This window comes from Schistocerca americana, chromosome 9 (assembly GCF_021461395.2).
Source record: "Schistocerca americana isolate TAMUIC-IGC-003095 chromosome 9, iqSchAmer2.1, whole genome shotgun sequence".
Classification (NCBI taxonomy): Eukaryota; Metazoa; Arthropoda; class Insecta; order Orthoptera; family Acrididae; genus Schistocerca; species Schistocerca americana.
This window is the reverse complement of record NC_060127.1, coordinates 239,916,958-239,989,046: the sequence shown is the minus strand read 5'-3', so window position 1 is coordinate 239,989,046 and position 72,089 is coordinate 239,916,958.

Sequence of the window (72,089 nt, the reverse complement as noted above, 5' to 3'; positions counted from 1 at the left end):
AAGTACAAGGAAACTGACTCTTCTTACTGTCTATGCTTTGAACCATTCCTGTGACGCTAGTTATAGATTCCAATGCTTCACTTCAGGTTTACTGTATCACTCTTACATTCGTATTGACGATGAAACACAGAAATTGCATCGGAATCATATACAAAAGGCACAATGCCGACTTAAGTACAAGAAAACGGACTCTTCTTACTGTCTATGTTTTGAACCATTCGTGTGACACTAGTTATAGATTCCGATGCTTCACTTCAGGTTTACTGTATCCCTCTGACCTTCTTATTGTCGATGAAACACAGATATGGCATCGGAAATGAATACAAAAGTCACAATGAAGACTCAAGTATAAGTAGACTGGCTCTTCTTACTGTATATGATTTGAACCTTTCCTGTGAGACTGGTTATAGATTCCTATGCTTCACTTCAGGTTTACTGTATCCGGTGGACTTTCTTATTGACGACGAAACGCAGAAATTGCATCGGAATTAAATACAAAATGCACAATGCCGACTTAAGTACAAGAAAACTGACTCTTCTTACTGTTTATGTTTGAACCATTCCTGTTACACTAGTTATAGATTCCGATGCTTCACTTCAGGTTTACTGTATCCCTCTGACCACCTTATTGACGATGAAACACAGAAATTGCATCGGAATTAAATACAAAAGGCACAATGCCGAATTAAGTACAAGAAAACGTCCTCCTCTTATTGTCTATGTTTTGAACCATTCCTGTGACACTAGTTATAGATTCCGATGCTTCACTTCAGGTTTACTGTATACCTCTGACCTTCTTGTTGACAATGAAACACAGAAAGTGCATCGGAATTAAACTACAAATGCACAATGCCGACTTAAGTACAAGAAAACGGAATCTTCTTACTGTCTATGTTTTGAACCACTCCTGTGACACTAGTTATAGATTTCGATGCTTCACTTCAGGTTTACTGTATCCCACTGACATTCTTATTGACGATGAAACACAGAAATTGCATCGGAATTAAATAAAAAAGGCTCAATGCCGACCTAAGTACTAGAAAACTGACTCTTCTTACTGACTGTGTTTTGAACCAATCCTGTAACACTAGTTATAGATTCCGATGCTCCACTTCAGGTTTACTGTATCCCTCTGACCTTCTTATTGTCGATGAAACACAGAAATTGCATCGGAATTAAATACAAAATGCACAATGCTGCCTCAAGTACAAGATAACTGACTCTCCTTACTGTCTATGTTTTGAACCAATCCTGTGACAATAGTTATATATTCCGATGCTTCACTTCCTGCTTACTGTATCCCTCTGACCGTCTTATTGACGATGAAACACAGAAATTGCATCGGAATTAAATACAAAAGGTACAATGCCGACTTAAGTACAAGAAGACTGACTCTTCTTTCTGTCTATGTTTTGAACCATTCCTGTGACACTAGTTATAGATTCCGATTCTTCACTTCAGGTTTACTGAGTCCCGCTGACCTTCTTATTGCGCTGAAACACAGAAATTGCATCGGAATTAAATACTTAAGGCACAATGCCGTCTTAAGTACAAGAAATCTGACTCCTCTTACCGTCTATGTTTTGAACCATTCCTGTGTCACTAGTTATAGATTCCGATGCTTCACTTCAGGTTTACTGTATCCCTCTGACCTTCTTATTGACGATGAAATACAGAAATTGCATTGGATTTAAATACAAAAGGCTCAATGCCGGCTTAAGTACAAGAATACTTACTCTTCTTACTGTTTATGGTTTGAACCATTCCTGTGACACTAGTTATACATTCCGATGCTTCACTTCAGGTTTACTGTATCCCTCTGACCTTCTTATTGACGATGAAACACAGAAATTGCATTGGATTTAAATACAAAAGGCTCAATGCCGGCTTAAGTACAAGAATACTTACTCTTCTGACTGTTTATGTTTTGAACCATTCCTATGACACTAGTTATAGATTCCGTTGCTTCATTTCAGGTTTACTGTATCCCTCTGACCTTCATATTGACGATGAAACACAGAAATTGCATCGGAATTATATACAAAAAGCACAATGCCGACTCAAGTACAAGAAGGCTGGCACTTCTTACTGTCTACGTTTTGAACGTTTCCCGCGAGCCCGGTTTTAGATTCCGATGCTTCACTTCAGGTTTACTGTATCCCTTGGACATTCTTATTGACAACGAAACACAGAAATAGCATCGGAATTAAATACAATAGGCACAATGACGGCTTAACCACAACAAAACTGACTCTTCTTACTGTCTATGTTTGAACCATTCCTGTGACACTAGTTATAGATTCAGATGCTGCACTTCTGGTATACTGTATCCAGCTGACCTTGTTATTGATGATGAAGCACAGAAATTACAACGGAATTTCATACAAAAGTCACAATGCCGACTCAAGTACAAGAAGACTGGCTCTTCTTACTGTCTATGTTTTGAACCTTTCCTGTGAGACCGGTTTTAGATTCCGATGCTTCACTTCAGGTTTACTGTATCCCTCTGACCCTCTTAATGACGATGAGACATAGAAATTGCATCCGGATAAAATACAAAAGGCACAATGCCGACTTAAGTACAAGAAAACGGACTCTTCTTACCGTCTATGTTTTGAACCTTTCCTGTGACACTAGTTAGAGATAACGATGCTTCACTTCAGGTTTACTGTATCCCTCTGACCTTCTTATTGACGATGAAACACAGAAAGTGCATCGGAATTAGACTCAAAAGGCACAATGCCGACATAAGTACAAGATAACGGACTCTTCTTACTGTCTATGTTTTGAACCGTTTGTGTGACACTAGTTATAGATTCCGATGCTTCACTTCAGGTTTACTGTATCCCTCTGACCTTCTTATTGACGATGAAACACAGAATATGCATCGGAATTAAATACAAAAGGCACAATGCCGACTCAAGTACAAGAAGACTGGCTCTTCTTAAAGTCTATGTTTTGAACCATTCCTGTGACACTAGTTATAGATTCCGAGGCATCACTTCAGGTTTACTGTATCCCTCTGACCTTCTTATTGTCGATGAAACACAGATATTGCATCGGAAATAAATACAAAAGTCACAATGAAGACTCAAGTACAAGAAGACTGGCTCTTCTTACTGTCTATGTTTTGAACCTTTCCTGTGAGAACGGTTATAGATTCCGATGCTTCACTTCAGGTTTACTGTATCCGGTGGACTTTCTTATTGACGACGAAACGCAGAAATTGCATCGGAATTAAATACAATAGGCACAATGCCGCCTTAAGTACAAGAAGACTGGCTCTTCTTACTGTCTATGCTTTGAACCATTCCTGTGACACTAGTTATAGATTCCGATGCTTCACTTCAGGTTTACTGTATCCCTCTGACCTTCTTGTTGACAATGAAACACAGAAAGTGCATCGGAATTATATAAAAATGCACAATGCCGACCTAAGTACTAGAAAACTGACTCTTCTTACTGACTGTGTTTTGAACCAATCCTGTAACACTAGTTATAGATTCCGATGCTCCACTTCAGGTTTACTGTATCCCTCTGACCTTCTTATTGTCGATGAAACACAGAAATTGCATCGGAATTAAATACAAAATGCACAATGCTGCCTCAAGTACAAGATAACTGACTCTCCTTACTGTCTATGTTTTGAACCAATCCTGTGACACTAGTTATATATTCCGATGCTTCACTTCCTGCTTACTGTATCCCTCTGACCGTCTTATTGACGATGAAACACAGAAATTGCATCGGAATTAAATACAAAAGGTACAATGCCGACTTAAGTACAAGAAGACTGACTCTTCTTTCTGTCTATGTTTTGAACCATTCCTGTGACACTAGTTATAGATTCCGATTCTTCACTTCAGGTTTACTGAGTCCCGCTGACCTTCTTATTGCGATGAAACACAGAAATTGCATCGGAATTAAATACTAAAGGCACAATGCCGTCTTAAGTACAAAAAATCTGACTCCTCTTACCGTCTATGTTTTGAACCATTCCTGTGTCACTAGTTATAGATTCCGATGCTTCACTTCAGGTTTACTGTATCCCTCTGACCTTCTTATTGACGATGAAATACAGAAATTACATTGGATATAAATACAAAAGGCTCAATGCCGGCTTAAGTACAAGAATACTTACTCTTCTTACTGTTTATGGTTTGAACCATTCCTGTGACACTAGTTATACATTCCGATGCTTCACTTCAGGTTTACTGTATCCCTCTGACCTTCTTATTGACGATGAAACACAGAAATTGCATTGGAATTAAATACAAAAGGCTCAATGCCGGCTTAAGTACAAGAATACTTACTCTTCTGACTGTTTATGTTTTGAACCATTCCTATGGCACTAGTTATAGATTCCGTTGCTTCATTTCAGGTTTACTGTATCCCTCTGACCTTCTTATTGACGATGAAACACAGAAATTGCATCGGAATTATATACAAAAAGCACAATGCCGACTCAAGTACAAGAAGACTGGCACTTCTTACTGTCTACGTTTTGAACGTTTCCCGCGAGCCCGGTTTTAGATTCCGATGCTTCACTTCAGGTTTACTGTATCCCTTGGACATTCTTATTGACAACGAAACACAGAAATAGCATCGGAATTAAATACAATAGGCACAATGACGGCTTAACCACAACAAAACTGACTCTTCTTACTGTATATGTTTGAACCATTCCTGTGACACTAGTTATAGATTCAGATTCTGCACTTCAGGTATACTGTATCCAGCTGACCTTGTTATTGATGATGAAGCACAGAAATTGCAACGGAATTTCATACAAAAGTCACAATGCCGACTCAAGTACAAGAAGACTGGCTCTTCTTACTGTCTATGTTTTGAACCTTTCCTGTGAGACCGGTTTTAGATTCCGATGCTTCACTTCAGGTTTACTGTATCCCTCTGACCCTCTTAATGACGATGAGACATAGAAATTGCATCCGGATAAAATACAAAAGGCACAATGCCGACTTAAGTACAAGAAAACGGACTCTTCTTACCGTCTATGTTTTGAACCTTTCCTGTGACACTAGTTAGAGATAACGATGCTTCACTTCAGGTTTACTGTATCCCTCTGACCTTCTTATTGACGATGAAACACAGAAAGTGCATCGGAATTAAACTCAAAAGGCACAATGCCGACATAAGTACAAGATAACGGACTCTTCTTACTGTCTATGTTTTGAACCGTTTGTGTGACACTAGTTATAGATTCCGATGCTTCACTTCAGGTTTACTGTATCCCTCTGACCTTCTTATTGACGATGAAACACAGAATATGCATCGGAATTAAATACAAAAGGCACAATGCCGACTCAAGTACAAGAAGACTGGCTCTTCTTAAAGTCTATGTTTTGAACCATTCCTGTGACACTAGTTATAGATTCCGAGGCATCACTTCAGGTTTACTGTATCCCTCTGACCTTCTTATTGTCGATGAAACACAGATATTGCATCGGAAATAAATACAAAAGTCACAATGAAGACTCAAGTACAAGAAGACTGGCTCTTCTTACTGTCTATGTTTTGAACCTTTCCTGTGAGACCGGTTATAGATTCCGATGCTTCACTTCAGGTTTACTGTATCCGGTGGACTTTCTTATTGACGACGAAACGCAGAAATTGCATCGGAATTAAATACAAAAGGCACAATGCCGCCTTAAGTACAAGAAGACTGGCTCTTCTTACTGTCTATGCTTTGAACCATTCCTGTGACACTAGTTATAGATTCCGATGCTTCACTTCAGGTTTACTGTATCCCTCTGACCTTCTTGTTGACAATGAAACAAAGAAAGTGCATCGGAATTAAACTACAAATGCACATTGCCGACTTAAGTACAAGAAAACGGAATCTTCTTACTGTCTATGTTTTGAACCATTCCTGTGACACTAGTTATAGATTCCGATGCTTCACTTCAGGTTTTCTGTATCCCTCTGACCTTGTTATTGACGATGAAACACAGAAATTGCATCGAAATTAAATACAAAATACACAATGCCGGCTCAAGTACAAGAAGACTGGCTCTTCTTACTGTCTATGCTTTGAACCATTCCTGTGAGACAGGTTTTAGATTCCGTTGCTGCACTTCAGGATTACTGCATCCCATGGACCTTCTTATTTACGACGAAACACAGAAATTGCATCGGAATTAAATACAAAAGGCACAATACCGACTTAAGTACAAGAAAACAGACACTTCCTACTGTCTATGTTTTGAACCACTCCTGTGACACTAGTTATAGATTCCGATGCTTCACTTCAGGTTTACTGTATCCCTCTGAGCTTCTTATTGACGATGAAACACAGAAATTGCATCGGAATTAAATACAAAAGGCACATTGCCGACTTAAGTACAAGAAAACTGACTCTTCTTAATTTCTATGTTTTGAACCATTTCTATGACACTAGTTATAGATTCCGATGCTTCACTTCAGGTTTACTGTATCCCTCTGACCTCCTTATTGACGACGAAACACAGAAATTGCATCGGAATTAAATACAAAAGCACAATGCCGACTCAAGTACAAGATGACTGGCTCTTCTTACTGTCTATGTTTTAAACCATTCCTGTGACACTAGTTATAGATTCCGATGCTTCAATTCAGATTTACTCTATCCCTCTGACCTTCTTATTGACGATGAAACATAGAAATTGCATCGGAATTAAATACAAAAGGCACAATGTCGTCATAAGTACAGGAAAACTGACTCTTCTAGCTGTCTACGTTTTGAACCATTCTTGTGACAGTAGTTATAGATTCCGATGCTTCACTTCAGGTTTACTGTATCCCTCGGACTTTCTTAATGACGATGAAACACAGAAATTGCATCGGAATTAAATACAAAAGGCACAATGCCGACTTAAGTACAAGAAAACATACTTTTCTTACTGTCTTTGTTGTGAATCATTCCTGTGACACTAGTTATAGATTCCGATCCTTCCCTTCGAGCTTACTATATCCCTCTGACCCTGTTATTGACGATGAAACACAGAAATTGCATCGGAATGAAATACAAAAGGCACAATGCCGACTTAAGTACAACAAGACTGACTCTTCTTACTGTCTATGCTTTGAACCATTCCTGTGACACTAGTTATAGATTCCGATTCTTCACTTCAGGTTTACTGAATCCCGCTGACAATTTTATTGACAATGAAACACAGAAATTGCATCGGAATTTAATACAAAACGCACAACGCCGACTCAAATACAAGAAGACTGGCTCTTCTTACTGCCTCGGGTATGAACCTTTCCTCTGAGACCGGTGTAAGATTCCGATGCTTCACTTCAGGTTTACTGTATCCGGTGGACTTTCTTATTGACGATGAAACGCAGAAATTGCATCGGAATTGAATACAAAAGGCACAATGCCGACTTAAGTACAAGAAATATGACACTTCTTACTGTCCATGCTTTGAACCATTCTTGTGACCCTAGATATACATTCCGATGCTTCACTTCAGGTTTACTGTATCCCTCTGACCTTTTTATTGACGATGAAACACAGAAATTGCATCGGAATTAAATACAAAAGGCACAATGCCGACTTAAGTACAAGGAAACTGACTCTTCTTACTGTCTATGTTTGAACCATTTCTGTGACACTAGTTATAGATTCCGATGCTTCACATCAGGTTTACTGTATTCCTCTGACCTTCTTATTGACGATGAAAAACAGAAATAGAATCGGAATTATATACCAAAGGCACAATGCCGACTCAAGTACAAGAAGACTGGCTCTTTTTGCTGTCTATGTTTGAACCTTTCCTGTGAGACCGGTTTTAGATTCCGATGCTTCACTTCAGGTATACTGTATCCCTTGGACCTTCTTATTGACGCCGAAACACAGAAATTGCATCGGAATTAAATAGAATAGGCACAATGCCGACTTAATTAGAAGAAAACTGACTCTTCTTACTGTCTACGATTTGAACCATTCCTGTGACACTGGTTATAGATTCCGATGCTTCTCTTCAGGTTTTCTGAATGTCTCTGACCTTCATATTGACGATGAAACATAGAAATTGCATGTTAATTAAATACAAAAGGCACAAAGCTGACTTAAGTACAAGAAGACTGACTTTTCTTACTGTCTATGGTTTGAACCATTCCTGTGACACTCGTTATAGATTCAGATGCTGCACTTCTGGTATACTGCATCCAGCTGACCTTCTTATTGACGATGAAACACAGAAATTGCAACGGAACTAAATACAAAAGGCACAATGCCAACTCAAGTACAAGAAGACTAGCTCTTCTTACTGTCCATGCTTTGAACGATTCTTGTGACCCTAGTTATACATTCCGATGCTTCACTTCAGGTTTACTGTATCCCTCTGACCTTTTTATTGACGATGAAACACAGAAATTGCACCGGAATTAAATACAAAAGGCACAATGCCGACTTAAGTACAAGGAAACTGACTCTTCTTACTATCTATGTTTGAACCATTTCTGTGACACTAGCTATAGATTCCGATGCTTCTCTTCAGGTTAACTGTATCCCTCAGAACTTCTTATTGACGATGAAACACAGAAATTGCATCGGAATTAAATACAAATGACACAATGCCCACTTATGTACAAGAAAACTGACTCTTCTTACTGTCTATGTTTCGAACCATTCCTGTGACCCTAGTTATATATTCCAATGCTTCACTTCAAGCTTACTGTATCCCTCTGACCTTCTTATTGACGATGAAACACAGAAATTGCATCGGAATTAAATACAAAAGGCACATTGCCGACTTAAGTACAAGAAAACTGACTCTTCTTACTTTCTATGTTTTGAACCATTTCTTTGACACTAGTTATAGATTCCGATGCTTCACTTCAGGTTTACTGTATCCCTCTGACCTCCTTATTGACGATGAAACACAGAAATTGCATCGGAATTAAATACAAAAGGCACAATGGCGACTCAAGTACAAGAAGACTAGCCCTTCTTACTGTCTATGTTTTAAACCCTTCCTGTCACACTAGTTATAGATTCCGATGCTTCAATTCAGATTTACTGTATCCCTCTGACCTTCTTATTGACGATGAAACATAGAAATTGCATCGGAATTAAATGCAAAATGCACAATGCCGTCTTAAGTACAGGAAAACTGACTCTTCTTACTGTTTATGTTTTGAACCATTCCTGTGACACTAGTTATAGATTCCGATGCTTCACTTCAGGTTTACTCTATCCCTCTGACCTTCTTACTGACGATGAAACACAGATATTGCATCGGCATTAAATACAAAAGGCACAATGCCGACTTAAGTACAAGAAAACTGACTCTTTTCACTGTCTATGTTTTGAACCATTCCTGTGACACTAGTTATAGATTCCGATGCTTCACTTCAGGTTTACTGTATCCCTCTGATCTTCTTATTGACGATGAAACACAGAAATTGCATGGGAATTAAATACAAAAGGCACAATGCCGACTTAAGTACAAGCAAACTGACTCATCTTACTGTCTATGTTTGACCCATTCCTGTGACACTAGTTATAGATTCCGATGCTTCTCTTCAGGATTATTGTATCCCTCTGACATTTTCTTATTGACGATGAAACACAGAAATTACATCGGTATTAAATACAAAAGGCACAATGCCAACTCAAGTACAAGAAGACTGGCTCTTCTTACTGTCTATGTTTTGAACCATTCCTGTGACACTATCTATAGATTCCGATGCTTCACTTCAGGTTTACTGTATCACTCTGACCTTCTTATTGACGATGAAACACAGAAATTGCTTCTTAATTAAATACAAAAGGCACAATGCTGACTTGAGTACAAGAAGACTGACTCTTCTTACTGTCTATGGTTTGAACCATTCGTGTGACACTAGTTATAGATTCAGATGCTGCACTTCAGGTATACTGTATCCAGCTGTCCTTCTTATTGATGATGAAGCACAGAAATTGCATCGGAGTTAAATACAAAAGGCACAATGCCGACTTAAGTACCAGAAGACTGACTCTTCTTACTCCCTATGCTTTGAACCGTTCCTGTGACACTAGTTATAGATTCCGATGCTTCACTTCAGTTTTACTGTTTCCCTCTGACCTTCTTATTGACGATGAAACATAGAAATTGCATCGGAATTACATACAAAAGGCACAATGCCAACTCAAGTACAAGAAGACTGGCTCTTCTTATTGTCTATGTTTTGAACCATTCCTGTGACACTAGTTATAGATTCCGAAGCTTCACTTTAGGTTTACTGTATTCCTCAGACCTTCTTATTGACGATGATACACAGAAATTGCATCGGAAATAAATACAAAAGGCACAATTCCGACTCAAGTACAAGAAGACTGGCTCTTCTTACTGTCTATGTTTTAAACCATTCCTGTGACACTAGTTATAGATTCCGATGCTTCAATTCAGATTTACTGTATCCCTCTGACCTTCTTATTGACGAAGAAACATAGAAATTGCATCGGATTAAATGCAAAAGACACAATGCCGTCGTAAGTACAGGAAAACTGACTCTTCTTACAGTCTATCTTTTGAACCATTCTTGTGACACTAGTTATAGATTCTGATGCTTCACTTCAGGTTTACTGTATCCCTCTGACTTTCTTATTAACGATGAAACTCAGAAATTGCATCGGAATTAAATACAAAAGGCACAATGCCGACTTAAGTACAAGAAAACTTACTTTTCTTACTGTCGTTGCTGTGAACCATTCCTGTGACACTAGTTATAGATTCCGATGCTTCCCTTCAAGCTTACTGTATTCCTCTGACCTTCTTATTGACGATGAAACACAGAAATTACGTCGGAATTAAATACAAAAGGCACAATGCCGACTTAAGTACAAGAAGACTGACTCTTCTTACTGTCTATGCTTGAACCATTCCTGTGACACTAGTTATAGATTCCGATTCTTCACGTCAAGTTTACTGAATCCCGCTGACATTCTTATTGACGACGAAACGCAGAAATAGCATCGGAATTGAATACAAAAGGCACAATACCGACTTAAGTACAAGACGTATAACACTTCTTACAGTCCATATTTTGAACCATTCCTGTGACCCTAGTTATACATTCCGATGCTTCAGTTCAGGTTTGCTGTATCCCTCTGACCTTTTTCTTGTCGATGAAACATAGAAATTGCATCGGGATTAAATACAAATGACACAATGCCGACTTAAGTACAAGAAAACGGACTCTTCTTACTGTCTATTTATTGAACCATTCCTGTGATACTAGTTATAGATTCCGATGCTTCAATTCAGATTTACTGTATCCCTCTGACATTATTGACGATGAAACACAGAAAGTGCGTCGGAATTAAACTCAAAAGGCACAATGCCGACTTAAGTGCAAGAAATCGGACTCTTCTTACCGTCAATGTTTTGAACCATTCCTGTGACACTAGTTATAGATTCCGATGCTTCACTTCAGGTTTACTGAATCCCTCTGACCTTCTTATTTACGATCAAACACAGAAATTTCATCGGAATTAAATACAAAAGGCACAATGCAGACTCAAGTACAAGAAGACTGGCTCTACTTACTGCCAATGTTTCGAACCATTCCTGTGACACTAGTTATAGATTCCGATGCTTCACTTCAGGTTTACTGTATCCAGCTGGCTTTCTTATTGACGATGAAACACAGAAATTTCATCGGAATTATATACAAAAGGCACAATGCCGACTTAAGTACAAGAAGACTGACTCTTCTTACTGTCTATGTTTTGAACCATCCCTGTGACACTATTTATAGATTCCGATGCTTCACTTCAGGTTTACTGTATCCCTCTGAGCTTCTTATTGACTATGAAACACAGAAATTGCATCGAAATAATATACAAAAGGCACAATGCCGACTTAAGTACAAGAAGAGTGACTCTTCTTACTGTCTACGTTTTGAACCATTCCTGTGACACTAGTTATAGATTCCGATGCTTCACTTTAGGTTTACTGTATCCCTCAGACCTTCTTATTGACGATGATACACAGAAATTGCATCGGAATTAAATACAAAAGACACAATGCCCACTTAAGTACAAGAAAACTGACTCTTCTTACTGTCTATATTTCGAACCATTCCTGTGACACTAGTTATATATTCCAATGCTTCACTTCAAGCTTTCTGTATCCCTCTGACCTTCTTATTGACGATGAAACACAGAAATTGCATCGGAATTAAATACAAAAGGCACATTGCCGACCTAAGTACAAGAAAACTGACTCTTCTTACTTTCTATGTTTTGAACCATTTCTATTACACTAGTTATAGATTTCGATGCTTCACTTCAGGTTTACTGTATCCCTCTGACCTCCTTATTGACGATGAAACACAGAAATTGCATCGATATTAAATACAAAAGGCACAATGCCGACTCAAGTACAAGAAGACTGGCTCTTCTTACTGTCTATGTTTTAAACCATTCCTGTGACACTAGTTATAGATTCCGATGCTTCAATTCAGATTTACTGTATCCCTCTGACCATCTTATTGACGATGAAACATAGAAATTGCATCGGAATTAAATGCAAAAGGCACAATGCCGTCTTAAGTACAGGAAAACTGACTCTTCTTACAGTCTATGTTTTGAACCATTCTTGTGACACTAGTTATAGATTCTGATGCTTCACTTCAGGTTTACTGTATCCCTCTGACCTTCTTATTGACGATGAAACACAGAAATTGCATCGGAATTAAATACAAAAAGCACAGTGCAGACATAAGTACAAGAAAACTGATTCTTCTTACTGTCTATGTTTTGAACCATTCCTGTGACACTAGTTACAGATTCCGATATTTCACTTCAGGTTTACTGTATCCCTCTGACCTTCTTATTGACGATGAATCACACAATTTGCATCGGAATTAAATACAAAAGGCACAATGCCGGCTGAAGTACAAGTAGGCTGGCTCTTCTTACTGTCTATGTTTGAACCATTTCTCTGCCACTAGTTATAGATTCCGATGCTTCACTTCGGGTTTACTGTATCCCTCTGACCTTCGTATTGACGATGAAACACAGAAATTGCATCGGAATTAAATACAAAAGGCACAATGTCGACTTAAGTACAAAAAGACTGACTCTTCTTACTGTCTATGTTTTGAACCATTCCTGTGACACTAGTTATTGATTCCGATGCTTCACTTCAGGTTTACTGTGTCCCTCTGACCTTCTTATTGACGATGAAACACAGAAATTGCATCGGAATTAAATACAAAAGGCACAATGACGACTTAAGTACAAGAAGACTGACTCTTCCTACTGTCTATGATTTGGACCACTCCTGTGACACTAGTGTTAGATTCCGATGCTTCACTTCAGGTTTACTGTATCCTTCTGACCGTCTTGTTGACGATGAAACACTGAAATTGCATCTGAATTAAATAGAAATGGCACAATGCCGACTTAAGTACAAGAAGACTGACTCTACCTACTGTCTATGCTTTGACCCATTCCTGTGACACTAGTTATAGATTCCGGTGCTTCACTTCAGGTTTACTGTATCCCTCTGACCTTCTTATTGACGATGAAACACAGAAATTGCATCGGAATTAAATACAAAAGGAACAATGCCGACTTAAGTACAAGAAAACTTACTCCTCTTACTCTCTCTGTTTTGAACCATTCCTGTGACACTAGTTATAGATTCCGATGCTTCACTTCCGTTTTACTGTAACCCTCTGACCGTCTTATTGACGATGAAACACAGAAATTGCATCGGAATTAAATACAAAAGGCATAATGCCGACTCAAGTACAAGTAGTCTGGCTCTTCTTACTGTCTATATTTTGAACCTTTCCTGTGAGACCGGTTTTAATATTCCGATGCTTCACTTCAGGTTTACTGTATCCCTTGGACCTCCTTATTGACGACGAACACAGAAATTGCATCGGAATTAAATAGAAAATGCACAATTTCGACTTCAGTACAAGATAACTGACTCTTTTTCCTGTCTATGTTTTGAACCATTCCTGTGACACTAGTTATGGATTCCGATGCTTCACTTCAGGTTTACTGTATCCAGCTGACCTTCTTATTGACGACGAAACACAGAAATTGCATCGGAATTAAATACAAAAGGCAAATTGCCGACTTAAGAACAAGAAGACTGACTCTTGCGACTGTCTATGTTTTGAACCATTCCTGTGACACTAGTTATAAATTCCGATGTTTTACTTCAGGTTTACTGTATCCCTCCGACCGTCGTACTGACGATGAAACACAGAAATTGCATCGGAATTAAATACAAAAGGCACAATGCCAACTTAAGTACAAAAAGACTGACTCTTCTTACTGTCTATGTTTTGAACCATTCCTGTGACACAAGTTATAGATTCCGATGCTTCACTTCAAGTTTACTGTATCCCTCTGACCGTCGTATTGAAGATGAAACGCAGAAATTGCATAGGAATTAAACACAAAAGGCACAATGCCGACTCAAGTACAAGAAGACTGGCTCTTCTACTGTCTATGTTTTGAACCATTTCTGTGACACTAATTATAGATTCCGATGGTTCACTTCAGGTTTACTCTATCCCTCTGACCTTCTTATTGACGAAGAAACACAGATATTGCATCGGAATTACATACAAAAGTCACAATGCCGACTTAAGTACAAGAAGACTGACCCTTCTTACTGTCTATGTTTTGAACCTTTCCTGTGACACTTGTTATAGATTCCGATGTTTCACTTCAGGTTTACTGTATCCCTCTGACCTTCGTATTGACGAAGAAACACAGAAATTGCATCGGAATTAAATACAAAAGGCCCAACGCCGACTTAAGTACAAATAGACTGACTCTTCTTACTGTCTATGTTTTGAACCATTCCTGTGACACTAGTTATAGATTCCGATGTTTCACTTCATGTTTACTGTATCCCTCTGACCTTCTTATTGACGATGAAACACAGAAATTGCATCGAAATTAAATACAAAAGGCACAATGCAGACTTAAGTACAAGAAAACTGACTCTTCTTACTGTCTATGTTTTGAACCATTCCTGTGACACTAGTTATATATTCCGATGCTTCACTTCAAGTTTACTGTATCCTTTGGCCTTCTTATTGACGATGAAACACAGAAATTGCATCTTAATTAAATACAAAAGGCACAATGCCGACTTAACTACAAGAAGAGTGACTCTTCTTACTGTCTGTGATTTGAATCATTCCTGTGACACTAGTTACAGATTCCGATGTTTCACTTCAGGTTTACTGTATACCTCTGACCTTCTTATTGACGATGAAACACAGAATTTGCATCGGAATTAAATACAAAAGGCTCAGTGCCGACTGAAGTACAAGAAGAATGGATCTTCTTACTGTCTATGTTTTGAACCATTTCTGTGACACTAGTTATAGATTCCGATGCTTCACTTCAGGTTTACTGTATCCCTCTGACCTTCTTATTGACGAAGAAACACAGATATTGCATCGGAATGAAATACAAAAGGCACAATGCCGACTTAAGTACAAGAAGACTGACCCTTCTTACTGTTTATGCTTTTAACCATTCCTGTGACACTAGTTATAGATTCCGATGCTTCACTTCAGGTTTTCTGTATGCCTCTGACCTTCGTATTGCCGATGAAACACAGAAATTGCATCGGAATTAAATACAAAAGGCACAATGCCGACTTAAGTACAAAAAGACTGACTCTTCTTACTGTCTATGTTTTGAACCATTCCTGTGACACAAGTTATAGATTCCGATGCTTCACTTAAGGTTTACTGTATCCCTCTGACCTTCTTGTTGACGATGAAACACAGAAATAGCATCGGAATTAAATACAAAAGGAAAAATTCCGACTCAAGTACAAGAAGACTGGCTCTTCATACTGTCTCTGCTTTGAACCTTTCCCGTGAGACCATTTTTAGATACCGATGCTTCACTTCAGGTTTACTGTATCCCTTGGACCTTCTTATTGACGACGAAACACAGAAATTGCATCGGAATTAAATAGAAAAGGCACAATGCCGACTTAAGTACAAGAAAACAGACTCTTCTCAATATCTATGTTTTGAACCATTCCTGTGACACTAGTTATAGATTCCGATGCTTCACTTCAGGTTTGCAATATCCCACTGACCTTCTTATTGACGATGAAACACAGAAAATGTATCGGAATTAAATACAAAAGGCACAATGCCGACTTAAGTACAAGAAGACTGACCCTTGTTACTGTCTATGTTTTGAACCATTCCTGTGACACTAGTTATAGATTCCGATGCTTCACTTCAGGTTTACTGTATCCCTCTGACCGTCGTATTGACGATGAAACACAGAAATTGCATCGGAATTAAATACAAAAGGCACAATGCCAACTTAAGTACAAAAAGACTGACTCTTCTTACTGTCTATGTTTTGAACCATTCCTGTGACACAAGTTATAGATTCCAATGCTTCACTTCTGGTTTACTGTATCCCTCTGACCGTCGTAATTAAGATGAAACACAGAAATTGCATAGGAATTAAATACAAAAGGCACAATGCCGACTGAAGTACAAGAAGACTGGCTCTTCTTACTGTCTATGTTTTGAACCATTTCTGTGACACTAATTATAGATTCCGATGCTTCACTTCAGGTTTACTGTATCCCTCTGACCTTCTTATTGACGAAGAAACACAGATATTGCATCGGAATTACATACAAAAGTCACAAGGCCGACTTAAGTACAAGAAGACTGACCCTTCTTACTGTCTACGTTTTGAACCATTCCTGTGACACTTGTTATAGATTCCGCTGTTTCACTTCAGGTTTACTGTATCCCTCTGAGCTTCTTATTGACGATGAAACACAGAAATTGCATCGGAATTATATACTTAAGTACAAGAAGACTGACCCTTCTTACTGTCTATGATTTGAACCATTCCTGTGACACTAGTAATAGATTCCGATGCTTCACTTCAGGTTTACTGTATCCCTCTGACCGTCATACTGACGATGAAACACAGAAATTGCATCAGAATTATATACAAAAGTCACAATGCCGAATTAAGTACAAGAAAACTGACTCTTCTTACTGTTTATGTTTTGAACCACTCCTGTGACACTAGTTATAGATTCCGATGCTTCACTTCAGGTTTACTGTATCCCTCTGACCTTCTTATTGACGATGAAACGCAGAAATTGCATCGGAATTAAATACAAAAGGCACAATGCCGACTTAAGTACAAGAAGACTGACTCCTCTTTCTGTCTCTGTTTTGAACCATTCCTGTGACACTAGTTATAGATTCCGATGCTTCACTTCAGTTTTACTGTATCCCTCTGACCGTCTTATTGACGGTCTTGTGACAGCCAGAGCGACAGCAGCAGCGAGTACTGTTTGTATAAAGCGTTTATGTTGCATTTTGTTTACGACCTTCCACTAAGGAAGGGGTTCTATTTGTGTTCATCTGCTCTGCATAGTAACTAACAGTTCTTGATAAAACTTTACGTAGTTTTCGTGTTAGATTTCTTAGTGTTATCTTGATCGTTTAGAACAGAAAGCGCCCTAAAACCGTCTTTTGTTTGTTTCGCGGCCGTTAGCCACTAGTCACTTGAATCAGCAGTTGTCTTGTGACAGCCAGAGCGACAGCACCAGCAGCAGCGAGTACTGTTTGTATAAAGCGTTTTTGTACTTATTTGCTGCGCTTAGCTTTTAAATAGTTTTTCTGGGAAAACCTAGCGTAATTTTCGCGTCTCGTATTTCAGTGAGTGTTTCTTGATTATCAGAGTAGCTCATCAGAAGATTATCTTGGGAATTTGTCACCGTATAGAGTAGGGTAAACATAGTCATGTGTAGGGGCTGTGGTTGTTGTGAGCGGACGCAAGGAGAATTGGCCACTCTTCGGGGGCAGGTGGAGGCTTTGTCTGTTAGGCTCATCGAGCTCGAGGCGCAGGCGTCGGCTCGTAGTGGCGTTGGGGCAACTGTGGTGAGACCTATGCCTACTTCGGTGGCCTTGGAATCACATGGAACCCCTGATGTCGCTGCGTCTTCCGGCAGTGAGCATCTTACCGGTCAGCCATCACTCCAGGGTGAATGGCGGACAGTGGTGGGCTCGCGCGTGCCTGGCCGAAAGGCGAAGGTGGGATCTGGCCGCGTGGCAGCTGCCTTACCCCTTTCCAACAGGTACGGGGTGCTTCCTAGTGGTGATGACATCGTTTCCGAGCCACCACAGGGTGCCTCGCCTGTTGGGCCAGTGGCCGATTCTCCGGCAAGGTCCCGACAGTCACAGAGGGCGGGCCTATTAGTTATAGGGAGCTCCAACGTTAGGCGGGTTATGGAGCCCCTCAGGAAAATAGCGGGTAGGTCGGGGAAGAATGCCAGTGTGCACTCGGTGTGCTTGCCGGGGGGTCTCGTCCGTAATGTGGAGGAGGCCCTTCCGGCAGCTATTGAACGCACTGGGTGTGACCGGCTGCAGATAGTAGCACATGTCGGAACGAATGACGCCTGCCGCTTGGGTTCTGAGGCCATCCTTGGTTCCTTCCGGCGGCTGGCTGATTTGGTGAAGACAACCAGCATCGTACGCGGAGTGCAAGCTGAGCTTAATATCTGCAGCATAGTGCCCAGAGTCGATCGCGGTCCTCTGGTTTGGAGCCGTGTGGAGGGTCTAAACCAGAGGCTCAGACGACTCTGCGACTATAATGGTTGCAAATTCATCGACCTCCGTTATTGGGTGGAGAACTGTAGGGCCCCCCTAGACAGGTCAGGCGTGCACTACACACCGGAAGCAGCTACTAGGGTAGCAGAGTACGTGTGGCGTGCACACGGGGGTTTTTTAGGTTAGAGGGACCCCCCCTTGGGCGAAACGATAAAATACCTGACGGCTTACCAGAGAGGACATTATCATCGTTGATAAAGTATGTCCGTCCTCAGAGACCAAAAACAGGAAAAGTTAACGTAATATTGGTAAACTGCAGGAGTATCCAGGGCAAGGTTCCTGAATTAGTATCTCTTATTGAAGGAAATAGTGCGCATATAGTATTAGGAACGGAAAGTTGGTTAAAACCGGAAGTGAACAGTAACGAAATCCTAGACACAGAATGGAATATATACCGCAAGGATAGGATAAACGCCAATGGTGGAGGAGTATTTATAGCAGTAAAGAATTCAATAATATCCAGTGAAGTTATTAGCGAATGCGAATGTGAAATAATCTGGGTTAAGTTAAGTATCAAAGGTGGGTCAGATATGATAGTCGGATGCTTCTATAGACCACCTGCATCAGCAACCGTAGTAGTTGAGCGCCTCAGAGAGAACCTGCAGAACGTCGTGAAGAAGTTTCGTGATCATACTATTGTAATAGGGGGAGACTTCAATCTACCAGGTATAGAATGGGATAGTCACACAATCAGAACTGGAGCCAGGGACAGAGACTCTTGTGACATTATCCTGGCTGCCTTGTCCGAGAATTACTTCGAGCAGATAGTTAGAGAACCAACTCGTGAAGCTAACGTTTTAGACCTCATAGCAACAAATAGACCGGAACTTTTCGACTCCGTGAATGTAGAAGAGGGTATCAGTGATCATAAGTCAGTGGTTGCATCAATGACTACAAGTGTAATAAGAAATGCCAAGAAAGGAAGGAAAATATATTTGCTTAACAAGAGTGATAGGGCACAAATCGCAGAATATCTGAGTGACCACCATCAAACGTTCATTTCTGAGGAAGAGGATGTGGAACAAAAATGGAAAAAATTCAGAAACATCGTCCAGTACGCCTTAGATAAGTTCGTACCGACTAAGGTCCAAAGCGAGGGGAAAGATCCACCGTGGTATAACAATCATGTACGAAAGGTACTACGGAAACAAAGAAAGCTTCATCATAGGTTTAAGAGTAGTCGAATCATAGCTGATAAGGAAAAGCTGAACGAAGCGAAAAAGAGCGTAAAGAGAGCAATGAGAGAAGCATTCAACGAATTCGAACATAAAACATTGGCAAACAATCTAAACAAGAACCCTAAAAAGTTTTGGTCATATGTAAAATCGGTAAGCGGATCTAAATCCCCTATTCAGTCACTCGTTGACCACGATGGAACCGAAACAGAGGACGACCGAAGAAAGGCAGAAATACTGAATTCAGTGTTCCGAAACTGTTTCACTGCGGAAAATCGTAACACGGTCCCTGACTTCAGCCGTCGCACGGACGCCAAAATGGAAAATATTGAAATAAACGATATCGGAATTGAAAAACAACTGCTATCACTTAGTAGCGGAAAAGCATCCGGACCAGACGAGATACCCTTAAGATTCTACAGTGATTATGCTAAAGAACTTGCCCCCTTTCTATCAGCAATTTATCGTAGATCGCTGGAAGAACGTAAAGTACCTAGCGACTGGAAGAAAGCGCAGGTCGTTCCCATTTTCAAGAAGGGTCATAAATCAGATGCGAATAATTATAGGCCTATTTCGCTTACGTCAATCTGTTGTAGAATAATGGAACATGTTTTGTGTTCTCGTATTATGACGTTCTTAGATAATACAAATCTCCTTCATCATAACCAACATGGATTCCGCAAACAGAGATCATGTGAAACTCAGCTCGCCCTATTTGCCCAAGAAATTCACAGTGCCGTAGACACTGGCGAGCAGATTGATGCCGTATTCCTGGACTTCAGGAAGGCATTTGATACGGTTCCGCACTTACGTTTAGTGAAAAAAATACGAGCTTACGGAATATCGGACCAGGTTTGTGATTGGATTCAGGATTTCCTAGAAGAAAGAACACAACATGTCATTCTTAACGGTTCAAAATCTGCAGATGTAGAGGTAATTTCGGGAGTACCGCAGGGAAGCGTGATAGGACCTTTATTGTTTACAATATACATAAATGACTTAGTTGACAACATCGGTAGCTCCGTGAGGCTATTTGCAGATGACACGGTTGTCTACAAGAAAGTAGCAACATCAGAAGACTCGTACGTACTCCAGGAGGACCTGCAGACGATTAATGCATGGTGCGACAGCTGGCAGCTTTCCCTAAACGTAGATAAATGTAATATAATGCGCATACATAGGGGCAGAAATCCATTCCAGTACGATTATGCCATAGGTGGTAAATCATTGGAAGCGGTAACGACCGTAAAATACTTAGGAGTTACTATCCGGAGCGATCTGAAGTGGAATGATCACATAAAACAAATAGTGGGAAAAGCAGGCGCCAGGTTGAGATTCATAGGAAGAATTCTAAGAAAATGTGACTCATCGACGAAAGAAGTAGCTTACAAAACGCTTGTTCGTCCGATTCTTGAGTATTGCTCATCAGTATGGGACCCTTACCATGTTGGATTAATAGAAGAGATAGACATGATCCAGCGAAAAGCAGCGCGATTCGCCATGGGGACATTTAGTCAGCGCGAGAGCGTTACGGAGATGCTGAACAAGCTCCAGTGGCGGACACTTCAAGAAAGGCGTTACGCAATACGGAGAGCTTTATTATCGAAATTACGAGAGAGCACATTCCGGGAAGAGATGGGCAACATATTACTACCGCCCACATATATCTCGCGTAATGATCACAACGAAAAGATCCGAGAAATTAGAGCAAATACGGAGACTTACAAGCAGTCGTTCTTTCCACGCACAATTCGTGAATGGAACAGGGAAGGGGGGATCAGATAGTGGTACAATAAGTACCCTCCGCCACACACCGTAAGGTGGCTCGCGGAGTATAGATGTAGATGTAGATGTAGAAACACAGAAATTGCATAGGAATTAAATACAAAAGGCATAATGCCGACTCAAGTAGAAGTAGTCTGGCTCTTCTTACTGTCTATGTTTTGAACCTTTCCTGTGAGACCGGTCTTAATATTCCGATGCTTCACTTCAGGTTTACTGTATCCCTTGGACCTTCTTATTGACGACGAACACAGAAATTGCATCGGAATTAAATAGAAAATGCACAATGCAGATTTCAGTACAGGATAACTGACTCTTATTCCTGTCTATGTTTTGAACCATTCCTGTGACACTAGTTATGGATTCCGAAGCTTCACTTCAGGTTTACTGTATCCTGCTGACCTTCTTATTGACGACGAAACACAGAAATTGCATCGGAATAAATACAAAAGGCACATTGCCGACTTAGGAACAAGAAGACTGACTCTTGCGACAGTCTATGTTTTGAACCATTCCTGTGACACTAGTTATAAATTCCGATGCTTTACTTCAGGTTTACTGTATCCCTCCGACCGTCGTACTGACGATGAAACACAGAAATTGCATCCGAATTAAATACAAAAGGCACAATGCCGACTCAAGTACAAGAAAATAGACTCTTCTTAATATCTATGTTTTGAACCATTCCTGTGACACTAGTTATAGATTCCGATGCATCACTTCAGGTTTGCTATATCCCACTGACCTTCTTATTGACGATGAAACACAGAAAATGCATCGGAATTAAATACAAAAGGCACAATGCCGACTTAAGTACAAGAAGACTGACCCTTCTTACTGTCTATGTTTTGAACCATTCCTGTGACACATTTTATAGATTCCGATGCTTCACTTCAGGTTTACTGTATCCCTCTGATCGTCGTATTGACGATGAAACACAGAAATTGCATCGGAATTAAATACAAAAGGCAGAATGCCAACTTAAGTACAAGAAGACTGACCCTTCTTACTGTCTATGTTTTGAACCATTCCTGTGACACTAGTTATATATTCCGATGCTTCACTTCAGGTTTACTGTATCCCTCTGATCGTCGTATTGACGATGAAACACAGAAATTGCATATGAATTAAATACAAAACGCACAATGCCGACTCAAGTACAAGAAGACTGGCTCTTCTTACTGTCTATGTTTTGGACCATTTCTGTGACACTAATTATAGATTCCGATGCTTCACTTCAGGTTTACTGTATCCCTTTGACCTTCTTATTGACGAAGAAACACAGATATTGCATCGGAATTACATACAAAAGTCACAATGCCGACTTAAGTACAAGAAGACTGACCCTTCTTACTGTCTATGCTTTGAACCTTTCCTGTGACACTTGTTATAGATTCCGATGTTTCACTTCAGGTTTACTGTATCCCTCTCACCTTCGTATCGACGATGAAATACAGAAATTGCATCGGAATTAAATACAAAAGGCACAACGCCGACTTAAGTACAAAAAGACTGACTCTTCTTACTGTCTATGTTTTGAACCATTCCTGCGACACTAGTTATAGATTCCGATGCTTCACTTCAGGTTTACTGTATCCCTCTGACCTTCTTATTGATGATGAAACACAGAAATTGCATCGGAATTAAATACTTAAGGCACAATGCCGACTTAAGTACAAGAAGACTGACCCTTCTTACTGTCTATGTTTTTAACCATTCCTGTGACACTAGTTATAGATTCCGATGCTTCACTTCAGGTTTACTGTATGCCTCTGACCTTCGTATTGCCGATGAAGCACAGAAATAGCATCGGAATTAAATACAAAATGCACAATGCCGACTTAAGTACAAAAAGACTGACTCTTCTTACTGTCTATGTTTTGAACCATTCCTGTGACACAAGTTATAGATTCCGATGGTTCACTTAAGGTTTACTGTATCCCTCTGACATTCTTATTGACGATAAAACACAGAAATTGCATCGGAATTACATACAAAAGTCACAATGCCGACTTAAGTACAAGAAGACTGACCCTTCTTACTGTCTATGTTTTGAACCATTCCTGTGACACTTGTTATAGATCCCGATGTTTCACTTCAGGTTTACTCTATCCCTCTGAGCTTCTTATTGACGATGAAACACAGAAATTGCTTCGGAATTATATACTTAAGTACAAGAAGACTGACTCTTCTTACTGTCTATGTTTTGAACCATTCCTGTGACACTAGTAATAGATTCCGATGCTTCACTTCAGTTTTACTGTACCCTCTGACCGTCTTATTGACGATGAAACACAGAAATTGCATCGGAATTAAATACAAAAAGCATAATGCCGACTCAAGTACAAGTAGTCTGGCTCTTCTTACTGTATATGTTTTGAACCTCTCCTGTGAGACCGGTTTTAGATTCCGATGCTTCACTTCAGGTTTACTGTATCCCTTGGACCTTCTTATTGACGACGAACACAGAAATTGCATCGGAATTAAATAGAAAATGCACAATGCCGACTTCAGTACAAGATAACTGACTCTTTTTCCTATCTATGTTTTGAACCATTCCTGTGACACTAGTTATGGATTCCAAAGCTTCACTTCTGGTTTACTGTATCCCTCGGACCGTCGTATTGACGATGAAACACAGAAATGGCATAGGAATTAAATACAAAAGGAACAATGCCGACTCAAGTACAAGAAGACTGGCTCTTCTTACTGTCTATGTTTTGAACCATTCCTGTGACACTTAGTTATAGATTCCGATGCTTCACTTCAGGTTTACTGTATCCCTCTCACCTTCTTATTGACGATGAAACACAGAAATTTCATCGGAATTAAATACAAAAGGCACAATGCAGACTTAAGTACAAGTAAACATACCCTTCTTACTGTCTATGTTTTGAACCATTCATGTGACACTAGTTATAGATTCCGATGCTTCACTTCAGGTTTACTGTATCCCTCTGAGCTATGAAACACAGAAATTGCATCGAAATTATATACAAAATGCACAATGACGACATAAGTACAAGAAGACTGACTCTTCTTACTGTCTATGATTTGAACCATTCCTGTGACACTAGTTACAGATTCCGATGTTTCACGTCAGGTTTACTGTATCCCTCTGACCTTCTTATTGACGATGAAACACAGAATTTGCATCGGAATTAATTACAATAGGCACAATGCCGACTGAAGTACAAGAAGACTGGCTCTTCTTACTGTCTATGTTTTGAACCATTTCTGTGACACTAGTTATAGATTCCGATGCTTCACTTCAGGTTTACTGTATCACTCTGACCGTCGTATTGACGATGAAACACAGAAATTGCTTCGGAATGAAATACAAAAGGCACAATGCCGACTTAAGTACAAATAGACTGACTCTTCTTACTGTCTATGTTTTGAACCATTCCTGTGACACTAGTTATAGATTCCGATGCTTCACTTCAGGTTTACTGTATCGCTCTGACCTTATTGACGATGAAACACAGAAATTGCATCGGAATTAAATACAAAAGGCACAATGCAGAATTAAGTACAAGAAAACTGAATCTTCTTACTGTCTATGTTTTGAACCGTTCCTGTGACACTAGTTATAGATTCCGATGCTTCACTTCAGGTTTACTGTATCCCTCTGAGCTTCTTATTGACTATGAAACACAGAAATTGCATCGAAATTATATACAAAAGGCATAGTGCCGACATAAGTACAAAAAGACTGACTCTTCTTACTGTCTATGTTTTGAACGATTCCTGTGACACAAGTTATGGATTCCGATGCTTCACTTCAGGTTTACTGTATCCCTCTGAGCTTCTTATTGACTATGAAACACAGAAATTGCATCGAAATAATATACAAAAGGCACAATGCCGACTTAAGTACAAGAAGAGTGACTCTTCTTACTGTCTACGTTTTGAACCATTCCTGTGACACTAGTTATAGATTCCGATGCTTCACTTTAGGTTTACTGTATCCCTCAGACCTTCTTATTGACGATGATACACAGAAATTGCATCGGAATTAAATACAAAAGACACAATGCCCACTTAAGTACAAGAAAACTGACTCTTCTTACTGTCTATATTTCGAACCATTCCTGTGACACTAGTTATATATTCCAATGCTTCACTTCAAGCTTTCTGTATCCCTCTGACCTTCTTATTGACGATGAAACACAGAAATTGCATCGGAATTAAATACAAAAGGCACATTGCCGACCTAAGTACAAGAAAACTGACTCTTCTTACTTTCTATGTTTTGAACCATTTCTATTACACTAGTTATAGATTTCGATGCTTCACTTCAGGTTTACTGTATCCCTCTGACCTGCTTATTGACGATGAAACACAGAAATTGCATCGATATTAAATACAAAAGGCACAATGCCGACTCAAGTACAAGAAGACTGGCTCTTCTTACTGTCTATGTTTTAAACCATTCCTGTGACACTAGTTATAGATTCCGATGCTTCAATTCAGATTTACTGTATCCCTCTGACCATCTTATTGACGATGAAACATAGAAATTGCATCGGAATTAAATGCAAAAGGCACAATGCCGTCTTAAGTACAGGAAAACTGACTCTTCTTACAGTCTATGTTTTGAACCATTCTTGTGACACTAGTTATAGATTCTGATGCTTCACTTCAGGTTTACTGTATCCCTCTGACCTTCTTATTGACGATGAAACACAGAAATTGCATCGGAATTAAATACAAAAAGCACAGTGCAGACATAAGTACAAGAAAACTGATTCTTCTTACTGTCTATGTTTTGAACCATTTCTGTGCCACTAGTTATAGATTCCGATGCTTCACTTCGGGTTTACTGTATCCCTCTGACCTTCGTATTGACGATGAAACACAGAAATTGCATCGGAATTAAATACAAAAGGCACAATGTCGACTTAAGTACAAAAAGACTGACTCTTCTTACTGTCTATGTTTTGAACCATTCCTGTGACACTAGTTATTGATTCCGATGCTTCACTTCAGGTTTACTGTGTCCCTCTGACCTTCTTATTGACGATGAAACACAGAAATTGCATCGGAATTAAATACAAAAGGCACAATGACGACTTAAGTACAAGAAGACTGACTCTTCCTACTGTCTATGATTTGGACCACTCCTGTGACACTAGTGTTAGATTCCGATGCTTCACTTCAGGTTTACTGTATCCTTCTGACCGTCTTGTTGACGATGAAACACAGAAATTGCATCTGAATTAAATAGAAGTGGCACAATGCCGACTTAAGTACAAGAAGACTGACTCTACCTACTGTCTATGCTTTGACCCATTCCTGTGACACTAGTTATAGATTCCGGTGCTTCACTTCAGGTTTACTGTATCCCTCTGACCTTCTTATTGACGATGAAACACAGAAATTGCATCGGAATTAAATACAAAAGGAACAATGCCGACTTAAGTACAAGAAAACTTACTCCTCTTACTGTCTCTGTTTTGAACCATTCCTGTGACACTAGTTATAGATTCCGATGCTTCACTTCCGTTTTACTGTAACCCTCTGACCGTCTTATTGACGATGAAACACAGAAATTGCATCGGAATTAAATACAAAAGGCATAATGCCGACTCAAGTACAAGTAGTTTGGCTCTTCTTACTGTCTATATTTTGAACCTTTCCTGTGAGACCGGTTTTAATATTCCGATGCTTCACTTCAGGTTTACTGTATCCCTTGGACCTCCTTATTGACGACGAACACAGAAATTGCATCGGAATTAAATAGAAAATGCACAATTTCGACTTCAGTACAAGATAACTGACTCTTTTTCCTGTCTATGTTTTGAACCATTCCTGTGACACTAGTTATGGATTCCGATGCTTCACTTCAGGTTTACTGTATCCAGCTGACCTTCTTATTGACGACGAAACACAGAAATTGCATCGGAATTAAATACAAAAGGCAAATTGCCGACTTAAGAACAAGAAGACTGACTCTTGCGACTGTCTATGTTTTGAACCATTCCTGTGACGCTAGTTATAAATTCCGATGTTTTACTTCAGGTTTACTGTATCCCTCCGACCGTCGTACTGACGATGAAACACAGAAATTGCATCGGAATTAAATACAAAAGGCACAATGCCAACTTAAGTACAAAAAGACTGACTCTTCTTACTGTCTATGTTTTGAACCATTCCTGTGACACAAGTTATAGATTCCGATGCTTCACTTCAAGTTTACTGTATCCCTCTGACCGTCGTATTGAAGATGAAACGCAGAAATTGCATAGGAATTAAACACAAAAGGCACAATGCCGACTCAAGTACAAGAAGACTGGCTCTTCTACTGTCTATGTTTTGAACCATTTCTGTGACACTAATTATAGATTCCGATGGTTCACTTCAGGTTTACTCTATCCCTCTGACCTTCTTATTGACGAAGAAACACAGATATTGCATCGGAATTACATACAAAAGTCACAATGCCGACTTAAGTACAAGAAGACTGACCCTTCTTACTGTCTATGTTTTGAACCTTTCCTGTGACACTTGTTATAGATTCCGATGTTTCACTTCAGGTTTACTGTATCCCTCTGACCTTCGTATTGACGAAGAAACACAGAAATTGCATCGGAATTAAATACAAAAGGCCCAACGCCGACTTAAGTACAAATAGACTGACTCTTCTTACTGTCTATGTTTTGAACCATTCCTGTGACACTAGTTATAGATTCCGATGTTTCACTTCATGTTTACTGTATCCCTCTGACCTTCTTATTGACGATGAAACACAGAAATTGCATCGAAATTAAATACAAAAGGCACAATGCAGACTTAAGTACAAGAAAACTGACTCTTCTTACTGTCTATGTTTTGAACCATTCCTGTGACACTAGTTATATATTCCGATGCTTCACTTCAAGTTTACTGTATCCTTTGGCCTTCTTATTGACGATGAAACACAGAAATTGCATCTTAATTAAATACAAAAGGCACAATGCCGACTTAACTACAAGAAGAGTGACTCTTCTTACTGTCTGTGATTTGAATCATTCCTGTGACACTAGTTACAGATTCCGATGTTTCACTTCAGGTTTACTGTATACCTCTGACCTTCTTATTGACGATGAAACACAGAATTTGCATCGGAATTAAATACAAAAGGCTCAGTGCCGACTGAAGTACAAGAAGAATGGATCTTCTTACTGTCTATGTTTTGAACCATTTCTGTGACACTAGTTATAGATTCCGATGCTTCACTTCAGGTTTACTGTCTCCCTCTGACCTTCTTATTGACGAAGAAACACAGATATTGCATCGGAATGAAATACAAAAGGCACAATGCCGACTTAAGTACAAGAAGACTGACCCTTCTTACTGTTTATGCTTTTAACCATTCCTGTGACACTAGTTATAGATTCCGATGCTTCACTTCAGGTTTTCTGTATGCCTCTGACCTTCGTATTGCCGATGAAACACAGAAATTGCATCGGAATTAAATACAAAAGGCACAATGCCGACTTAAGTACAAAAAGACTGACTCTTCTTACTGTCTATGTTTTGAACCATTCCTGTGACACAAGTTATAGATTCCGATGCTTCACTTAAGGTTTACTGTATCCCTCTGACCTTCTTATTGACGATGAAACACAGAAATAGCATCGGAATTAAATACAAAAGGAAAAATTCCGACTCAAGTACAAGAAGACTGGCTCTTCATACTGTCTCTGCTTTGAACCTTTCCCGTGAGACCATTTTTAGATACCGATGCTTCACTTCAGGTTTACTGTATCCCTTGGACCTTCTTATTGACGACGAAACACAGAAATTGCATCGGAATTAAATAGAAAAGGCACAATGCCGACTTAAGTACAAGAAAACAGACTCTTCTCAATATCTATGTTTTGAACCATTCCTGTGACACTAGTTATAGATTCCGATGCTTCACTTCAGGTTTGCAATATCCCACTGACCTTCTTATTGACGATGAAACACAGAAAATGTATCGGAATTAAATACAAAAGGCACAATGCCGACTTAAGTACAAGAAGACTGACCCTTGTTACTGTCTATGTTTTGAACCATTCCTGTGACACTAGTTATAGATTCCGATGCTTCACTTCAGGTTTACTGTATCCCTCTGACCGTCGTATTGACGATGAAACACAGAAATTGCATCGGAATTAAATACAAAAGGCACAATGCCAACTTAAGTACAAAAAGACTGACTCTTCTTACTGTCTATGTTTTGAACCATTCCTGTGACACAAGTTATAGATTCCAATGCTTCACTTCTGGTTTACTGTATCCCTCTGACCGTCGTAATTAAGATGAAACACAGAAATTGCATAGGAATTAAATACAAAAGGCACAATGCCGACTGAAGTACAAGAAGACTGGCTCTTCTTACTGTCTATGTTTTGAACCATTTCTGTGACACTAATTATAGATTCCGATGCTTCACTTCAGGTTTACTGTATCCCTCTGACCTTCTTATTGACGAAGAAACACAGATATTGCATCGGAATTACATACAAAAGTCACAAGGCCGACTTAAGTACAAGAAGACTGACCCTTCTTACTGTCTACGTTTTGAACCATTCCTGTGACACTTGTTATAGATTCCGCTGTTTCACTTCAGGTTTACTGTATCCCTCTGAGCTTCTTATTGACGATGAAACACAGAAATTGCATCGGAATTATATACTTAAGTACAAGAAGACTGACCCTTCTTACTGTCTATGATTTGAACCATTCCTGTGACACTAGTAATAGATTCCGATGCTTCACTTCAGGTTTACTGTATCCCTCTGACCGTCATACTGACGATGAAACACAGAAATTGCATCAGAATTATATACAAAAGTCACAATGCCGAATTAAGTACAAGAAAACTGACTCTTCTTACTGTTTATGTTTTGAACCACTCCTGTGACACTAGTTATAGATTCCGATGCTTCACTTCAGGTTTACTGTATCCCTCTGACCTTCTTATTGACGATGAAACGCAGAAATTGCATCGGAATTAAATACAAAAGGCACAATGCCGACTTAAGTACAAGAAAACTGACTCCTCTTTCTGTCTCTGTTTTGAACCATTCCTGTGACACTAGTTATAGATTCCGATGCTTCACTTCAGTTTTACTGTATCCCTCTGACCGTCTTATTGACGGTCTTGTGACAGCCAGAGCGACAGCAGCAGCGAGTACTGTTTGTATAAAGCGTTTATTTTGCATTTTGTTTACGACCTTCCACTAAGGAAGGGGTTCTATTTGTGTTCATCTGCTCTGCATAGTAACTAACAGTTCTTGATAAAACTTTACGTAGTTTTCGTGTTAGATTTCTTAGTGTTATCTTGATCGTTTAGAACAGAAAGCGCCCTAAAACCGTCTTTTGTTTGTTTCGCGGCCGTTAGCCACTAGTCACTTGAATCAGCAGTTGTCTTGTGACAGCCAGAGCGACAGCACCAGCAGCAGCGAGTACTGTTTGTATAAAGCGTTTTTGTACTTATTTGCTGCGCTTAGCTTTTAAATAGTTTTTCTGGGAAAACCTAGCGTAATTTTCGCGTCTCGTATTTCAGTGAGTGTTTCTTGATTATCAGAGTAGCTCATCAGAAGATTATCTTGGGAATTTGTCACCGTATAGAGTAGGGTAAACATAGTCATGTGTAGGGGCTGTGGTTGTTGTGAGCGGACGCAAGGAGAATTGGCCACTCTTCGGGGGCAGGTGGAGGCTTTGTCTGTTAGGCTCATCGAGCTCGAGGCGCAGGCGTCGGCTCGTAGTGGCGTTGGGGCAACTGTGGTGAGACCTATGCCTACTTCGGTGGCCTTGGAATCACATGGAACCCCTGATGTCGCTGCGTCTTCCGGCAGTGAGCATCTTACCGGTCAGCCATCACTCCAGGGTGAATGGCGGACAGTGGTGGGCTCGCGCGTGCCTGGCCGAAAGGCGAAGGTGGGATCTGGCCGCGTGGCAGCTGCCTTACCCCTTTCCAACAGGTACGGGGTGCTTCCTAGTGGTGATGACATCGTTTCCGAGCCACCACAGGGTGCCTCGCCTGTTGGGCCAGTGGCCGATTCTCCGGCAAGGTCCCGACAGTCACAGAGGGCGGGCCTATTAGTTATAGGGAGCTCCAACGTTAGGCGGGTTATGGAGCCCCTCAGGAAAATAGCGGGTAGGTCGGGGAAGAATGCCAGTGTGCACTCGGTGTGCTTGCCGGGGGGTCTCGTCCGTAATGTGGAGGAGGCCCTTCCGGCAGCTATTGAACGCACTGGGTGTGACCGGCTGCAGATAGTAGCACATGTCGGAACGAATGACGCCTGCCGCTTGGGTTCTGAGGCCATCCTTGGTTCCTTCCGGCGGCTGGCTGATTTGGTGAAGACAACCAGCATCGTACGCGGAGTGCAAGCTGAGCTTAATATCTGCAGCATAGTGCCCAGAGTCGATCGCGGTCCTCTGGTTTGGAGCCGTGTGGAGGGTCTAAACCAGAGGCTCAGACGACTCTGCGACTATAATGGTTGCAAATTCATCGACCTCCGTTATTGGGTGGAGAACTGTAGGGCCCCCCTAGACAGGTCAGGCGTGCACTACACACCGGAAGCAGCTACTAGGGTAGCAGAGTACGTGTGGCGTGCACACGGGGGTTTTTTAGGTTAGAGGGACCCCCCCTTGGGCGAAACGATAAAATACCTGACGGCTTACCAGAGAGGACATTATCATCGTTGATAAAGTATGTCCGTCCTCAGAGACCAAAAACAGGAAAAGTTAACGTAATATTGGTAAACTGCAGGAGTATCCAGGGCAAGGTTCCTGAATTAGTATCTCTTATTGAAGGAAATAGTGCGCATATAGTATTAGGAACGGAAAGTTGGTTAAAACCGGAAGTGAACAGTAACGAAATCCTAGACACAGAATGGAATATATACCGCAAGGATAGGATAAACGCCAATGGTGGAGGAGTATTTATAGCAGTAAAGAATTCAATAATATCCAGTGAAGTTATTAGCGAATGCGAATGTGAAATAATCTGGGTTAAGTTAAGTATCAAAGGTGGGTCAGATATGATAGTCGGATGCTTCTATAGACCACCTGCATCAGCAACCGTAGTAGTTGAGCGCCTCAGAGAGAACCTGCAGAACGTCGTGAAGAAGTTTCGTGATCATACTATTGTAATAGGGGGAGACTTCAATCTACCAGGTATAGAATGGGATAGTCACACAATCAGAACTGGAGCCAGGGACAGAGACTCTTGTGACATTATCCTGGCTGCCTTGTCCGAGAATTACTTCGAGCAGATAGTTAGAGAACCAACTCGTGAAGCTAACGTTTTAGACCTCATAGCAACAAATAGACCGGAACTTTTCGACTCCGTGAATGTAGAAGAGGGTATCAGTGATCATAAGTCAGTGGTTGCATCAATGACTACAAGTGTAATAAGAAATGCCAAGAAAGGAAGGAAAATATATTTGCTTAACAAGAGTGATAGGGCACAAATCGCAGAATATCTGAGTGACCACCATCAAACGTTCATTTCTGAGGAAGAGGATGTGGAACAAAAATGGAAAAAATTCAGAAACATCGTCCAGTACGCCTTAGATAAGTTCGTACCGACTAAGGTCCAAAGCGAGGGGAAAGATCCACCGTGGTATAACAATCATGTACGAAAGGTACTACGGAAACAAAGAAAGCTTCATCATAGGTTTAAGAGTAGTCGAATCATAGCTGATAAGGAAAAGCTGAACGAAGCGAAAAAGAGCGTAAAGAGAGCAATGAGAGAAGCATTCAACGAATTCGAACATAAAACATTGGCAAACAATCTAAACAAGAACCCTAAAAAGTTTTGGTCATATGTAAAATCGGTAAGCGGATCTAAATCCCCTATTCAGTCACTCGTTGACCACGATGGAACCGAAACAGAGGACGACCGAAGAAAGGCAGAAATACTGAATTCAGTGTTCCGAAACTGTTTCACTGCGGAAAATCGTAACACGGTCCCTGACTTCAGCCGTCGCACGGACGCCAAAATGGAAAATATTGAAATAAACGATATCGGAATTGAAAAACAACTGCTATCACTTAGTAGCGGAAAAGCATCCGGACCAGACGAGATACCCTTAAAATTCTACAGTGATTATGCTAAAGAACTTGCCCCCTTTCTATCAGCAATTTATCGTAGATCGCTGGAAGAACGTAAAGTACCTAGCGACTGGAAGAAAGCGCAGGTCGTTCCCATTTTCAAGAAGGGTCATAAATCAGATGCGAATAATTATAGGCCTATTTCGCTTACGTCAATCTGTTGTAGAATAATGGAACATGTTTTGTGTTCTCGTATTATGACGTTCTTAGATAATACAAATCTCCTTCATCATAACCAACATGGATTCCGCAAACAGAGATCATGTGAAACTCAGCTCGCCCTATTTGCCCAAGAAATTCACAGTGCCGTAGACACTGGCGAGCAGATTGATGCCGTATTCCTGGACTTCAGGAAGGCATTTGATACGGTTCCGCACTTACGTTTAGTGAAAAAAATACGAGCTTACGGAATATCGGACCAGGTTTGTGATTGGATTCAGGATTTCCTAGAAGAAAGAACACAACATGTCATTCTTAACGGTTCAAAATCTGCAGATGTAGAGGTAATTTCGGGAGTACCGCAGGGAAGCGTGATAGGACCTTTATTGTTTACAATATACATAAATGACTTAGTTGACAACATCGGTAGCTCCGTGAGGCTATTTGCAGATGACACGGTTGTCTACAAGAAAGTAGCAACATCAGAAGACTCGTACGTACTCCAGGAGGACCTGCAGACGATTAATGCATGGTGCGACAGCTGGCAGCTTTCCCTAAACGTAGATAAATGTAATATAATGCGCATACATAGGGGCAGAAATCCATTCCAGTACGATTATGCCATAGGTGGTAAATCATTGGAAGCGGTAACGACCGTAAAATACTTAGGAGTTACTATCCGGAGCGATCTGAAGTGGAATGATCACATAAAACAAATAGTGGGAAAAGCAGGCGCCAGGTTGAGATTCATAGGAAGAATTCTAAGAAAATGTGACTCATCGACGAAAGAAGTAGCTTACAAAACGCTTGTTCGTCCGATTCTTGAGTATTGCTCATCAGTATGGGACCCTTACCATGTTGGATTAATAGAAGAGATAGACATGATCCAGCGAAAAGCAGCGCGATTCGCCATGGGGACATTTAGTCAGCGCGAGAGCGTTACGGAGATGCTGAACAAGCTCCAGTGGCGGACACTTCAAGAAAGGCGTTACGCAATACGGAGAGGTTTATTATCGAAATTACGAGAGAGCACATTCCGGGAAGAGATGGGCAACATATTACTACCGCCCACATATATCTCGCGTAATGATCACAACGAAAAGATCCGAGAAATTAGAGCAAATACGGAGACTTACAAGCAGTCGTTCTTTCCACGCACAATTCGTGAATGGAACAGGGAAGGGGGGATCAGATAGTGGTACAATAAGTACCCTCCGCCACACACCGTAAGGTGGCTCGCGGAGTATAGATGTAGATGTAGATGTAGAAACACAGAAATTGCATAGGAATTAAATACAAAAGGCATAATGCCGACTCAAGTAGAAGTAGTCTGGCTCTTCTTACTGTCTATGTTTTGAACCTTTCCTGTGAGACCGGTCTTAATATTCCGATGCTTCACTTCAGGTTTACTGTATCCCTTGGACCTTCTTATTGACGACGAACACAGAAATTGCATCGGAATTAAATAGAAAATGCACAATGCAGATTTCAGTACAGGATAACTGACTCTTATTCCTGTCTATGTTTTGAACCATTCCTGTGACACTAGTTATGGATTCCGAAGCTTCACTTCAGGTTTACTGTATCCTGCTGACCTTCTTATTGACGACGAAACACAGAAATTGCATCGGAATAAATACAAAAGGCACATTGCCGACTTAGGAACAAGAAGACTGACTCTTGCGACAGTCTATGTTTTGAACCATTCCTGTGACACTAGTTATAAATTCCGATGCTTTACTTCAGGTTTACTGTATCCCTCCGACCGTCGTACTGACGATGAAACACAGAAATTGCATCCGAATTAAATACAAAAGGCACAATGCCGACTCAAGTACAAGAAAATAGACTCTTCTTAATATCTATGTTTTGAACCATTCCTGTGACACTAGTTATAGATTCCGATGCATCACTTCAGGTTTGCTATATCCCACTGACCTTCTTATTGACGATGAAACACAGAAAATGCATCGGAATTAAATACAAAAGGCACAATGCCGACTTAAGTACAAGAAGACTGACCCTTCTTACTGTCTATGTTTTGAACCATTCCTGTGACACATTCTATAGATTCCGATGCTTCACTTCAGGTTTACTGTATCCCTCTGATCGTCGTATTGACGATGAAACACAGAAATTGCATCGGAATTAAATACAAAAGGCAGAATGCCAACTTAAGTACAAGAAGACTGACCCTTCTTACTGTCTATGTTTTGAACCATTCCTGTGACACTAGTTATATATTCCGATGCTTCACTTCAGGTTTACTGTATCCCTCTGATCGTCGTATTGACGATGAAACACAGAAATTGCATATGAATTAAATACAAAACGCACAATGCCGACTCAAGTACAAGAAGACTGGCTCTTCTTACTGTCTACGTTTTGGACCATTTCTGTGACACTAATTATAGATTCCGATGCTTCACTTCAGGTTTACTGTATCCCTTTGACCTTCTTATTGACGAAGAAACACAGATATTGCATCGGAATTACATACAAAAGTCACAATGCCGACTTAAGTACAAGAAGACTGACCCTTCGTACTGTCTATGCTTTGAACCTTTCCTGTGACACTTGTTATAGATTCCGATGTTTCACTTCAGGTTTACTGTATCCCTCTAACCTTCGTATTGACGATGAAATACAGAAATTGCATCGGAATTAAATACAAAAGGCACAACGCCGACTTAAGTACAAAAAGACTGCCTCTTCTTACTGTCTATGTTTTGAACCATTCATGTGACACTAGTTATAGATTCCGATGCTTCACTTCAGGTTTACTGTATCCCTCTGACCTTCTTATTGATGATGAAACACAGAAATTGCATCGGAATTAAATACATAAGGCACAATGCCGACTTAAGTACAAGAAGACTGACCCTTCTTACTGTCTATGTTTTTAACCATTCCTGTGACACTAGTTATAGATTCCGATGCTTCACTTCAGGTTTACTGTATGCCTCTGACCTTCGTATTGCCGATGAAGCACAGAAATAGCATCGGAATTAAATACAAAATGCACAATGCCGACTTAAGTACAAAAAGACTGACTCTTCTTACTGTCTATGTTTTGAACCATTCCTGTGACACAAGTTATAGATTCCGATGGTTCACTTAAGGTTTACTGTATCCCTCTGACATTCTTATTGACGATAAAACACAGAAATTGCATCGGAATTACATACAAAAGTCACAATGCCGACTTAAGTACAAGAAGACTGACCCTTCTTACTGTCTATGTTTTGAACCATTCCTGTGACACTTGTTATAGATCCCGATGTTTCACTTCAGGTTTACTCTATCCCTCTGAGCTTCTTATTGACGATGAAACACAGAAATTGCTTCGGAATTATATACTTAAGTACAAGAAGACTGACTCTTCTTACTGTCTATGTTTTGAACCATTCCTGTGACACTAGTAATAGATTCCGATGCTTCACTTCAGTTTTACTGTACCCTCTGACCGTCTTATTGACGATGAAACACAGAAATTGCATCGGAATTAAATACAAAAAGCATAATGCCGACTCAAGTACAAGTAGTCTGGCTCTTCTTACTGTATATGTTTTGAACCTCTCCTGTGAGACCGGTTTTAGATTCCGATGCTTCACTTCAGGTTTACTGTATCCCTTGGACCTTCTTATTGACGACGAACACAGAAATTGCATCGGAATTAAATAGAAAATGCACAATGCCGACTTCAGTACAAGATAACTGACTCTTTTTCCTATCTATGTTTTGAACCATTCCTGTGACACTAGTTATGGATTCCAAAGCTTCACTTCTGGTTTACTGTATCCCTCGGACCGTCGTATTGACGATGAAACACAGAAATGGCATAGGAATTAAATACAAAAGGAACAATGCCGACTCAAGTACAAGAAGACTGGCTCTTCTTACTGTCTATGTTTTGAACCATTCCTGTGACACTTAGTTATAGATTCCGATGCTTCACTTCAGGTTTACTGTATCCCTCTCACCTTCTTATTGACGATGAAACACAGAAATTTCATCGGAATTAAATACAAAAGGCACAATGCAGACTTAAGTACAAGTAAACATACCCTTCTTACTGTCTATGTTTTGAACCATTCATGTGACACTAGTTATAGATTCCGATGCTTCACTTCAGGTTTACTGTACCCCTCTGAGCTATGAAACACAGAAATTGCATCGAAATTATATACAAAAAGCACAATGCCGACATAAGTACAAGAAGACTGGCTCTTCTTACTGTCTATGTTTTGAACCATTCCTGTGACACTAGTTATAGATTCAGATGCTTCACTTCAGGTTTACTGAATCCCTCTGACCTTCTTATTGACGATGAAACACAGAAATTGCATCGGAATTAAATACAAAAGGCACATTGCCGACTTAAGTACAAGAAGAGTGACTCCTCTTACTGTCTATGATTTGAACCATTCCTGTGACACTAGTTACAGATTCCGATGTTTCACGTCAGGTTTACTGTATCCCTCTGACCTTCTTATTGACGATGAAACACAGAATTTGCATCGGAATTAATTACAATAGGCACAACGCCGACTGAAGTACAAGAACACTGGCTCTTCTTACTGTCTATGTTTTGAACCATTTCTGTGACACTAGTTATAGATTCAGATGCTTCACTTCAGGTTTACTGTATCACTCTGACCGTCGTATTGACGATGAAACACAGAAATTGCATCGGAATTAAATACAAAAGGCACAATGCCGACTTATGTACAAATAGACTGACTCTTCTTACTGTCTATGTTTTGAACCATTCCTGTAACACTAGTTATAGATTCCGATGCATCACTTCAGGTTTACTGTATCGCTCTGACCTTATTGACGATGAAACACAGAAATTTAATCGGAATTAAATACAAAAGGCACAATGCAGACTTAAGTACAAGAAAACTGACTCTTCTTACTGTCTATGTTTTGAACCGTTCCTGTGACACTGGTTATAGATTCCGATGCTTCACTTCAGGTTTACTGTATCCCTCTGAGCTTCTTATTGACTATGAAACACAGAAATTGCATCGAAATGATATACAAAAGGCACAGTGCAGACATAAGTACAAAAAGACTGACTCCTCTTACTGTCTATGTTTTGAACGATTCCTGTGACACAAGTTATAGATTCCGATGCTTGACTTAAGGTTTACTGTATCCCTCTGACCTTCTTATTGATGATGAAACACAGAAATTGCATCGGAATTAAATACAAAAAGCACAATGCCGACTGAAGTACAAGAAGACTGGCTCTTCTTACTGTCTATGTTTTGAACCATTTCTGTGACACTAGTTATAGATTCCGATGCTTCACTTCAGGTTTACTGTATCCCTCTGAGCTTCTTATTGACGATGAAACACAGAAATTGCATCGGAATTATATACTTAAGTACAACAAGACAGACCCTTCTTACTGTCTATGTTTTTAACCATTCCTAAGACACTAGTTATAGATTCCAATGCTTCAATTCAGGTTTACTGTATGCCTCTGACCATCGTGCCGCCGATGAAACACAGAAATTGCATCGGAATTAAATACAAAAGGCACAATGCCGACTTAAGTACAAAAAGACTGACTCTTCTTACTGTCTATGTTTTGAAACATTCCTGTGACACAAGTTATAGATTCCGATGCTTCACTTCAGGTTTACTGTATGCCTCTGACCTTCGTATTGCCGATGCAACACAGAAATTGCATCGGAATTAAATAGAAAATGCACAATGCCGACTTCAGTACAAGATAACTGACTCTTTTTCCTGTCTATGTTTGAACCATTCCTGTGACACTAGTTATGGATTCCGATACTTCACTTCAGGTTTACTGTATCCCTCTGACCTTCTTATTGACGATGAAACACAGAAACTGGATCGGAATTAAATACAAAAGGCACAATGCTGACTCAAGTACAAGAAGACTGTTTCTTCTTACAGTCTATGTTTTGAACCGTTCCTGTGACACTAGTTATAGATTCCGATGCTTCACTTCAGGTTTACTGTATCCCTCTGAGCTTCTTATTGACTATGAAACACAGAAATTGCATCGAAATTATATACAAAAGGCACAGTGCCGACATAAGTACAAGAAGACTGACTCTTCTTACCGTCTATGTTTTGAACCATTCCTGTGACACTAGTTACAGATTCCGATGCTTCACTTCAGGTTTACTGTATCCCTTTGACCTTCTTATTGACGATGAAACACAGAAATTGCATCTTATTTAAATACAAAAGGCACAATGCCGACTTAAGTTCAAGATGAGTGACTCTTCTTACTGTCTATGATTTGAACCATTCCTGTGACACTAGTTACAGATTCCGAAGTTTCACTTCAGGTTTACTGTATCCCTCTGACCTTCTTATTGACGATGAGAGACAGAATTTGCATCGGAATTAATTACAAAAGGCACAATGCCGACTGAAGTACAAGAAGACTGGCTCTTCTTACTGTCTATGTTTTGAACCATTTCTGTGACACTAGTTATAGATTCCGATGCTTCACTTCATTTTTACTGTATCCCTTTGACCTTCTTATTGACGATGAAACTCAGAAATTGCATCGGAATTCAATACAAAAGGCACAATGCCGACTCAAGCACAAGAAGACTGGCTCTTCTTACTGTCTATGTTTTGAACCATTTCTGTGACACTACTTATAGATTCCGATGCTTCACTTCAGGTTTACTGTATCCCTCTGACCTTCTTATTGATGAAGAAACACAGATATTGCTTCGGAATTAATTACAAAAGTCACAATGCCGACTTAAGTACAAGAAGACTGACCCTTCTTACTGTCTATGTTTTGAACCATTCCTGTGGCACTAGTTATAGATTCCGATGCTTCACTTCATTTTTACTGTATCCCTTTGACCTTCTTATTGACGATGAAACACAGAAATTGCATCGGAATTCAATACAAAAGGCACAATGCCGACTTAAGTGCAAGAAGAGTGACTCTTCTTACTGTCTATGATTTGAACCATTCCTGTGACACTAGTTACAGATTCCGATGTTTCACTTCAGGTTTACTGTTTCCCTCTGACCTTCTTATTGACGATAAAACACAGAATTTGCATCGGAATTAAATACAAAAGGCACAATGCCGACTGAAGTACAAGAAGACTGGCTCTTCTTACTGTCTATGTTTTGAACCATTTCTGTGACACTAGTTATAGATTCCGATGCTTCACTTCAGGTTTACTGTATCCCTATGACCTTCGTATTGACGAAGAAACACAGATATTGCATCGGAATTAAATACAAAAGGCACAATGTCGACATATGTACAAGAAGACTGACCCTTCTTACTGTCTATGTTTGAACCATTCCTGTGACACTAGTTATAGATTCCGATGCTTCACTTCAGGTTTACTGTATCCCTCTGACCTTCATATTGACATTGAAACACAGAAATTGCATCGGAATTAAATACAAAAATCACAATGCCGACTTAAGTACAAGAAGACTGACCCTTCTTTCTGTCTATGTTTTGAACCATTCCTGTGGCACTAGTTATAGATTCCGATGCTTCACTTCATTTTTACTGTATCCCTTTGACCTTCTTATTGACGATGAAACACAGAAATTGCATCGGAATTCAATACAAAAGGCACAATGCCGACTTAAGTGCAAGAAGAGTGACTCTTCTTACTGTCTATGTTTTGAACCATTTCTGTGACACTAGTTATAGATTCCGATGCTTCACTTCAGGTTTACTGTATCACTCTGACCTTCTTATTGACGATGAACCACAGAAATTGCATCGGAATTAAATACAAAAGGCACAATGTAGACTTAAGTACAAGAAAACTGATTCTTCTTACTGTCTATGTTTTGAACCGTTCCTGTGACACTAGTTATAGATTCCGATGCTTCACTTAAGGTTTACTGTATCCCTCTGACCTTCTTATTGACGAAGAAACACAGATATTGCATCGGAATTAAATACAAAAGGCACAATGCCGACTTAAGTACAAGAAGACTGACCCTTCTTACTGTCTATGATTTTAACCATTCCTATGACACTAGTTATAGATTCCGATGCTTCACTTCAGGTTTACTGTATGCCTCTGATCTTCGTATTGCCGATGAAACACAGAAATTGCATCGGAATTAAATACAAAAGGCACAGTGCCGACTTAAGTACAGAACGACTGACTCTTCTTACTGTCTATGTTTTGAACAATTCCTGTGACACAAGTTATAGATTCCGATGCTTCACTTAAGATTTACTGTATCCCTCTGACCTTCTTATTGACGATGGAACACAGAAATTGCATCGGAATTAAATACAAAAGGCACAATGCCGACTTAAGTACAGAATGACTGACTCCTCTTACTGTCTATGTTTTGAACCATTCCTGTGACACAAGTTATAGATTCCGATGCTTCACTTCAGGTTTACTGTATGCCTCTGACGTTCGTATTGCCGATGAAACACAGAAATTGCATCGGAATTAAATAGAAAATGCACAATGCCGACTTCAGTACAAGATAACTGACTCTTTTTCCTGTCTATGTTTTGAACCATTCCTGTGACACTAGTTATGGATTCCGATGCTTCACTTCAGGTTTACTGTATCCAGCTGACCTTCTTAAAGACGATGAAACACAGAAATTTCATCGGAATTAAGTACAAAATGCACAATGCCGACTTAAGTACAAGAAGACTGTCTCCTGCTACTGTCTATGTTTTGAACCATTCCTGTGACACTAGTTATAGATTCCGATGCTTCACTTCAGGTTTACTGTATCCCTCGGACCTTCTTATTGACGATGAAACACAGAAATTGGATCGGAATTAAATACAAAAGGCACAATGTCGACTCAAGTACAAGAAGACTGACTCTTCTTACTGACTATGTTTTGAACCACTCCTGTGACACTAGTTATAGTTTCCGATGCTTCACTTCATTTTTACTGTATCCCTCTGACCTTATTATTGACGATGAAACACAGAAATTGCATCGGAATTCAAAACAAAAGGCACAATGCCGACTCTAGTACAAGAAGACTGGCTCTTCTTACTGTCTATGTTTTAAACCATTTCTGTGACACTAGTTATAGATTCCGATGCTTCACTTCAGGTTTACTGTATCCCTCTGACCTTCTTACTGATGAAGAAACACAGATATTGCATCGGAATTAATTACAAAAGTCACAATGCCGACTTAAGTACAAGAAGACTGACCCTTCTTACTGTCTATGTTTTGGACCATTCCTGTGACACTAGGAATAGATTCCGATGCTTCACTTCAGGTTTACTGTATCCCTCTGACCTTCGTATTGACGATGAAACACAGAAATTGCATCGGAATTAAACACAAAAGGCACAATGCCGACTTAAGTACAAAAAGACTGACTCTTCTTACTGTCTATGTTTTGGACCATTCCTGTGACACTAGTTATAGATTCCGTTGCTTCACTTCAGGTTTACTGTATCCCTCTGACCTTCTTATTGACATTGAAACACAGAAATTGCATCTGAATTAAATACAAGAGCACAATGACGACTTAAGTACAAGAAAACTGACTCTTCTTACTGTCTATGTGTTGAACCATTCCTGTCACACTAGTTATAGATTCCGATGCTTCACTTCAGGTTTACTGTATCCATCTGAGCTTCTTATTGACAATGAAACACAGAAATTGCATCGAAATTATATACAAAAGGCACAATGCCGACTTAAGTACAAGAAGACTGACTCTTCTTACTGTCTATGTTTTGAACCATTCCTGTGACACTAGTTATAGATTCCGATGCTTCACTTCAGGTTTACTGTACACCTTTGACCTTCCTATTGACGATGAAACACAGAAATTGCATCTTAATAAAATACAAAAGGCGCAATACGGACTTAAGTGCAAAAAGAGTGACTCTTCTAACTGTCTACGATTTGAACCATTCCTGTGACACTAGTTATAGATTCCGATGCTTCACTTCAGGTTTACTGTATCCCTCTGACCTTCATATTGACAATGAAACACAGAAATTGCAGCGGAATTAAATACAAAAGGCAAAATGCCGACTTAAGTACAAAAAGACTGACTCTTCATACTGTCTATGTTTTGATCCATTCCTGTGACACAAGTTATAGATTCCGATGCTTCACTTCAGGTTTACTGTATTTCTCTGACCTTCTTATTGACGATGAAGCACAGAAATTGCACCGGAATTAAATACAAAAGGAACAATACCGACTTAAGTACAAGAAATCTGACACTTCTTACTGTCTATGTTTGGAACCATTCCTGTGACACTAGTTATAGATTCCGATGCTTCACTTCAGGTTTACTGTATCCCTCTGACCTTCGTATTGACGATGAAACACAGAAATTGCATCGGAATTAGATACAAAAGGCACAATGCCGACTTAAGATCAAAAAGACTGACCCTTCTTACTGTCTATGTTTTGAACCATTCCTGTGACACTAGTTATAGATTTCGATGCTTCACTTCGGGTTTACTGTATCCTTCTGACCTTCTTATTGACGAAGAAACACAGAAATTGCATCGGAATTAAATACAAAAGGCACAATGCCGACCTAAGTACAAGAAAACTGACTCTTCTTACTGTTTATGTTATGAACCACTCCTGTGACACTAGTTATAGATTCCGATGCTTCACTTCAGGTTTACTGTATCCCTGTGACCTTCTTATTGACAATGAAACACAGAAATTGCATCGGAATTAAATACAAAAGGCACAATGCCGACTTAAGTACAAGAAAACTGACTCTTCTTACTGTCTATGTTTTGAACCATTCCTGTGACACTAGTTACAGATTCCGATGCTTCACTTCAGGTTTACTGTACCCCTCTGACCTTATTGACGATGAAACACGTAAATTGCATCAGAATTAAATACAAAAGGCACAATGCCAACTTAAGTACAAGAAGAGTGACTCTTCTTACTGTCTATGTTTCAACCATTCGTGTGACACTAGTTATAGATTCCGATGCTTCACTTCAGGTTTACTGTATCCCTCTGACCATCTTATTGACGATGAAACACATAAATTGCATCGGAATTAAATACAAAAGGCACAATGCCGACTCAGTACAAGAAGACTGGCTCATCTTACTGTCTATGTTTTGAACCATTTCTGTGACACTAGTTATAGATTCCGATGCTTCACTTCAGGTTTACTGTATCCCTCTGACCTTCGTATTGACGATGAAACACAGAAATTGCATCGGAATGAAATACAAAAGGCACAATGCCCACTTAAGTACAAGAAGACTGACCCTTCTTACTGTCTATGTTTTGAACCATTCCTGTGATACTAGTTATAGATTCCGATGCTTCACTTCAGGTTTATTGTATCCCTCTGACCCTCATATTGACGAAGAAACACAGAATTTGCATCGGAATTAAATACAAAAGGCACAATGCTGACTTCAGTACAAAAAGACCGACTCTTCTTACTGTCTATGTTTTGAACCATTCCTGTGACACAAGTTATAGATTCCGATGCTTCACTTCAGGTTTACTGTATCCCTCTGATCTTCTTATTGACGATGAAACTCAGAAATTGCATCGGAATTAAATACAAAAGGAACAATGCCGACTTAAGTACAAGAAAACTGACTCTTCCTACTGTCTATGTTTTGAACCATTCCTGTAGAACTAGTTATAGATTACGATGCTTAACTTCAGGTTTACTGTATCCCTCTGGGCTTCTTATTGACGATGAAACACAGAAATTGCGTCGGAATTATATACATAAGGCACAATGTCGACCTAAGTACAAGAGACTGACTCTTCTTACTGTATATGTTTTGAACCATTCCTGTGACACTAGTTATAGATTCCGATGCTTCACTTCAGGTTTACTGTATCCCTCTGACCTCCTTATTGACGATGAAACCAGAAATTGCATCGGAATTAAATACAAAAGGCACAATGCCGACCTAAGTACAAGAAAACTGACTCTTCTTACTGTTTATGTTTTGAACCACTCCTGTGACACTAGTTACAGATTCCGATGCTTCACTTCAGGTTTACTGCATCCCTGTGACCTTCTTATTGACGATGAATCTCAGAAATTGCATCGGAATTATATACAAAAGGCACAATGCCGACTTAAGTACAAGAAGACAGACTCTTCTTACTGTCTATGTTTTGAACCATTCCTGTGACACTAGTTATAGATTCCGATGCTTCACTTCAGGTTTACTGTATCCCTCTGACCTTGTTATTGACGATGAAACACGTAAATTGCATTGGAATTAAATACAAAAGGCAGAATGCTGACTTAAGTACAAGAAGACTGACGTTTCTTTCTGTCTATGTTTTGAACCATACCTGTGACAATAGATATAGATTCCGATGCTTCACTTCAGGTTTACTGTATCCCTCTGACCTTCGTATTGACGATGAAACACACAAATTGCATCGGAATTAAATACAAAAGGCACAATGCCGACTTAAGTACAAAAAGATTGACTCTTCTTACTGTCTGTTTTGAACCATTCCTGTGACAGTAGTTATAGATTCCGATGCTTCACGTCCGGTTCACTGTATCCCTCTGACCTTCTTATTGACGAAGAAACACAGAAATTGCATCGGAATTAAATACAAAAGGCACAATGCCGACTTAAGTACAAGAAAACTGACTCTTCTTACTGTCTACGTTTTGAACCATTCCTGTGACACTAGTTATAGATTCCGATGCTTCACTTCAGGTTTACTGTATCCCTCTGAGCTTCTTATTGTCGATGAAACACAGAGATTGCATCGGAATTATATACAAAAGGCACAATGCCGACTGAAGTACAAGAAGGCTGGCTCTTCTTACTGTCTATGATTTAAACCATTCCTGTGACACTAGTTATAGATTCCGATGCTTCACTTCAGGTTTACTGTATCCCTCTGATCTTCTTATTGACGATGAAACACAGAAATTGCATCGGACTTAAATACAAAAGGAACAATGCCGACTTAAGTACAAGAAAACTGACTCTTCCTACTGTCATTGTTTTGAACAATTCCTGTGACACTAGATATAGATTCCGATGCTTCATTTCAGGTTTACTGTATCCCTCTGAGCTTCTTATTGACGATGAAACACAGAAATTGCATCGCAATTATATACAAAAGCACAATGCCGACTTAAGTATAAGAAGACTGACTCTTCTTACTGTCTAGGTTTTGAACCATTCCTGTGACACTAGTTATAGATTCCGATGCTTCACTTCAGGTTTACTGTATCCCTCTGACCTTGTTATTGACGATGAAACACGTAAATTGCATTGGAATTAAATACAAAAGGCAGAATGCTGACTTAAGTACAAGAAGACTGACGTTTCTTTCTGTCTATGTTTTGAACCATACCTGTGACAATAGATATAGATTCCGATGCTTCACTTCAGGTTTACTGTATCCCTCTGACCTTCGTATTGACGATGAAACACACAAATTGCATCGGAATTAAATACAAAAGGCACAATGCCGACTTAAGTACAAAAAGACTGACTCTTCTTACTGTCTGTTTTGAACCATTCCTGTGACAGTAGTTATAGATTCCGATGCTTCACGTCCGGTTCACTGTATCCCTCTGACCTTCTTATTGACGAAGAAACACAGAAATTGCATCGGAATTAAATACAAAAGGCACAATGCCGACTTAAGTACAAGAAAACTGACTCTTCTTACTGTCTACGTTTTGAACCATTCCTGTGACACTAGTTATAGATTCCGATGCTTCACTTCAGGTTTACTGTATCCCTCTGAGCTTCTTATTGTCGATGAAACACAGAGATTGCATCGGAATTATATACAAAAGGCACAATGCCGACTGAAGTACAAGAAGGCTGGCTCTTCTTACTGTCTATGTTTTAAACCATTCCTGTGACACTAGTTATAGATTCCGATGCTTCACTTCAGGTTTACTGTATCCCTCTGATCTTCTTATTGACGATGAAACACAGAAATTGCATCGGACTTAAATACAAAAGGAACAATGCCGACTTAAGTACAAGAAAACTGACTCTTCCTACTGTCAATGTTTTGAACAATTCCTGTGACACTAGATATAGATTCCGATGCTTCACTTCAGGTTTACTGTATCCCTCGGACCTTCTTATTGACGATGAAACACAGAAATTGCATCGCAATTATATACAAAAGCACAATGCCGACTTAAGTATAAGAAGACTGACTCTTCTTACTGTCTAGGTTTTGAACCATTCCTGTGACACTAGTTATAGATTCCGATGCTTCACTTCATGTTTACTGTATCCAGCTTACCATCCTATTGACGATGAAACACAGAAATTTCGTCGGAATTAAATACAAAACGCACAATGCCGACTCAAGTACAAGAAGACTGGCTCTTCTTACAGTCTATGTTTTGAAACTTTCCTGTGAGACCGGTTTTAGATTCCGATGCTTCACTTCAAGTTTACTGCACCCCTTGGACCTTCTTATTGACGCCGAAACAAAGATATTGCATCGGAATTAAATAGAAAAGGCACAATGCCGACGTAAGTACAAGAAAATTGCCTCTTCTTACTATGTTTTGAACCATTCCTGTGACACTAGTTATAGATTCCGATGCTCCACTTCGGGTTTACTGTATCCCTCTGACCTTCTTATTGACGATGAAACACAGAAATTGCATCGGAATTAAATACAAAAGGCACAATGCCGACTCAAGTACAAGAAGACTGGCTCTTCTTACTGTCTATGTTTTGAACCATTTCTGTGACACTAGTTATAGATTCCGATGCTTCACTTCAGGTTTACTGTATCCTTCTGTCCTTCTTATTGACGAAGAAACACAGATATTGCATCGGAATTAAATACAAAAGGCACAATGCCGACTCAAGTACAAGAAGACTGGCTCTTCTTACTGTCTGTGCTGAACCTTTCCTGTGAGACCGGTTTGAGATTCCGATGCTTCACTTCAAGTTTACTGTACCCCTTGGACCTTTTATTGACGTCGAAACAAAGATATTGCATCGGAATTAAATAGAAAAGGCACAATGGCGACGTAAGTACAAGAAAATTGACTCTTCTTACTGTCTATGTTTTGAACCATTCCTGTGACACTAGTTATAGATTCCGATGCTTCACTTCAGGTTTACTGTATCCCTCTGACCTTCTTATTGACGATGAAACACAGAAATTGCATCAGAAGTACATACAAAAGGCACAATGCCGAATTAAGTACAAGAAAACTGACTCTTCTTACTGTTTATGTTTTGAACCACTCCTGTGACACTAGTTATAGATTCCGATGCTTCACTTCAGGTTTACTGTATCCCTGTGACCTTCTTATTGACGATGAAACACAGAAATTGCATCGGAATTAAATACAAAAGGCACAATGCCGACTTAAGAACAAGAGAACTGACTCTTCTTACTGTCTGTTTTGAACCATTCCTGTGACACTAGTTATAGATTCCGATGCTTCACTTCAGGTTTACTGTATCCCTCTGACCTTCTTATTGACGAAGAAAGACAGATATTGCATCGGAATTAAATGCAATACTCACAATCCCCACTTACGAACAAGAAGACTGACACTTCATACTGTCTATGTTTTGAACCATACCTGTGACACTAGTTATAGATTCTGATGCTTCACTTCAGGTTTACTGTATAACTCTGACCTTCGTATTGACGACGAAACACAGAAATTGCATTGGAATTAAATACAAAAGGCACAATGCCGACTTAAGTACGAAAAGACTGACTCTTCTTACTGTCTATGTTTTGAACCATTCCTGTGACACTAGTTATAGATTCCGATGCTTCACTTCATGTTTGCTGTATCCCTCTGACCTTCTTATTGACGATGAAACACGTAAATTGCATTGGAATTAAATACAAAATTCACAATGCCGACTTAAGTACAAGAAGACTGACTTTTCTTACTGTCTATGTTTTGAACCATTCCTGTGACACTAGTTATAGTTTCCGATGCTTCACTTCAGGTTTACTGTATCCCTCTGACCTTCTTAATGACGATGAAACACAGAAATTGCATCGGAATTAAATACAAAATGCACAATGCCGACTTAAGTACAAAAAGGCTGACTCGTCTTACTGTCTGTTTTGAACCATTCCTGTGACACTAGTTATAGATTCCGATGCTTCAAGTCAGGTTTACTGTATCAATCTGACCCTCTTATAGACGAAGAAACACAGAAATTGCATCGGAATTAAATACAAAAGGCACAATGTCGACTTATGTACATGAAGAGGGACTCTTCTTACTGTCTATGATTTGAACCATTCCTGTGACACTAGTTACAGATTCCGATGTTTCACTTCAGGTTTACTGTATCCCTCTGACCTTCTTATTGACGATGAGAGACAGAATTTGCATCGGAATTAATTACAAAAGGCACAATGCCGACTGAAATACAAGAAGACTGGCTCTTCTTACTGTCTATGTTTTGAACCATTTCTGTGACACTAGTTATAGATTCCGATGCCTCACTTCAGGTTTACTGTATCACTCTGACCGTCGTATTGACGATGAAACACAGAAATTGCATCGGAATTAAATACAAATTGCACAATGCCGACTTAAGTACAAAAAGGCTGACTCTTCTTACTGTCTATGTTTTGGACCATTCCTGTGACACTAGTTATAGATTCCGTTGCTTCACTTCAGGTTTACTGTATCCCTCTGACCTTCTTATTGACGATGAACCACAGAAATTGCATCGGAATTAAATACAAAAGGCACAATGTAGACTTAAGTACAAGAAAACTGATTCTTCTTACTGTCTATGTTTTGAACCGTTCCTGTGACACTAGTTATAGATTCCGATGCTTCACTTAAGGTTTACAGTATCCCTCTGACCTTCTTATTGACGAAGAAACACAGATATTGCATCGGAATTAAATACAAAAGGCACAATGCCGACTTAAGTACAAGAAGACTGACCCTTCTTACTGTCTATGATTTTAACCATTCCTATGACACTAGTTATAGATTCCGATGCTTCACTTCAGGTTTACTGTATGCCTCTGACCTTCGTATTGCCGATGAAACACAGAAATTGCATCGGAATTAAATACAAAAGGCACAGTGCCGACTTAAGTACAGAACGACTGACTCTTCTTACTGTCTATGATTTGAACAATTCCTGTGACACAAGTTATAGATTCCGATGCTTCACTTAAGATTTACTGTATCCCTCTGACCTTCTTATTGACGATGGAACACAGAAATTGCATCGGAATTAAATACAAAAGGCACAATGCCGACTTAAGTACAAAATGACTGACTCTTCTTACTGTCTATGTTTTGAACCATTCCTGTGACACAAGTTATAGATTCCGATGCTTCACTTCAGGTTTACTGTATGCCTCTGACCTTCGTATTGCCGATGAAACACAGAAATTGCATCGGAATTAAATAGAAAATGCACAATGCCGACTTCAGTACAAGATAACTGACTCTTTTTCCTGTCTATTTTTGAACCATTCCTGTGACACTAGTTATGGATTCCGATGCTTCACTTCAGGTTTACTGTATCCAGCTGACCTTCTTAAATACGATGAAACACAGAAATTTCATCGGAATTAAGTACAAAATGCACAATGCCGACTTAAGTACAAGAAGACTGTCTCCTGCTACTGTCTATGTTTTGAACCATTCCTGTGACACTAGTTATAGATTCCGATGCTTCACTTCAGGTTTACTGTATCCCTCGGACCTTCTTATTGACGATGAAACACAGAAATTGGATCGGAATTAAATACAAAAGGCACAATGCCGACTCAAGTACAAGAAGACTGACTCTTCTTACTGACTATGTTTTGAACCACTCCTGTGACACTAGTTTTAGTTTCCGATGCTTCACTTCATTTTTACTGTATCCCTCTGACCTTATTATTGACGATGAAACACAGAAATTGCATCGGAATTCAAAACAAAAGGCACAATGCCGACTCAAGTACAAGAAGACTGGCTCTTCTTACTGTCTATGTTTTGAACGATTTCTGTGACACTAGTTATAGATTCCGATGCTTCACTTCAGGTTTACTGTATCCCTCTGACCTTCTTATTGATGAAGAAACACAGATATTGCATCGGAATTAATTACAAAAGTCACAATGCCGACTTAAGTACAAGAAGACTGACCCTTCTTACTGTCTATGTTTTGGACCATTCCTGTGACACTAGGAATAGATTCCGATGCTTCACTTCAGGTTTACTGTATCCCTCTGACCTTCGTATTGACGATGAAACACAGAAATTGCATCGGAATTAAATACAAAAGGCACAATGCCGACTTAAGTACAAAAAGACTGACTCTTCTTACTATCTATGTTTTGGGCCATTCCTGTTACACTAGTTATAGATTCCGTTGCTTCACTTCAGGTTTACTGTATCCCTCTGACCTTCTTATTGACAATGAAACACAGAAATTGCATCTGAATTAAATACAAGAGCACAATGACGACTTAAGTACAAGAAAACTGACTCTTCTTACTGTCTATGTGTTGAACCATTCCTGTCACACCAGTAATAGATTCCGATGCTTCACTTCAGGTTTACTGTATCCATCTGAGCTTCTTATTGACAATGAAACACAGAAATTGCATCGAAATTATATACAAAAGGCACAATGCCGACTTAAGTACAAGAAGACTGACTCTTCTTACTGTCTATGTTTTGAACCATTCCTGTGACACTAGTTATAGATTCCGATGCTTCACTTCAGGTTTACTGTACACCTTTGACCTTCCTATTGACGATGAAACACAGAAATTGCATCTTAATAAAATACAAAAGGCGCAATACGGACTTAAGTGCAAAAAGAGTGACTCTTCTTACTGTCTACGATTTGAACCATTCCTGTGACACTAGTTACAGATTCCGATGTTTCACTTCAGGTTTACTGTTTCCCTCTGACCTTCTTATTGACGATGAAACACAGAAATTGCATCGGAATTAAATACAAAAGGCACAATGCCGACTGAAGTACAAGAAGACTGGCTCTTCTTACTGTCTATGTTTTGAACCATTTCTGTGACACTAGTTATAGATTCCGATGCTTCACTTCAGGTTTACTGTATCCCTATGTCCTTCGTATTGACGAAGAAACACAGATATTGCACCGGAATTAAATACCAAGGAAACAATGCCGACTTAAGTACAAGAAGACTGACCCTTCTTACCGTCTATGTTTGAACCATTCCTGTGACACTAGTTATAGATTCCGATGTTTCACTTCAGGTTTACTGTATCCCTCTGACCTTCATATTGACAATGAAACACAGAAATTGCAGCGGAATTAAATACAAAAGGCAAAATGCCGACTTAAGTACAAAAAGACTGACTCTTCTTACTGTCTATGTTTTGAACCATTCCTGTGACACAAGTTATAGATTCCGATGCTTCACTTCAGGTTTACTGTATTTCTCTGACCTTCTTATTGACGATGAAACACAGAAATTGCACCGGAATTAAATACAAAAGGAACAATACCGACTTAAGTACAAGAAATCTGACACTTCTTACTGTCTATGTTTGGAACCATTCCTGTGACACTAGTTATAGATTCCGATGCTTCACTTCAGGTTTACTGTATCCCTCTGACCTTCGTATTGACGATGAAACACAGAAATTGCATCGGAATTAAATACAAAAGGCGCAATGCCGACTTAAGATCAAAAAGACTGACCCATCTTACTGTCTATGTTTTGAACCATTCCTGTGACACTAGTTATAGATTTCGATGCTTCACTTTGGGTTTACTGTATCCTTCTGACCTTCTTATTGACGATGAAACACAGAAATTGCATCGGAATTAAATACAAAAGGCACAATGCCGACCTAAGTACAAGAAAACTGACTCTTCTTACTGTTTATGTTTTGAACCACGCCTGTGACACTAGTTATAGATTCCGATGCTTCACTTCAGGTTTACTGTATCCCTCTGACCATCTTATTGACGATGAAACACATAAATTGCATCGGAATTAAATACAAAAGGCACAATGCCGACTCATTACAAGAAGACTGGCTCATCTTACTGTCTATGTTTTGAACCATTTCTGTGACACTAGTTATAGATTCCGATGCTTCACTTCAGGTTTACTGTATCCCTCTGACCTTCGTATTGACGATGAAACACAGAAATTGCATCGGAATGAAATACAAAAGGCACAATGCCCACTTAAGTACAAGAAGACTGACCCTTCTTACTGTCTATGTTTTGAACCATTCCTGTGATACTAGTTATAGATTCCGATGCTTCACTTCAGGTTTATTGTATCCCTCTGACCCCCATATTGACGAAGAAACACAGAATTTGCATCGGAATTAAATACAAAAGGCACAATGCTGACTTAAGTACAAAAAGACCGACTCTTCTTACTGTCTATGTTTTGAACCATTCCTGTGACACAAGTTATAGATTCCGATGCTTCACTTCAGGTTTACTGTATCCCTCTGATCTTCTTATTGACGATGAAACTCAACAATTGCATCGGAATTAAATACAAAAGGAACAATGCCGACTTAAGTACAAGAAAACTGACTCTTCCTACTGTCTATGATTTGAACCATTCCTGTAACACTAGTTATATATTCCGATGCTTAACTTCAGGTTTACTGTATCCCTCTGGGCTTCTTATTGACGATGAAACACAGAAATTGCGTCGGAATTATATACATAAGGCACAATGCCGACCTAAGTACAAGGGACTGACTCTTCTTACTGTATATGTTTTGAACCATTCCTGTGACACTAGTTATAGATTCCGATGCTTCACTTCAGGTTTACTGTATCCCTCTGACCTCCTTATTGACGATGAAACTCAGAAATTGCATCGGAATTATATACAAAAGGCACAATGCCGACTTAAGTACATGAAAACAGACTCTTCTTACTGTCTATGTTTTGAACCATTCCTGTGACACTAGTTATAGATTCCGATGCTTCACTTCAGGTTTACTGTATCCCTCTGAGCTTCTTATTGTCGATGAAACACAGAGATTGCATCGGAATTATATACAAAAGGCACAATGCCGACTGAAGTACAAGAAGGCTGGCTCTTCTTACTGTCTATGTTTTAAACCATTCCTGTGACACTAGTTAGAGATTCCGATGCTTCACTTCAGGTTTACTGTATCCCTCTGATCTTCTTATTGACGATGAAACACAGAAATTGCATCGGACTTAAATACAAAAGGAGCAATGCCGACTTAAGTACGAGGAAACTGACTCTTCCTACTGTCAATGTTTTGAACAATTCCTGTGACACTAGATATAGATTCCGATGCTTCATTTCAGGTTTACTGTATCCCTCTGAGCTTCTTATTGACGATGAAACACAGAAATTGCATCGCAATTATATACAAAAGCACAATGCCGACTTAAGTATAAGAAGACTGACTCTTCTTACTGTCTAGGTTTTGAACCATTCCTGTGACACTAGTTATAGATTCCGATGCTTCACTTCAGGTTTACTGTATCCCTCTGACCGTCGTACTGACGATGAAGCACAGAAATTGCATCGGAATTATATACAAAAGGCACATTGCCGACTCAAGTACAAGAAGACTGGCTATACTTCCTGTCTATGTTTTGAACCATTCCTGTGAGACTAGTTATAGATACCGATGCTTCACTTCAGGTTTACTGTATCCAGCTTACCATCCTATTGACGATGAAACACAGAAATTTCGTCGGAATTAAATACAAAAGGCACAATGCCGACTCAAGTACAAGAAGACTGGCTCTTCTTACTGTCTGTGCTGAACCTTTCCTGTGAGACCGGTATGAGATTCCGATGCTTCACTTCAAGTTTACTGTACCCCTTGGACCTTTTATTGACGCCGAAACAAAGATATTGCATCGGAATTAAATAGAAAAGGCACAATGCCGACGTAAGTACAAGAAAATTGACTCTTCTTACTGTCTATGTTTTGAACCATTCCTGTGACACTAGTTATAGATTCCGATGCTTCACTTCGGGTTTACTGTATCCCTCTGACCTTCTTATTGACGATGAAACACAGAAATTGCATCGGAATTAAATACAAAATTCACAATGCCGACTCAAGGAGAAGAAGACTGGCTCTTCTTACTGTCTATGTTTTGAACCATTCCTGTGACACTAGTTATAGATTCCGATGCTTCACTTCAGGTTTACTGTATCCTTCTGTCCTTCTTATTGACGAAGAAACACAGAAATTGCATCGGAAATAAATACAAAAGGCACAATGCCGACTTAAGAACAAGAGAACTGACTCTTCTTACTGTCTATGTTTTGAACCATTCCTGTGACACTAGTTATAGATTCCGATGCTTCACTTCAGGTTTACTGTATCCCTCTGACCTTCTTATTGACGAAGAAAGACAGATATTGCATCGGAATTAAATGCAAAACTCACAATCCCCACTTAAGTACAAGAAGACTGACACTTCATACTGTCTATGTTTCGAACCATACCTGTGACACTAGTTATAGATTCTGATGCTTCACTTCAGGTTTACTGTATCCCTCTGACCTTCGTATTGACGATGAAACACAGAAATTGCATTGGAATTAAATACAAAAGGCACAATGCCGACTTAAGTACGAAAAGACTGACTCTTCTTACTGTCTATGTTTTGAACCATTCCTGTGACACTAGTTATAGATTCCGATGCTTCACTTCAGGTTTACTGTATCCCTGTGACCTTCTTATTGACGATGAAACTCAGAAATTGCATCGGAATTAAATACAAATGGCACAATGCCGACTTAATTACAAGAAAACTGACTCTTCTTACTGTCTATGTTTTGAACCATTCCTGTGACACTAGTTATAGATTCCGATGCTTCACTTCATGTTTGCTGTATCCCTCTGACCTTCTCATTGACGATGAAACACGTAAATTGCATTGGCATTAAATACAAAAGGCACAATGCCGACTTAAGTACAAGAAGACTGACTTTTCTTACTGTCTATGTTTTGAACCATTCCTGTGACACTAGTTTCAGTTTCCGATGCTTCACTTCAGGTTTACTGTATCCCTCTGACCTTCTTAATGACGATGAAACACAGAAATTGCATCGGAATTAAATACAAAATGCACAATGCCGACTTAAGTACAAAAAGGCTGACTCGTCTTACTGTCTGTTTTGAACCATTCCTGTGACACTAGTTATAGATTCCGATGCTTCACGTCAGGTTTACTGTATCAATCTGACCCTCTTATAGACGAAGAAACACAGAAATTGCATCGGAATTAAATACAAAAGGCACAATGCCGACTTAAGTACAAGAAAACTGACTCTTCTTACTGTCTATGTTTTGAACCATTCCTGTGACACTACTTATAGATTCCGATGCTTCACTTCAGGTTTACTGGATCCCTCTAAGCTTCTTATTGTCGATGAAACACAGAAATTGCATCGGAATTACATACAAAAGGCACAATGCCGAATTAAATACAAGAAAACTGACTCTTCTTACTGTCCATGTATTGAACCATTCCTGTGACACTAGTTATAGATTCCGATGCTTCACTTCGCGTTTACTGTAACCCTCTGACCTTGTTATTGACGATGAAACACAGAAATTGCATCGGAATTAAATACAAAAGGCACAATGCCGACTTAAGTACAAGAAAACTGACTCTTCTTACTGTCTATGTTTTGAACCATTCCTGTGACACTAGTTATAGATTCCGATGCTTCACTTCAGGTTTACTGTATCCCTCTGACATTCTTTTTGACGATGAAACACCGAAATTGCATCGAAATTACATACAAAAGGCACAATGCCGAATTAAATACAAGAAAACTGACTCTTCTTACTGTCTATGTTTGAACCATTCCTGTGACACTAGTTATAGATTCCGATGCTTCACTTCGGGTTTACTGTATCGCTGTGATCTTCTTATTGACGATGAAGCACAGAAATTGCATCGGAAATATATACAAAAGGCACAATGCCGACTTAAGTACAAGAAGACTGACTTTTCTTACTGCCTATGTTTTGAACCATTCCTGTGACACTAGTTATAGTTTCCGATGCTTCACTTCAGGTTTACTGTATCCCTCTGACCTTCTTAATGACGATGAAACACAGAAATTGCATCGGAATTAAATACAAAATGCACAATGCCGACTTAAGTACAAAAAGGCTGACTCGTCTTACTGTCTGTTTTGAACCATTCCTGTGACACTAGTTATAGATTCCGATGCTTCACGTCACGTTTACTGTATCAATCTGACCCTCTTATAGACGAAGAAACACAGAAATTGCATCGGAATTAAATACAAAAGGCACAATGCCGACTTAAGTACAAGAAAACTGACTCTTCTTACTGTCTATGTTTTGAACCATTCCTGTGACACTAGTTATAGATTCCGATGCTTCACTTCAGGTTTACTGGATCCCTCTGAGTTTCTTATTGTCGATGAAACACAGAAATTGCATCGGAATTACATACAAAAGGCACAATGCCGAATTAAATACAAGAAAACTGACTCTTCTTACTGTCTATGTTTGAACCATTCCTGTGACACTAGTTATAGATTCTGATGCTTCACTTCGGGTTTACTGTAACCCTCTGACCTTGTTATAGACGATGAAACACAGAAATTGCATCGGAATTAAATACAAAAGGCACAATGCCGACTTAAGTACAAGAAAACTGACTCTTCTTACTGTCTATGTTTTGAACCATTCATGTGGCACTAGTTATAGATTCCGATGCTTCACTTCAGGTTTACTGTATCAATCTGACCCCCTTATAGACGAAGAAACACAGAAATTGCATCGGAATTAAATACAAAAGGCACAATGCCGACTTAAGTACAAGAAAACTGACTCTTCTTACTGTCTATGTTTTGAACCATTCCTGTGACACTAGTTATAAATTCCGATGCTTCACTTCAGGTTTACTGTATCCCTCTGACATTCTTTTTGACGATGAAACACAGAAATTGCATCGGAATTACATACAAAAGGCACAATGCCGAATTAAATACAAGAAAACTGACTCTTCTTACTGTCTATGTTTGGACCATTCCTGTGACACTAGTTATAGATTCCGATGCTTCACTTCAGGTTTACTGTATCGCTGTGATCTTCTTATTGACGATGAAGCACAGAAATTGCATCGGAAATATATACAAAAGGCACAATGCCGACTCAAGTACAAGAAGACTGGCTATACTTCCTGTCTATGTTTTGAATCTTTCCTGTGACACTAGTTATAGATTCCGATGCTTCACCTCAGTTTTGCTGTATCCAGTTGACCATTTTATTGACGATGAAACACAGAAATTGCATTGGAATTAAATACAAAAGGCACAATGCCGACTCAAGTACAAGAAGACTGGCTCTTCTTACTGTCTATGTTTTGAACCATTTCTGTGACACTAGTTATAGATTCCGATGCTTAACTTCAGGTTTACTGTATCACTCTGACCTTCTTATTGACGAAGAAAGACAGATATTGCTTCGGAATTAAATACAAAAGTCACAATCCCCACTTAAGTACAAGAAGACTGACACTTCTTACTGTCTATGTTTTGAACCATACCTGTAACACTAGTTATAGATTCCGATGCTTTATTTCAGATTTACTGTATCACTCTGACCTTCGTATTGACGATGAAACACAGAAATTGCATCGGAATTAAATAGAAAAGGCACAATGCCGACTTAAGTACACAAAGACTGGCTCTTCTTACTGTCTATATTTTGAACCATTCCTGTGACACTAGTTATAGATTCCGATGCTTCACTTCAGGTTTACTGTATACCTGTGACCTTCTTATTGGCGATGAAACTCAGAAATTGCATCGGAATTAAATACAAAAGGCACAATGCCGACTTAAGTACAAGAAGACTGACTTTTCTTACTGTCTATGTTTTGAACCATTCCTGTGACACTAGTTATAGTTTCCGATGCTTTATTTCAGGTTTACTGTATCCCTCTGACCTTCTTAATGACGATGAAACACAGAAATTGCATCGGAATTGAATACAAAATGCACAATGCCGACTTAAGTACAAAAAGACTGACTCTTCTTACTGTCTGTTTTGAACCATTCCTGTGACAGTACTTATAGATTCCGATGCTTCACGTCAGGTTTACTGTATCCCTCTGACCCTCCTATTGACGAAGAAATACAGAAATTGCATCGGAATTAAATACAAATGCACAATGCCGACTCAAGTACAAGAAGACTGGCTCTTCTTAGTGTCTATGCTGAACCTTTCCTGTGAGACCGGTTTTAGATTCCGATGCTTCACTTCAAGTTAACTGTACCCCTTGGACCTTCTTATTGACGCCGAAACAAAGATATTGCATCGGAATTAAATAGAAAAGGCACAATGCCGACGTAAGTAAAAGAAAATTGACTCTACTTACTGTCTATGTTTTGAACCATTCCTGTGACACTAGTTATAGATTCCGATGCTTCACTTCAGGTTTACTGTATCCCTCTGACCTTCTTTTTGACGATGAAACACAGAAATTGCATCGGAACTAAATACAACAGGCACAATGCCGACCTAAGTACAAGAAAACTGACTCTTCTTACTGTTTATGTTTTGAACCACTCCTGTGACACTAGTTATAGATTCCGATGCTACACTTCAGGTTCACTGTATCCCTCTGACCTTCTTATTGACGATGAAACACAGAAATTGCATCGGAATTAAATACAAAAGGCACAATGCCGACTTAAGTACAAGAAAACTGACTTTTCTTACTGTCTATGTTTTGAACCATTCCTGTGACACTAGTTATAGATTCCGATGCTTCACTTCACGTTTACTGTATCCCTGTGACCTACTTAATGACGATGAAACACAGAAATTGCATCGGAATTAAATACAAAATGCACAATGCAGACTTAAGTACAAAAAGACTGACTCTTCTTACAGTCTGTTTTGAACCATTCCTGTGACAGTAGTTATAGATTCCGATTCTTCACGTCAGGTTTACTGTATCCCTCTGACCTTCTTATTGACGAAGAAACACAGAAATTGCATCGGAATTAAATACAAAAGGCACAATGCCGACTTAAGTACAAGAAAACTGACTTTTCTTACTGTCTGTGTTTTGAACCATTCCTGTGACACTAGTTATAGATTCCGATGCTTCACTTCAGGTTTACTGTATCCCTATGACCTTCTTAATGACGATGAAACACAGAAATTGCATCGGAATTAAATACAAAATGCACAATGCTGACTTAAGTACAAAAAGACTGACTCATCTTACAGTCTGTTTTGAACCATTCCTGTGACAATAGTTATAGATTCCGATTCTTCACGTCAGGATTACTGTATCCCTCTGACCTTCTTATTGACGAAGAAACACAGAAATTGAATCGGAATTAAATACAAAAGGCACAATGCCGACTTAAGTACAAGAAAACGGACTCTTCTTACTGTCTATGTTTTGAACCATTCATGTGACACTAGTTATAGATTCCGATGCTTCACTTCAGGTTTACTGTATCCCTCTGAGCTTCTTATTGTCGATGAAACACAGAGATTGCATCGGAATTATTTACAAAAGGCACAATGCCGACTCAAGTACAAGAAGACTGGCTCTTCTTACTGTCTATGTTTTGAACCATTTCTGTGACACTAGTTATAGATTCCGATGCTTCACTTCAGGTTTACTGTATCACTCTGACCTTCTTATTGACGAAGAAAGACAGATATTGCTTCGGAATTAAATACAAAAGTCACAATCCCCACTTAAGTACAAGATGACTGACACTTCTTATGTCTATGTTTTGAACCATACCTGTAACACTAGTTATAGATTCCGATGCTTTACTTCAGATTTACTGTATCACTCTGACCTTCGTATTGACGATGAAACTCAGAAATTGCATCGGAATTAAATACAAAAGGCACAATGCCGACTTAAGTACACAAGGAATGGCTCTTCTTACTGTCTATGTTTTGAACCAATCCTGTGACACTAGTTATAGATTCCGATGCTTCACTTCAGGTTTACTGTATCCCTGTGACTTTCTTATTGACGATGAAACTCAGAAATTGCATCGGAATTAAATACAAAAGGCACAATGCCGACTTAAGTGCAAGAAAACTGACTCTGCCTACTGTCTACGTTTTGAACCATTCCTGTGACACTAGTTATAGATTCCGATGCTTCACTTCATGTTTACTGTATCCCTCTGACCTTCTTATTGACGATGAAACACGTAAATTGCATTGGAATTAAATACAAAAGGCACAATGCCGACTTAAGTACAAGAAGACTGACTTTTCTTACTGTCTATGTTTTGAACCATTCCTGTAACACTAGTTATAGTTTCCGATGCTTTACTTCAGGTTTACTGTATCCCTCTGACCTTCTTAATGACGATGAAACACAGAAATTGCATCGGAATTAAACACAAAATGCACAATGCCGACTTAAGTACAAAAAGACTGACTCTTCTTACTGTCTGTTTTGAACCATTCCTGTGACAGTAGTTATAGATTCCGATGCTTCACGTCAGGTTTACTGTATCCCTCTGACCCTCCTATTGACGAAGAAACACAGTAATTGCATCGGAATTAAATACAAATGCACAATGCCGACTCAAGTCCTAGAAGACTGGCTCTTCGTAGTGTCTATGCTGAACCTTTCCTGTGAGACCGGTTTTAGATTCCGATGCTTCACTTCAAGTTAACTGTACCCCTTGGACCTTCTTATTGACGCCGAAACAAAGATATTGCATCGGAATTAAATAGAAAAGGCACAATGCCGACGTAAGTAAAAGAAAATAGACTCTACTTACTGTCTATGTTTTGAACCATTCCTGTGACACTAGTTATAGATTCCGATGCTTCACTTCAGGTTTACTGTATCCCTCTGACCTTCTTTTTGACGATGAAACACAGAATATGCATCGGAATTACATACAAAAGGCACAATGCCGAATTAAGTACAAGAAAACTGACTCTTCTTACTGTCTATGTTTTGAACCACTACTGTGACACTACTTATAGATTCCGATGCTTCACTTCAGGTTTACTGTATCGCTGTGATCTTCTTATTGACGATGAAACACAGAAATTCCATCGGTGTTAAATACAAAAGGAACAATGCCGACTTAAGTACAAGAAAACTGACTCTTCCTACTGTCTATGTTTTGAACCATTCCTGTGACACTAGTTATAGATTCCGATGCTTCACTTCAGGTTTACTGTATCACTATGACCTTCTTATTGACGAAGAAAGACAGATATTGCTTCGGAATTAAATACAAAAGTCACAATCCCCACTTAAGTACAAGATGACTGACACTTCTTACTGTCTATGTTTTGAACCATACCTGTAACACTAGTTATAGATTCCGATGCTTTACTTCAGATTTAGTGTATCACTCTGACCTTCGTATTGACGATGAAACTCAGAAATTGCATCGGAATTAAATACAAAAGGCACAATGCCGACTTAAGTACACAAAGACTGGCTCTTCTTACTGTCTATGTTTTGAACCAATCCTGTGACACTAGTTATAGATTCCGATGCTTCACTTCAGGTTTACTGTATCCCTGTGACCTTCTTATTGACGATGAAACTCAGAAATTGCATCGGAATTAAATACAAAAGGCGCAATGCCGACTTAAGTACAAGAAAACTGACTCTGCCTACTGTCTATGTTTTGAACCATTCCTGTGACACTAGTTATAGATTCCGATGCTTCACTTCATGTTTACTGTATCCCTCTGACCTTCTTATTGACGATGAAACACGTAAATTGCATTGGAATTAAATACAAAAGGCACAATGCCGACTGAAGTACAAGAAGACTGACTTTTCTTACTGTCTATGTTTTGAACCATTCCTGTAACACTAGTTATAGTTTCCGATGCTTTACTTCAGGTTTACTGTATCCCTCTGACCTTCTTAATGACGATGAAACATAGAAATTGCATCGAAATTAAATACAAAATGCACAATGCCGACTTAAGTACAAAAAGACTGACTCTTCTTATTGTCTGTTTTGAACCATTCCTGTGACAGTAGTTATAGATTCCGATGCTTCACGTCAGGTTTACTGTATCCCTCTGACCCTCCCATTGACGAAGAAACACAGAAATTGCATCGGAATTAAATACAAATGCACAATGCCGACTCAAGTACTAGAAGACTGGCTCTTCATAGTGTCTATGCTGAACCTTTCCTGTGAGACCGGTTTTAGATTCCGATGCTTCACTTCTAGTTAACTGTACCCCTTGGACTTTCTTATTGACGCCGAAACAAAGATATTGCATCGGAATTAAATAGAAAAGGCACAATGCCGACGTAAGTAAAAGAAAATTGACTCTACTTACTGTCTATGTTTTGAACCATTCCTGTGACACTAGTTATAGATTCCGATGCTTCACTTCAGGTTTACTGTATCCCTCTGACCTTCTTATTGACGATGAAGCACAGAAATTGCATCGGAATTAATTACAAAAGGCACAATGCCGACTCAAGTACAAGAAGACTGGCTCTTCTTACTGTCTATGTTTTGAACCATTTCTGTGACACTAGTTATAGATTCCGATGCTTCACTTCAGGTTTACTGTATCCCTCTGACATTCTTATTGACGAAGAAACACAGATATTGCATCGGAATTAAATACAAATGTCACAATCCCCACTTAAGTTCAAGAAGACTGACCCTTCTTACTGTTTATGTTTTGAACCACTCCTGTGACACTAGTTGTAGATTCCGATGCTTCACTTAAGGTTAACTGTATCCCTCTGACCTTCTTATTGACGATGAAAGACAGAAATTGCATCGGAATTAAATACAAAAGGCACAATGCCGACTCAAGTATAAGTAGACTGACTCTTCTTATTGTCTATGTTTTGGACCATTCCTGTGACACTAGTTATAGATTCCGATGCTTCACTTCAGGTTTACTGTATCCCTCTGACTGTCGTACTGACGATGAAGCACAGAAATTGCATCGGAAGTATATACAAAAGGCACAATGCCGACTCAAGTACAAGAAGACTGGCTATACTTCCTGTCTATGTTTTGAACCATTCCAGTGACACTAGTTAAAGATTCCGATGCTTCACTTCAGGTTTACTGTATCCCTGTGACCTTCTTATTGACGATGAAACTCAGAAATTGCATCGGAATTAAATACAAAAGGCACAATGCCGACTTAAGTTCAAGAAAACTAACTCTTCCTACTGTCTATGTTTTGAACCATTCCTGTGACACTAGTTATAGATTCCGATGCTTCACTTCATGTTTACTGTATCCCTCTGACCTTCTTATTGACGATGAAACTTGTAAATTGCATTGGAATTAAATACAAAAGGCACAATGCCGACTTACGTACAAGAAGACTGACTTTTCTTACTGTCTATGTTTTGAACCTTTCCTGTGACACTAGTTATAGATTCCGATGCTTCTCATCAGGTTTACTGTATCCCTCTGACCTTCTTAATGACGATGGAACACAGAAATTGCATCGGAATTAAATACAAAATGCACAATGCCGACTTAAGTACAATAAGACTGACTCTTCTTACTGTCTGTTTTGAACCATTCCTGTGACTGGAGTTATAGATTCCGATGCTTCACGTCAGGTTTACTGTATCCCTCTGACCCTCCTACTGACGAAGAAACACAGAAATTGCATCGGAATTAAATACAAAATGCACAATGCCGACTTAAGTACAAGAAGGCTGGCTCTTCTTACTGTCTATGTTTTAAACCATTCCTGTGACACAAGTTATAGATACCGATGCTTCACTTCAGGTTTACTGTATCCCACTGACCTTCTTATTGACGATGAAACACAGAAATTGCATCGGAATTACATACAAAAGGCACAATGCCGAATTAAATACAAGAAAACTGACTCTTCTTACTGTCTATGTTCGAACCATTCCTGTGACACTAGTTATAGATTCCGATGCTTCACTTCGGGTTTACTGTAACCCTCTGACCTTGTTATTGACGATGAAACACAGAAATTGCATCGGAATTAAATACAAAAGGCGCAATGCCGACTTAAGTACAAGAAAACTGACTCTTCTTACTGTCTATGTTTTGAACCATTCATGTGACACTAGTTATAGATTCCGATGCTTCACTTCAGGTTAACTGTATCCCTCTGAGCTTCTTATTGTCGATGAAACACAGAGATTGCATCGGAATTATATACAAAAGGCACAATGCCGACTAAAGTACAAGAAGACTGGCTCTTCTTACTGTCTATGTTTTAAACCATTCCTGTGACACAAGTTATAGATTCCGATGCTTCACTTCAGGTTTACTGTATCGCTGTGATCTTCTTATTGACGATGAAGCACAGAAATTGCATCGGAAATATATACAAAAGGCACAATGCCGACTTAAGTACAAGAAGACTGACTTTTCTTACTGTCTATGTTTTGAACCATTCCTGTGACACTAGTTATAGTTTCCGATGCTTCACTTCAGGTTTACTGTATCCCTCTGACCTTCTTAATGACGATGAAACACAGAAATTGCATCGGAATTAAATACAAAATGCACAATGCCGACTTAAGTACAAAAAGGCTGACTCGTCTTACTGTCTGTTTTGAACCATTCCTGTGACACTAGTTATAGATTCCGATGCTTCACGTCAGGTTTACTGTATCAATCTGACCCTCTTATAGACGAAGAAACACAGAAATTGCATCGGAATTAAATACAAAAGGCACAATGCCGACTCAAGTATAAGTAGACTGACTCTTCTTATTGTCTATGTTTTGGACCATTCCTGTGACACTAGTTATAGATTCCGATGCTTCACTTCAGGTTTACTGTATCCCTCTGACTGTCGTACTGACGATGAAGCACAGAAATTGCATCGGAAGTATATACAAAAGGCACAATGCCGACTCAAGTACAAGAAGACTGGCTATACTTCCTGTCTATGTTTTGAACCATTCCAGTGACACTAGTTAAAGATTCCGATGCTTCACTTCAGGTTTACTGTATCCCTGTGACCTTCTTATTGACGATGAAACTCAGAAATTGCATCGGAATTAAATACAAAAGGCACAATGCCGACTTAAGTTCAAGAAAACTAACTCTTCCTACTGTCTATGTTTTGAACCATTCCTGTGACACTAGTTATAGATTCCGATGCTTCACTTCATGTTTACTGTATCCCTCTGACCTTCTTATTGACGATGAAACTTGTAAATTGCATTGGAATTAAATACAAAAGGCACAATGCCGACTTACGTACAAGAAGACTGACTTTTCTTACTGTGTATGTTTTGAACCTTTCCTGTGACACTAGTTATAGATTCCGATGCTTCTCTTCAGGTTTACTGTATCCCTCTGACCTTCTTAATGACGATGGAACACAGAAATTGCATCGGAATTAAATACAAAATGCACAATGCCGACTTAAGTACAATAAGACTGACTCTTCTTACTGTCTGTTTTGAACCATTCCTGTGACTGGAGTTATAGATTCCGATGCTTCACGTCAGGTTTACTGTATCCCTCTGACCCTCCTACTGACGAAGAAACACAGAAATTGCATCGGAATTAAATACAAAATGCACAATGCCGACTTAAGTACAAGAAGGCTGGCTCTTCTTACTGTCTATGTTTTAAACCATTCCTGTGACACAAGTTATAGATACCGATGCTTCACTTCAGGTTTACTGTATCCCACTGACCTTCTTATTGACGATGAAACACAGAAATTGCATCGGAATTACATACAAAAGGCACAATGCCGAATTAAATTCAAGAAAACTGACTCTTCTTACTGTCTATGTTTGAACCATTCCTGTGACACTAGTTATAGATTCCGATGCTTCACTTCGGGTTTACTGTAACCCTCTGACCTTGTTATTGACGATGAAACACAGAAATTGCATCGGAATTAAATACAAAAGGCGCAATGCCGACTTAAGTACAAGAAAACTGACTCTTCTTACTGTCTATGTTTTGAACCATTCATGTGACACTAGTTATAGATTCCGATGCTTCACTTCAGGTTAACTGTATCCCTCTGAGCTTCTTATTGTCGATGAAACACAGAGATTGCATCGGAATTATATACAAAAGGCACAATGCCGACTAAAGTACAAGAAGACTGGCTCTTCTTACTGTCTATGTTTTAAACCATTCCTGTGACACAAGTTATAGATTCCGATGCTTCACTTCAGGTTTACTGTATCGCTGTGATCTTCTTATTGACGATGAAGCACAGAAATTGCATCGGAAATATATACAAAAGGCACAATGCCGACTTAAGTACAAGAAGACTGACTTTTCTTACTGTCTATGTTTTGAACCATTCCTGTGACACTAGTTATAGTTTCCGATGCTTCACTTCAGGTTTACTGTATCCCTCTGACCTTCTTAATGACGATGAAACACAGAAATTGCATCGGAATTAAATACAAAATGCACAATGCCGACTTAAGTACAAAAAGGCTGACTCGTCTTACTGTCTGTTTTGAACCATTCCTGTGACACTAGTTATAGATTCCGATGCTTCACGTCAGGTTTACTGTATCAATCTGACCCTCTTATAGACGAAGAAACACAGAAATTGCATCGGAATTAAATACAAAAGGCACAATGCCGACTCAAGTATAAGTAGACTGACTCTTCTTATTGTCTATGTTTTGGACCATTCCTGTGACACTAGTTATAGATTCCGATGCTTCACTTCAGGTTTACTGTATCCCTCTGACTGTCGTACTGACGATGAAGCACAGAAATTGCATCGGAAGTATATACAAAAGGCACAATGCCGACTCAAGTACAAGAAGACTGGCTATACTTCCTGTCTATGTTTTGAACCATTCCAGTGACACTAGTTAAAGATTCCGATGCTTCACTTCAGGTTTACTGTATCCCTGTGACCTTCTTATTGACGATGAAACTCAGAAATTGCATCGGAATTAAATACAAAAGGCACAATGCCGACTTAAGTTCAAGAAAACTAACTCTTCCTACTGTCTATGTTTTGAACCATTCCTGTGACACTAGTTATAGATTCCGATGCTTCACTTCATGTTTACTGTATCCCTCTGACCTTCTTATTGACGATGAAACTTGTAAATTGCATTGGAATTAAATACAAAAGGCACAATGCCGACTTACGTACAAGAAGACTGACTTTTCTTACTGTCTATGTTTTGAACCTTTCCTGTGACACTAGTTATAGATTCCGATGCTTCTCTTCAGGTTTACTGTATCCCTCTGACCTTCTTAATGACGATGGAACACAGAAATTGCATCGGAATTAAATACAAAATGCACAATGCCGACTTAAGTACAATAAGACTGACTCTTCTTACTGTCTGTTTTGAACCATTCCTGTGACTGGAGTTATAGATTCCGATGCTTCACGTCAGGTTTACTGTATCCCTCTGACCCTCCTACTGACGAAGAAACACAGAAATTGCATCGGAATTAAATACAAAATGCACAATGCCGACTTAAGTACAAGAAGGCTGGCTCTTCTTACTGTCTATGTTTTAAACCATTCCTGTGACACAAGTTATAGATACCGATGCTTCACTTCAGGTTTACTGTATCCCACTGACCTTCTTATTGACGATGAAACACAGAAATTGCATCGGAATTACATACAAAAGGCACAATGCCGAATTAAATACAAGAAAACTGACTCTTCTTACTGTCTATGTTTGAACCATTCCTGTGACACTAGTTATAGATTCCGATGCTTCACTTCGGGTTTACTGTAACCCTCTGACCTTGTTATTGACGATGAAACACAGAAATTGCATCGGAATTAAATACAAAAGGCGCAATGCCGACTTAAGTACAAGAAAACTGACTCTTCTTACTGTCTATGTTTTGAACCATTCATGTGACACTAGTTATAGATTCCGATGCTTCACTTCAGGTTAACTGTATCCCTCTGAGCTTCTTATTGTCGATGAAACACAGAGATTGCATCGGAATTATATACAAAAGGCACAATGCCGACTAAAGTACAAGAAGACTGGCTCTTCTTACTGTCTATGTTTTAAACCATTCCTGTGACACAAGTTATAGATTCCGATGCTTCACTTCAGGTTTACTGTATCGCTGTGATCTTCTTATTGACGATGAAGCACAGAAATTGCATCGGAAATATATACAAAAGGCACAATGCCGACTTAAGTACAAGAAGACTGACTTTTCTTACTGTCTATGTTTTGAACCATTCCTGTGACACTAGTTATAGTTTCCGATGCTTCACTTCAGGTTTACTGTATCCCTCTGACCTTCTTAATGACGATGAAACACAGAAATTGCATCGGAATTAAATACAAAATGCACAATGCCGACTTAAGTACAAAAAGGCTGACTCGTCTTACTGTCTGTTTTGAACCATTCCTGTGACACTAGTTATAGATTCCGATGCTTCACGTCAGGTTTACTGTATCAATCTGACCCTCTTATAGACGAAGAAACACAGAAATTGCATCGGAATTAAATACAAAAGGCACAATGCCGACTTAAGTACAAGAAAACTGACTCTTCTTACTGTCTATGTTTTGAACCATTCCTGTGACACTAGTTATAGATTCCGATGCTTCACTTCAGGTTTACTGGATCCCTCTGAGCTTCTTATTGTCGATGAAACACAGAAATTGCATCGGAATTACATACAAAAGGCACAATGCCGAATTAAATACAAGAAAACTGACTCTTCTTACTGTCTATGTTTGAACCATTCCTGTGACACTAGTTATAGATTCCGATGCTTCACTTCGGGTTTACTGTAACCCTCTGACCTTGTTATAGACGATGAAACACAGAAATTGCATCGGAATTAAATACAAAAGGCACAATGCCGACTTAAGTACAAGAAAACTGACTCTTCTTACTGTCTATGTTTTGAACCATTCATGTGGCACTAGTTATAGATTCCGATGCTTCACTTCAGGTTTACTGTATCAATCTGACCCTCTTATAGACGAAGAAACACAGAAATTGCATCGGAATTAAATACAAAAGGCACAATGCCGACTTAAGTACAAGAAAACTGACTCTTCTTACTGTCTATGTTTTGAACCATTCCTGTGACACTAGTTATAGATTCCGATGCTTCACTTCAGGTTTACTGTATCCCTCTGACATTCTTTTTGACGATGAAACACAGAAATTGCATCGGAATTACATACAAAAGGCACAATGCCGAATTAAATACAAGAAAACTGACTCTTCTTACTGTCTATGTTTGGACCATTCCTGTGACACTAGTTATAGATTCCGATGCTTCACTTCAGGTTTACTGTATCGCTGTGATCTTCTTATTGACGATGAAGCACAGAAATTGCATCGGAAATATATACAAAAGGCACAATGCCGACTCAAGTACAAGAAGACTGGCTATACTTCCTGTCTATGTTTTGAATCTTTCCTGTGACACTAGTTGTAGATTCCGATGCTTCACCTCAGTTTTACTGTATCCAGTTGACCATTTTATTGACGATGAAACACAGAAATTGCATTGGAATTAAATACAAAAGGCACAATGCCGACTCAAGTACAAGAAGACTGGCTCTTCTTACTGTCTATGTTTTGAACCATTTCTGTGACACTAGTTATAGATTCCGATGCTTAACTTCAGGTTTACTGTATCACTCTGACCTTCTTATTGACGAAGAAAGACAGATATTGCTTCGGAATTAAATACAAAAGTCACAATCCCCACTTAAGTACAAGAAGACTGACACTTCTTACTGTCTATGTTTTGAACCATACCTGTAACACTAGTTATAGATTCCGATGCTTTATTTCAGATTTACTGTATCACTCTGACCTTCGTATTGACGATGAAACACAGAAATTGCATCGGAATTAAATAGAAAAGGCACAATGCCGACTTAAGTACACAAAGACTGGCTCTTCTTACTGTCTATGTTTTGAACCATTCCTGTGACACTAGTTATAGATTCCGATGCTTCACTTCAGGTTTACTGTATACCTGTGACCTTCTTATTGACGATGAAACTCAGAAATTGCATCGGAATTAAATACAAAAGGCACAATGCCGACTTAAGTACAAGAAGACTGACTTTTCTTACTGTCTATGTTTTGAACCATTCCTGTGACACTAGTTATAGTTTCCGATGCTTTATTTCAGGTTTACTGTATCCCTCTGACCTTCTTAATGACGATGAAACACAGAAATTGCATCGGAATTGAATACAAAATGCACAATGCCGACTTAAGTACAAAAAGACTGACTCTTCTTACTGTCTGTTTTGAACCATTCCTGTGACAGTAGTTATAGATTCCG